The 72,089-nt window shown below is 40.9% G+C and overlaps 2 protein-coding genes and 1 pseudogene across 2 annotated transcripts; all 3 read right to left on the reverse strand.

Annotated features, from left to right (window-relative positions):
* Positions 1 to 3,442: 3,442 nt before the first annotated feature.
* LOC149120529 (forkhead box protein D4-like 1) lies at positions 3,443 to 4,684 on the reverse strand (annotated as a pseudogene).
* Positions 4,685 to 33,335: 28,651 nt separating this feature from the next.
* ORYCUNV1R1590 (vomeronasal 1 receptor oryCunV1R1590) lies at positions 33,336 to 34,265 on the reverse strand. Its single transcript, NM_001167277.1, has one exon. It carries the CDS (start codon positions 34,263 to 34,265, stop codon positions 33,336 to 33,338), a length of 930 nt encoding a protein of 309 aa, NP_001160749.1.
* A 4,793-nt stretch (positions 34,266 to 39,058) lies between these two features.
* On the reverse strand, positions 39,059 to 43,419 carry LOC103346830 (transport and Golgi organization protein 1 homolog). The gene is made up of 7 exons (XM_089320818.1): positions 43,322 to 43,419; positions 42,644 to 42,704; positions 42,500 to 42,535; positions 42,355 to 42,422; positions 42,134 to 42,216; positions 40,654 to 40,724; positions 39,059 to 39,238 (listed from the first exon to the last, which is right to left on the reverse strand). The coding sequence occupies exons 1-7, from the start codon at positions 43,417 to 43,419 to the stop codon at positions 39,059 to 39,061; spliced, it is 597 nt and encodes a 198-aa protein (XP_089176944.1).
* Positions 43,420 to 72,089: the final 28,670 nt, after the last annotated feature.

Raw genomic sequence — 72,089 nt, forward strand, 5'->3', positions numbered from 1 at the left:
AATGAGCATAGAACTTCAGTCCTAAAGATGAAAGTCTTAAAGCCAATTCTATAGCAATGCACATACATGTAGTTAACAGTACTGTTCTGCACATCTCAAGTTTTTGAAGAAGATAAAGTTCATATTATTTGGCTTAAGGTACAAGGATATAAAAACATATACAATGCAAAAGGAAACCAAAGCAAGCAAGAGTAAATATATTCACATAAAAATAGACATTGAGACAAAAAACAAATATATATAAAGTACATCAGTATGCAATCAATAATGGTCAATTTATCAAGAAGATATGATAATATATGAATATACACATAATTCCAAAATATCCAATACTTATAGCAAACATTAACAGAAATAGAGGAAAGACATGTTAGCATATAATATTACAAGGAGAGTTTAACATTCCACTTTCATCTGGTAAAGTAACAACAAAGAAATACAAAAAAAAAGAGTGAGGTGAGGCCTTAGTCCACACAGCCATTGGGGATGATTATAAAATGTATTTTGTTTCTTATTGTTGAATAACAAGAAAATCTGTCTAAGCAAATTTTACAAAAATAAAAATCCTAGTGTATCATTTCATTTTCAAGGATTTGTTTATTTATTTATTAAATTTGATTTAAATAATACAAACTTCATGCATTTCATATATACAAATTTAGGAACATAGTGATTCCACCCACCCTACTCTACCTCTTCCCTGCACTACCATTCTTTTTCCTCCTTCCTTTCCTATTCCCATTCTTGTTTGTTACAAAGGTCTATTTTCAGTTCACTTCATACTCATAAGATTAACTGTACCCTAAGTAAAAAAGTTCAAAATATAGTATGAAGAAATTAAAAAGCACTGCTCCCTAACAGTCAAGACAAGGGCTGTTCAAAATCATCACATCTCGAAGTGTCAACTTCACTCCTATAGATTACCTTTTAGGTACTCTATTAGTTACCAGAAATCAAAAAGAACATATGGTATTCGAGTTTTTGGGACTCGCTTATTTCACTAACTATAATGACTTCCAATCGCATCCATTTTGTTGCAAAAGACAGCATTTATTATTATTATCACTGTGTAATATTCAATAGGGTATATATACCATACTTTCTGCATCCAGTCTTCAGTTGATGGCCGACTGGGTTGATTCCATATCTTAGCTATTGTGAATTGAGCTGAAGTAAACATGGGGATATAGGTATGCTAATTTTGTTACTTTTGAAAATTTCCAGGAGTGGGATTGGTGGGTCATAGTATGTCTATATTGAGATTTCTGAGTTATCTCCATATTGTCTTCCACAGAGGCTGCACAAGTTTACATTCCCACAAACAATGGATTAGGGCATCTTTTCCCCCATATTCTCACCAGCATTTGTTGTTTGTTGATTTCTACCACACTGGAATAAAACTGTTGTTGAATAATTACACACATATGTAGAGACTAAACTACATATGACTGAATAAAAATAGTTTTTGGGTTTTTTTTTTTGACAGGTAGAGTGGACAGTGAGAGAGAGAGAGACAGAGAGAAAGGTCTTCCTTTGCCGTTGGTTCACCCTCCAATGGCTGCCACCGCCGGCGCGCTGCTGCCAGCGCACCACGCTGACCCGATGGCAGGAGCCAGGTGCTTCTCCTGGTCTCCCATGGGGTGCAGGGCCCAAGCACTTGGGCCATCCTCCACTGCACTCCCTGGCCACAGCAGAGAGCTGGCCTGGAAGAGGGGCAACCAGGACAGAATCTGGCGCCCTGACCGGGACTAGAACCCTGTGTGCCAGCGCCGCAAGGCAGAGGATTAGCCTAGTGAGCCGCGGCGCCAGCCTTGAATAAAAATAGATCATTGAAGAAATCAAAGAGAAGTCTGTATCCCCATGTTTATAGCAGCTCAACTCACAATAGGTTATATATGGAATCAATCCAAATGTCTGTCAACTGATAGCTGCATAAAGAAATTATATCTGCATGGTTATGGCGTAAAATGTATTTTTTTTTCTTTTTGACAGGCAGTTAGACAGTGAGAGAGAGAGAGACAGAGAGAAAGGTCTTCCTTTCATTGGTTCACCCCCCAAGTGGCCGCTATGGCTGTCACTGCGCTGATCTGAAGCCAGCAGCCAGATGCTTCCTCCTGGTCTCCCATGTGGGTGCAGGACGCAAGGACTTGGGTCATCCTCCACTGCCCTCCTGGGCCACAGCAGAGAGCTGGACTGGAAGAGGGGCAACCGGGACAGAATCCAGCGTCCCAATGGGGTCTAGAACCCCAGGGTGCTGGTGCATGGCACCAGTCTATAAAATGTATTTCTTACTGTGGTTTCACTGTTCAAAGAAATTCCAGAATCACTGCTGTAAGGGGCAAGGAAGTCCACTTTCACCCTCCCGCCTTCTCTCCACCTTGAACTCCCATAACTTGGTGCTAGTACTTTTCAGGAAATCTGGGCGAGAGAGAGCATGTCAGGAGCTGAGGTGGAAAGTAATGAGCACAACGCAACAGCCCCTGACACTGCCCTGGAGCTGGGGATAGAGTCAGAACACTAAAAATACTTCCAGCCCTCCTCATTCTGAATGAGAGCAGAACCACCTTAGACAGTGCGTGATGAACCAGACATACTGAGTATCCAGTTCTCCTACCTCCTCTTTATTCCGTGTAGCTTTCAAAGAGTAATCAGAAAGCAGCACCAGGAGGGACAGACTAAGCCAGTGGGGTGAAGCACCTTCCCCTGGCCAATAGTGAGGGGTGGGATGAGGGGCGGGGGGCCCTTACTGGTGAGGAGTTTGCACAGGGGACCTTCACCATTGGATGGTGTCATGGGGTCAGGAGGATGAGGCGCCTCTGGAGGAAGGGGAATCAGTGCTATAAAGCGGGGAGTCCTGCACGCTGCGTCTACAGAGAAGGCTCAACACAGGGCAAAGAGGATCTTGTCTGGATGGTGGCGAAAAGGAGAAACAAGCAGAAGACGAACGTTCCTGCCTCTTGGAACACCTGTCCCAGGTTGCCAGTCCAGTCTAAGCCAGAGGAGCGGCTGCCGCCTCGGGGTCAGCAGCACCTGATTCTCCATGAACTTGGCGTGCGCTGAGGGCCTTTGTTCCAGGACACAGCACAGCCTCCAGGGCTCTGATGGAGAGGAAGGTGAGATCGATGTCCTGAGAGAGGAGAAAGATGAAGAAGACGGCGAGCAGGATGACGAGGAGGCAGAGGGAAGCCAGAATTTCCTACAGCAGCCTGGGCCGCCTCTGCTGCAGAGGGCGCAGCGAGGCAAGGTCGCTTATCCCCCAAAAGCGCACAGAAAGCAGCGGCAACTGCAGCGACCTCTCACAGGTTGGCCCCAAGTTCGAAGCACCAACGAGGTCTGTGGCAGCCCCAGGGGAATCCCCCCTGTGCACCAGGCACAACTGGCACTGCAGCAGGTGACAGTAACTCCACGGGGTCATCAGCAGGCTGGGCACCCTCCCTGTACCCTAACCCCTCAACCCTTTCAGGATACTATAGTTGCTGAAGGAGGTGCATCCACCCCTGCTATAGCGACCCGGGGCCTTTGCTTTCCTTCCAAGGCCTGGAACCCTTCAAGGTTTGCACCACCCTCAAGGCATTGGGGGCTGCCACGTCTGTGCCTCCAGTCTTCCTCAGATGGTCCACTTAGGCCTGGGCAGACAGCAGCAGGTAGCGAAGGTGATGCGGGTGCAGCAGGGTGCATGGGCGGCTCCCAGGGACCAAGCGGGGATAGCTCCCAGGACAGGCGGCGGTGCAGCCCGGGTCCCAGGGAGGAGGCCCAGGTGTGGGCCATTCAGAGTGGTGGGCACTGCAGGCAAGGGGAAGGGGTGCTGGTGTGCCCCAGCGGGCAGCTGGTGACGCTTGAAATGCGACAATGTGCAGGAAGCTGCATTGTCGAACATGTCCTGAGAGGCTGGGTCCAGGTTCCAGTAGTTGCCCTTGTCTGAGTGGCCTGGCTCACGGGGATCTTGATGAAGCAATCCTTGAAGGAGAGGTTGTGGGGGATGCTGTTCTGCCAGGCTGGGAACTTGCAGCTGTAGTAGCGGAAGCGGCCGCTGATGAAGGCCCAGATGCCATCCAGAGTGAGGCGCTTGTGCAGGCTAAGTAAGACTGCCATGGTGATAAGCACGATGTATGAGTAGGGCGGCTTGGCGCTGTCCCCTTGTTGCACGTGCAGGCAGCCAACGCGGCCGCGTGGACCTTTCAGCAGCAGCAGCAGCGGGAGGAAGAGAACAGCGCCGCCGGCTCAGTTCCCAGCGACAACGCGCTGCTGGGCCAGCACTTGTCCGCAGCCATGGCGCTGCTGGACTGTCAGTGCGCGGAAGGAAGAGGGCTCGAAACTAATCTCGCTGGCCGCTCCTTCCATCGGAGAAGGGGCCTCGCCGGCCTTCTGAGTAGGATCAAGCCGCTGCCCCCTTGCAGACCCCGCAGGGCGCACCTGGAGACTGCGGGGAGCTGACTCACAGATCAGCTCTCCTTGCCCCCAGGCGGGGCGCACACCACTCAGCATAGCCAGGACCTGATGTGCGTGTCTGAATCCCGCAGCGGAGGCAAACGCGTTTTTTGTTCTTTGCGAAAATCACAGGAGCATCAGCTGCAGACCCTTTAAAGACAACGTGAGGGCAACGTTTGAAGGATGTAGGTCTCGCCTTTCCTTTTCTCACCTTCAGTTGCAGCTTCCATAGCCTTTTGATTTGCACATTTCCCATGGAATTATGAACGCCAGTGCAGTATTTCGTTCCGGTGTTGAAACCAAGAAGTCTCCAGTGCAAAACACCTTGCCCGTCTTCATTTCCCACGGCTGCAAGTACTTCTTTGGAGCCAAGTGCAAAATGCTTACGCCCTCTGTGCCACTTAACACAAGTTCAATTTTAATTTCGGGATGTTTATTTCTTGTCGGTGTGTCTGATTGCCTGCCATCTTTCACGGAGACGTGTTGACAATATGCCTAGCTACATAGAAGAAATAAAATGCTACACTAAAAAAAAAGAAATTATGCAATATATGCACGATGGAATGCTACTCAGCCATAGAAATTAATGAAATCCTCTTTTGTAACAAGATGGATGCAACTGGAGGCCATTATGTTCACTAAAATAACGACAGTCCTAAAAAGACAAATATATGTTTTTCCTGATTTGTTTTAAATAATATACAGAGTACAAAAAAGTAAGGTATATGTATGAAATTGACATTTTGAAATTTGATTAGTCCTTGTTTATAGCCCTTATATATACTCTCTAGGAACAGTGTTTTTCAACTTACTAGTTGTTGAAATCTCTATTGGGATGGGGATTAAGCTTGTGATTTTAAGGAAAATTGAAAGCATGTCATTGTAAAAACACACATATATATATATATATATATGAAGAGTGGGCAGGAATTAAGGAGGAAGGGAGATTATGGTAGGAATTATCATTATGCCTTAAACCTGTGTATATAAAGTATATGAAATATATTTCCATCTTAAAATAAAGAAAGAACATAAAAATGAAAATGCAATATGTCAAATCTTTTGGGGTAAAACAAAAGCAAAAATAAGCAGGAAATTTATAGCAATAAGAACCAAGATGTAAGGGGAAAAAATTTCAAAAAAACAAAAAACTAACAAATCATCTCAAGAACCCAGAAAAGTAAGAACTATCTGAAACCTAAATTTGTAAAATAAATATTTATTACCCAAAAAATTAATGAAAGAAATAGAATCCAGAGATCACCCCTGACCCTCAAGCCTACTCCCACCCACCTAAGCACCTAGCTCCTCACCTGAGGGCCAAGGTCATGCTGGTTCTCCCAGGGAGACTGCAGTGTCACTACAACCTCTGCATGTGTCCCTGGCCACATGGAGCAGTACCACCAAAGCAAAGAAATAAAGATTTCAACACATTTGCTTATGGAAGCAGGCACTGTCCTGAGCACACTGGTGCCACTCAGCACACATTTCTGGATGTAGCAGACAGTTGACTAAGACACAGAAACATATTTCAAAGATTAAAACCCTCAGAGAAGACCAACAATTATTTCCACAAATGCCTAAAAATAAATGAATAATAGAAACAAGAACAAGAAGGAAAACAGCACACCCATATTGGAATGTGAAGGCAAAGAGATTGAGGAAATTTCTGAAAAGGAATTCAAAAGAATGATCATAACATCACTCAAAGACACAGAGAAGTCATTACAGGAGTTAAAAAAATCCCTACATGACATGTGTGAGAAATTCTGCTTGTAGGTGGATATATTGAGGAGAAATCAAAATTAAATATTGGAAAGGAATTGTTCAATATGTCAAATAATAAATGCACTAGAAAACTTTATTGTCAGACTAAATGAGGCAGAAAAAAATTACCATATACAGAAGAGAGATCCTTGAAATATCTGGGAAATATAAGAAGGAAAAGAAGAAGAAAATTAGAAAAAATGAAAATAGTGATTGAGATTGATGATATAGTATCAAGTAACCAAGCATATATGTCTAAGGATTTCCTGAAGGTGTGCATATAGACAGTGGATTAGAAGACCCATTCAGTGAAATACCAGCAGAAAACTTGCCTGATTTGGAGAAACATAGGGACATCCAAACACAGGAAATACATAAAACTTCCAAGCATGATCAGAAATGAACTCAACCACAACTTTTGAAATTAAAACATAAACAAAAGATCCTAAAACATATATGAGAGAAACACCAGATTACCATCAAAGGATCTCCAATATGATTGACAGCTCATCAGAAACCCTACAGTGTAGCACAGAATAAAAAGATATAGTTCAGGGGCTGGCGCTGTGGTGTAGCAGGTAAAGCTGCCATCTGCCGTACCAGCATCCCATAAGGGTGCCAGTTCGAGTCCCAGCTGTTCCACTTCTGATCCAGCTCTCTGCTGTGGCCTGGGAAAGCAGTAGAAGATGGCCCAAGTCCTTTAGCCTCTGCACCCACATGGGAGAGTCAGAAGAAGCTCCTGGCTCCTGGCTTTAGATTGGGGCAGCTCCAGCTGTTGCAGCCAATTGAGGAGTGAATCAGAGAATGGAAGACATCTCTTTTTCTCTCTCTCACTCTCTCTCTCTCTCCTTCTCCCTCTCCTTCTCTCTCTGTGTAACTCCGACTTTTAAATTAATAAATAAATATAAAAAAAGAAAGATATAGTTCAAATTCTAAAAGAAATTAAAAAAAACCTGACAACCCGAAATACTGTATCCATTGAAGCTCTCATTGAAAATGAAGGTTAAATAAAAACCTTCCAAAATAAATAGAAATTTAAAGACATTGTAACCACTCATCCAGTTCTACAAATAATACTTGTGTATGTGCTACATACATCAACAGAAATAATGTGAAGGCAGAAAATCTCCTAGTAAATGTACAAAGGAAATCCAAAACAAATAATCAAGATATTTATGAAAAATGGCAGTACCAAAGTGATAATTACCTATGGAATGCATGGAATCTGTTCTCTTTATATTAATAACAAGAAAGAAATAGGAAAGAGAAAAATAAGAATCTTGATTACAAAAAAATGATTGGCTTAAAACATTAAAAAAGAAGATCCATCTATTTGTTGCATACAAAAAAAAACACACCTCGTCAACAAATACACAGACAGAATGAAAGTAAAAAAAATGGAAAAAAATCCAATAGTAATGGAAAGCAAAAATGAGCAGAAGCAATGATCCTAATGCCAGACAAAATATAATTTAAGATAAACTCTGTTAAAATACACAAAGAAAGGCATTATGTAATGACTACAGGATCAATTCAATGGGAAGATGTGACTATAATTAATGGACATGCACACAAGGCCAGGGTACCTGGATATTTCAAACAAGTATTATTGTTTCTAAAAGGAGACATGATTCCAACCAACCAAAATAAAGTCACAAATCATAAAATCAGAGTTAAAAATGGGGTGTTACAACTGACACCACAGACATAAAAAGAATCATCAGGAATTATTACAAACAATTTTACATCAGCAAATTGGAAAATATATAGGAAGTAGTTTTCTGGACACATACAATCTACCAAAATTGAATTATGAAGACATAGAAAATATGACAGGCCAATTATCAAGAAGGCAATTGAGCCAATAATAAAAATCCTCCTAACAAAGAAAAGCATGGGACAAGAAAGCTTTTCTACTGAATTCTACAAGACTTGTAAAGAACTAATCCCAATTCATGTCATACTATTCGAAACAATTGAAAAGAAAATCTCACCAAATACTTTACGAGGTCCCAATATCTTAATTCCAGACTAGATAAAAATAAAATAAAGAGAACTCTGAAAGACACTGGCATAGGCCAAGATTTCTTGGATAAGACCCCAAAAGCACAGGCAATAAAGAGAAAAAATGGACAAATGGGATTACATAAACAAAGAAGCTTATGTAGGGCAAAGGTAACATTCAACAAAGTGAAGAGGCAAACCACAGAATGGGAAAACATATTTGCAAATTCTTCAGCTAATAAAAGATTAATATCCAGTATCTATAAAGAGCTGAAGCAAGTCAACAAAACAAACAATTCTGCAAAGAAATGGGCTAATGATATGAACATGCATTTTTTAAAGGATAAAATACAAATGGCCAATAGACACATGAAAAGATGCTCAGGATCACTAGCCATTATTGAAATGCAAATAAAATCTAAATGAGGTGATTTTGTTTTGTTTTGTTTTGTTTTTCTACACCTGCAAAGTTGAGGTGATCGCTGCTGCTCTCAGCACCTCTCCATGCTGCCCAAGGACAAAAAGGAAAAGAAGGTTGCCGAAAGGCAGTTAAGAAATGTTATGACCCCATGAACAAGAATGGAGGCCAAGGCCAAAAAGAAGTGGTCTAAAGGTAAAGTTCAGGACAAGCTCAATAACCTAATTTTATTTGACAAAGCTACTTATAACAAGCTCTGTTAGGAAGTTCCCAACTACAAGCTCGTAAACCCTGCTGTGGCCTCTGAAAGACTGAAGATCCAGGGGTCTCTGGCCAGGGCAGCGCTATAGGAGCTTCTGAGTAAAGGCTTTATCAATTGGTTTCAAAGCACTGAGCTCAAGTAATTTACACCAGTAATACCAAGGGTGGAGATGTACCTGCAGGTCCAATGAACTGGAAAAATTGGAAAAATAGAACTTTATTAAATTAAAAATAATGAGATTTCACTTCACTCCAGTTAGAATGGCTCTCATACAGAAATCAAAAAATTACAAATAGTAGAGAGGATGCGCATGTTGGAGGAAAATCAGTATGGAGATTTCTTAAAAACCTGCTAATAGATCTATCCCATTACTGGTAATTTATCAAAAGAAAATGAAATCAGTATATGAAAGTAATTTTTACCACCATGTTTATAGCAGCTCAATTCACAATAGGTAAGATATTAAATCAACTCAGATGTCCTTCAATCTATGAGTGGATAAAGAATTTATGTTATATACACACAACCGAACAGAATACTACACAACCATAAAAAGAACGAAATCCTGCTTTTTCCTAACAAAAATGGTGCAGTTGGAACTCATTATGTTTAGTGAAATTAACCAGCTTTAAAGACAAATATATGTTTTCCTTGATTTGTGGTAAATAATATACGGAGTATAAAAAATAATTTATATGAACAACATTGTTCATGAGATATGATTATTGTTTGTAGTCCTTGCTAGACTCATGAGGAACAACGTTTTCTCTAAATACTTGTTGAATTTTGTACTTAGTAGAGGGTTGAGCTTGTGATTTAGAGAAAAGTGAAAATATGTCATTGTAACAATTATAAGGAAAGAAGGATGAAGGGTAGGAGAGACGGCGGACAGAGTGGCAGGTAACATTATGCTGTTAAAACAGTGTATAAATATAGGAAACGTGACTGTGCAAGACCTGGGAGGGGGTGGTCTAAGGCCTCCCCTGCTTCCACAGCCACAGGTGGTGGGCGAGGGGAGCAAGGCCGTGTGGCTGCAGACCCTGCGCCCTCTCTGTGGCTTTAGCACTCTGGTCCCCTCTGCCTTCTTTCCAGAGAGCTTAAGCGCGCCTGTAGAGGAAGGGATTCGCAAGCAGATGCTGACACTGAAGTAATTTTATTCCGGGGCGTTCTGGGATGACAGGCCGCTCCCTCCCCCCAGCACAGACCTCCCCCTATTTCTCCTCCTCTTCCAGATCTCCTTCCTGCCGCCTCAGCCTGCGCCAAGCCAGACTATGGGTCCCAGGCAGGGCACCGCAGCACGGGTGGCTGGGCTTAGCGCTCTCCGCAGCGGGCATGGAGCAGCGCAGTTGGCTGGCGGTGTTCTCTTGACATGGCTCCAGTCTGAGCTGCCAGCAGCGCTCCCTTCGCCACCGCCACCGCCGCTGCTCTGCCCCGGGGCTGTGCCTAGAGGCTGGAGAGTCGGGCCTGCCGCCCTTGGGAGACAGAACAGAGCACCCTGGAGTACAGGAACTGAGTTTTTTGTTTGTTTGGGGGGACAGTGGGGATGGTGGGCGGGCTTACTTTTAAAAGTAATTGCTAGTAGCATGGTTATTGGTTTTCTTGTCTTCTCACTGGTCCTTCCCATCTACCCTGTCCTGCCTCCCACCCTGGCGGGAGTTGTGTTCACAATGAAATGAGTGGGGACCCGAGTGAGTGATGCTGTGTCTCCCATGGTAAGAGTGAGTCACTGCCGCCTAAGGGGAGGGTGGGGGTGCAGCCTGGGACATGGAAGCCAGGGGTCCCCCGGGGCCACCTGGGACTTGGGCGACAAATCCACCACCTTTGCTCAGGCGACGCTCAAGCAAAGGTGAACCGCAGTCCCCACCACCTGGAACAGGGATGCACTCGCAGCGAAGGCTCCCCCGGGGGAACAAGGCTCACTGCAGGGCTGGGGTGTCAGGATCCAGGCCTTAATCAGCTCTGACCACCGCCAGAATAATTGTTCACATCACAGCACTCATCCCCTTTCCCTCTGGCATCTTGATTCTCCTTGGTAGCAGCACTAGCAGCCCCTGAGGGTGAAAACCAGGGTGATGGGGAAGCTGCTAGTGACTCCGCTGTTTTTTCTCATGGCTCTTGGGGGGCAAGGGCTGTCAGCGTCTGGTATACACTACAGTTGATTGCAGGGAAATTCTGGGCATCACGGCTTCCTTCTCTGATTTTGCACTTCCTCTTTATCCACCACCACGTGTATAGTAGCAAGCACTGGCAACACATGGCAATAGTGAAATCTGAAATAACTGAGAATTAATAAGGCACTAGAGCAATGAATCTGGCTGTGTAAAATCTAATTGGATATTTCACTTTCATTTCCAACCCCTGCTTTGATGTTTGTTTTTTACTTTTGTTTGTATTTAGAAAGCAAAGATCACTTTTCTCCCTCTCCACTCCTTTTCTTCAATCCCTTTTCATAAAAAGTGGGTGGACTGGGCAGTAGGGTGGTGGTGGTGGTGGTTGTAAAGGTGGATTTTAAGGACTGGGCTTGTGTGAGCTGTTTTATCACATACCTAAATCCTGATAACAGACTTTTCATTTCCCCCAAAGCCTTTATTTTTGCAGTTGTGCCCAATGTGGAAATTGAATCAGTAAAGAAAATCACTTTTTGATGACAAACCTAGCAGCAGATGGATCTGCTAGTGAATTCCACTAGGCTTATAAGGGAGACTCTCTCAAGTGATTACAAAAAGCAGATGATACCTCCAAACTCTCTAAAGCTAGCATTAGACTAATACCAAAAATTAGAACAAAAAGAAAACTATAAACCAATGAATATAGGTTCAGAAATTCTCAACAAAGTACTAGCAAATAAAATAAAACATTACATCAAAAGATAATTTGCCATGATCATGGTAGATTTCTCCCAGGGAATCAAGGATAATTCAATATATGAAATCAATAAATGCAATACATCACAACAAAATAATAAAAGATAAAAATCATATGGTCAATTGAATATATGCATAAAAAGCATTTGACAATGTTCAACCTTCATTCATGATTAAAATCTGAAAAACATTGTGTATAGTAGTAATACTGACCAACATAATACATACTATACTAGTATTTGACAGTACCACAGTGGGTATCCTGATAAATTAGGAAACATTAAAAGTATTTCTTTGACTGTTTAGTACAAAGCAAGAATGTATACTCTCAGTGCTCTTTAAATATAGGAAAAATTTTAGAGAAATTTTGCAACAAAAATAATAAAAGACCTATACACAGGATTGGAGAAAGCCAACATATCCCTATTTGAGATGACATGATTGTCTCTATAGAAATACTTAAATACTCCACCATGAGTCCATTAGAACATATTAATAAAGGTACAAGATACAAATTCAAGATGCATAAATCAGTAGCATTTTATATGCAAATAGCAAGCATTCTGATGAAATCAGAAAATAGTATTATTCAAAGTATCTACCAGTTAAACCCCAAAGTGTATAGTAATAAACCTAAACAAGGATGTGATATATCTCTACGAGAAATGTTAATAAAAATATGAAGATCCCCAATGTTCATATTTGGAAGAATTTGTATTATTGAAATGTCAACACTATCCAGAGTAATATACAGAGGCAAACCAGTCTCCATCAACACACCAATGAACCTTTTTCATAACTAGAAAAAATCCCAACATTCATATGTAAACACAAAAGACCCTGCATATACAAAGCAAATGAAAAATGTATGCAGTTATATGTTGTAAAGAATATATTGTTCCATAAAAACAAACACATGAAACAACGAGATGTGCTAGAGGTCTCAGAAATGAATCCACAAATCAATGGCCATGTGGTTCTTGACAGAGGTGCCAAAACAAACACTGAGAAAGGAACAGCTTCCTCAAGCATGTGATGGGAAAACTGGATCTTTATATGCAGAAGACTGAACTTTGAATCCTATTCTTCATCTTGTACAAAAATCCAGTCAAAATGAATTGAAAACCCGAAGGCATGACCTGATGCTATAAAACAACTGGAAGGAAATAGGAAAAAGAGTTCAAGAATGTAAAAAAAAACTTTCCTACAGAAAAGAGAAAAATGGACAGATTAAATTGGCAATCTACAAAATGGAAAAAAATTTACACTACTAATCTGACCAAAGATTAACAGTCAACATTTATATGAAAAAAATCTCAGAAAAATGAATCTTGTTTACCTTAGTGCTTAAGACATCCGTGATCCACATCAGAATGCCTGGGTTTAGTTTCTGGCTATGCCCCGTGATTCCAATAAACAGTTTGAGAGACATTGGTGATAGCTCAAGTCATTAAGTTGTCGCCTTCCACACGGCAGAGCTGGTTCATGTTTATGGTTCAGGCCATGGGCCCATGATGGCTGTTGTGGACACCTGAGGAGTAAAAAAGTGGATAAAGCTTCTCTTTCATTCTCAGACTCTAAGATAATACTAAAATTTTAAATGACTGATTAATCAAAAATAAACAATCCAATTAAAATGAGGAAGGGACAAGAAAATATATTTATTTAAAGAAAAAATTAAAATGGCTAAAATCTGCATGAAAATTTGCTTAATATCACTCTCCTCTAAGGAAGTGAAATCCAAACCACAATGAGTTGCCATCTCACAAATGCTGAGGATATGGAGACAGAGGAACTTTTACACTGTTCTTGGGAATGTAAATACGCTTAGCGATCACAGGATTTGCAATGCTCAAGTTCACCCTCTGCTGAGGCTTTGTTTCCAGTGCGGCCCCACCATGGAATCTCCCCTCAGAGCAGATTGGAAGCTAACAGAGTCTTGGTGGCATCTCCTCTCACTTCCCAAGAACTGCTGTTCATATATTCTCCAAAAGTCCAGAAGCAGAAATGGGAAAAAGATGTAGATATGTTGGTGGTTTCATTATGTCTTTTCATTATAATTTGGCTTCTGAAATGCTACCTGTTTTTTATTCCTGAAGATTAAACAGCCACTCCACTATTACACAGCAAAGAAATATCACTCTGCACCTTTACTGCACCCTTTTTTATTCCATCCTTCCCAACTAATTCATTTGGCTGTTTTATATGCAATCTAAACATCAATGTAGTGAAAGTTAGGAAACAGAAAGGTGGATCTTTCCTAACTTTACAATCTTCAAGGTAATTAAAGTATTCTTAGTATGCAATTCCCAGTACATTATGAAACATATCTCACATGGTATGTGTGGTTCTCAGCAAGTACTACTCAATACACATGCAGTCTACTATTAATAAACATTGCATGGATGAATATAAGTGTGTTGTTTCCTAAATAAAGACTTACCAGACATCCCTGTCTTTTCCAGTCTTTTTAAAATATTTATTTATTTATTTGAATGGCAGAGTTACAGAGAAAGAGGGAGAGACAGAGAGATAGAACTTCGATCTTCTGGTTCACTCCCCAAATGGCCACAATGTCCAGAGCTGGGCCAGTCAGAAGCCAGGAACTCAAGCTTCTTCTGGGTCTCCCACATAAGCGCAGAGGCCAAGGACTTATGTATCCTCTGATGCTTTCCCAGACACTTTCTCAAGGACTTGAATCAGCGCCCATTTGGGGTACTGGCACTACAGGCAGAGACATTCCCCACTATGTCAGAGAATCGGCCCCCTTTCCAGTATTTAAAGCACCAGCAAAGCATATGACTTTCAATGTAATGATTGGAGATTTTCACTGGGAACCCATGGTACTTGTGTTGACAGAGTTGTGTGCACAGTCTGTGCTCAGCCTGATTCCCTAGCTCACTGCTCCTAATAGTGGTCTAGGAACACCAGCGTTAACAGGGGAAATGTTAAATAACAATTCATGGACTACACTCCAAGTCTGAAGGATCACAATTTCCTAGAGTGGGAATATGAATAACAACTGAACACTGAAGTCTGAGTGATATGACAGGCTCAGCTAAGTGTTTTTCAGCCCAGGCTTCCAATGAGAGTCATGGGGCCAGATTTACAAATTATCATCACATGTATCTGTCCCATGTATTTTACTTAATCAGCTGGGAGGAAGCAAATACTTTTTGTTTTAATTTTTAAAAGTTTGCGGTTTTATGTTTTCATTGTGTACAACATGATGTTTAACGGAGGATACTCCATTAATGACGGAGCCACTGGGAATTTACCAGACTATGCAGGAGACATAGGCAATCTGCTGTGGATTTGAGTTATTTTGAATAGGAGAATAATCAATTCATTTTTGTTGTTGATAAGGGCTGTCATTATCACACATGGGGAAATGTGGAACCCAGCTGTCCCTGCCTGAAATTTCCCTCCACAGTGTCTCCTGTTTGTTCCAGTCTCAAAGCCAGAGACTCCTGTGTTTCACAGGTGACATGGCAATTGCAGGCCAGGTGGGAGATGAGCTCATTGCATTTTTTTTCTTATAACCACACAGAGGGAGCCTCATCTCACCTCTATGGGCTCCATACAGAGACTCAGTTGGGTGAATGGGTGAGTGCTCCACAGGAAAGTGGGTTGGTAGATGTAGGAATATCTCAATGACATGGGGATAAAGGACTGTTCTCATAAGTTTACCCATGTTTCTTACAAAATCAAGAGTGAAATTTGTACATGGTTTCAGACACGAATTAGTTTCTTGTCCTATGAAGCTATGATGTAGCCAAGAGATCCAAGAGGACATTAATAGTTGCATAATTTTATATTAAATGAAAATTGCTTTTATCCTATTCATCTTTTTTCCTTTTTTGAGAATTATTCATTTATTTCAAAGGCATGGTTACAGAGAGAGATGAGACAAGTGAGAGAGCAAGGAAGGAAGAGAAGGAGGGAGGGAGAGAGGGAGAGAGAGAGAAGGATCCTCCACCCAGTGGTTCAAATCCAAAGTGACTGCAACAGCCAGGGATAAGCCAGACAAAACCCAGGAGTCAGGAGCTTCTTACAGGTCACCCACGTGTGCAGAGGGGCCTGTGCACTTGGGCCCTATTACAGTGATTTCCCAGGTACATTAGCAGGGAGTAGGATCAGAAGCACAGCAGTGGGGACTCCAACTGGCACCCATATGTGTTCCTGGTGTTTCAGGGATATTAACCTGCTGTGCCACAAAGTCAGCCCCATTTTGCTTCATTTTGATGGTACTTTCATCTTGTTTAATTCATTTCAATTATTTTTGTAGCATTTGATATGTTTTTATTTTGTTGACATTTTCATTTTTATCATATTTATTTCATTTCAGTTGTTTTAGCACCTTTTAATAGCTTTCATCACTTTCACTTACTATATGCAGAATGTGAAATTTTATGTTTTGAAAAATGTCAAGTCTGAGCTAATTCATAGGCTTCACTTCTGCTTTTAGTTTTTTTTTTTTTAAACTTAGGATTATGTTTAGATTTTTAAAGTGTTTTGGAGCTGTTTAATTTTTTTTTTAATTATAGTATTAGATTTTAAAACTTAAAAATAATTAAATATAGCAGGTCAATAAGAAGTTTATTTTTCCTCCATTATAATAATTGTCAGCGCAGGGATTTTTGTTTTCTGTATATCATAGCACTCTCTGGAAATACAACCTAATGTTTATCATACACTTGTAAAGCTAATCATTATCTTAGTGCATTCACCATGAGTTAATAGCTGTCCTGAGTTACATTCATATTAACACTTTAAGTTTTCTATATAAACTCAAATTTATAACAATTTACTAATTTATTTTGTTTGTTTTTTTACTTTTTTTTGACAGGCAGAGTGGACAGTGAGAGAGAGAGACAGAGAAAAAGGTCTTCCTTTGCCATTGGTTCACCCTCCAATGGCTGCCACGGCTGGCGCACTGCGCTGATCCGATGGCAGGAGCCAGGTACTTCTCCTGGTCTCCCATGGGGTGCAGGGCCCAAGCACTTGGGCCATCCTCCACTGCACTCCCTGGCCACAGCAGAGAGCTGGTCTGGAAGAGGGGCAACCGGGACAGAATCCGGTGCCCCAACTGGGACTAGAACCCAGTGTGCCGGCACCGCAAGGTGGAGGATTAGCCTAGTGAGCCACAGCGCCGGCCGACAATTTACTAATTTATAAGATTGTAGTAATTTGTATGAGATTTGTTTTATGATCAAAGGAAAAAATATAAAATATAAAAAATATAAAAGAAATTTCAGGCTGGCACCGCAGCTCAATAGGCTAATCCTCCGCCTTTGGTGCCAGCAACCCAAGTTTTAGTCCTGGTAGGGGTGCTGGATTTTGTCCTGGTCGCTGCTCTTCCAGTCCAGCTCTCTGCTATGGCCTGGGAGTGCAGTGGGGGATGGCCCAAGTCCCTGGGCCCTGCACCCACATGGGAGACCAGGAGGAAGCCCTTGGCTCCTGGCTTCGGATCAGCACAGCACGCTGGCTGCAGTGGCCATTGGAGGGTGAACCAACAGTAAAGGAAGACCTTTCTCTCTGTCTGTCTGTCTCTCTATCTCTCTCACTGTCCACTCTGCCTGTCAAAAAAAATCTCTAATTTTAGTACTTTTTCTGTTTACATTTGAAGTTTCATTTTTTATTTGATTTGGAATAGTGCACACTTAATTTTAATTATTGAACCATCCCAAATTTCATAGCAGTGCATGGATTCAGCAGATGAGTTATGTGTCCTTAAATGAAAAACAGCATAGTGTATATTCAGTTAGAAAACAGGAATATGTTGTAGAGATTTGTTGCAGAGCCTAGTGACATTGTTAATGTGCTGTGTATTTCAATATTGCTAACAGAATAGGTTTTAAATGTTCTCATCACAAAGAAGAAACAAGTAAATGACATCCAAATGTTAAGTATCACAGTGGAATCATTTTATGATGTTATTTGTTTTAAGCATCATGTAGATAAACATGCTTATTATTTATCAATTAAAATGTAAAAATGAAATGAAATGACAGAAAGTAAAGACAGAATTAATAAATCTTATTCTGAAACCATAATGAACAAAAAGAAACAAAATAATGGTGACAATATTTTATTCCTTGTTGATGAGCACCAAAATACCTCAAGAAACTTGATCTGTAGCCACCCCTGATTTCTCTATGTAGACACTGGAGATGATTCAGTCCACCTTAGTAGCCTTAAAGCATTTTCTACAGTTTGGGAGAGGAAACACTGAGAGGAACTATTGACCTCCACTGGCCAGAGGCAGGGAACTACAGGCACGGGAAGAGCAGGGTCTCCATTTCCTTCTAAATCCATTCCTTACACTGCTGATGTGACTCTCACTCTCTCCTGATTATGGTACACAGGGGAACTGTGGTAAAGCACCTTGAATCTATTAAGCAGAGGGAGTTACAGTTTGCGCATGTCCTGTAAAATTCTAAGAGTACCTTTGTGCTATGGATGATTAGTCATGGATTTTACACAAATGTTTACATATGTGGTAAAATTGGTGAAGTATTGCTGATATGTGGTCTTAAACAATTTCTGTGAAGTAATGTTTTGTAATACAGATTATATAATTTTATCTAAGCCAAGAAAAGTACAAAAATCTGTAATTAAATTCTTCCTCAATTTTAAATATCCCCTGAACATTAGATACTGATGTAAAGATGAGGATCATATGAGTTATTTTTCTCTAAAATGTCAAATCATTGTATCTAATAAATCCTTCTTTTCAATGCACACCTCTTTGCTTCTAATCTCAGCCGATAGACTTTATGGTAAGTCTTTTGTTCCTATTATAGGTAATGGCTTATTTCCCCGGCCATAATCCACAGCCATGTGTATATTTCAGGGCTTACAATATTGAGAAAAAGTAAAAATCAGTACAAAGACAATGAACTTGCTCTGTGCTTTCTGTCTTCTGAGAGTTTTCACAAGTTTCGCCTTTAACCCCAGCACTAACTGGTTATCACGTCTGATAGTAAAGGCTGCAATGTGCATTCCCATTTGTATATTTGTAATAAACTAATTGGAATGAGCATTCTGTCACAGTCTGACCAGTCTGTATTTGACCTCTATGAATTTGAGCACCATATGTGCCCACTATTGTCTGCTTTTGCTGGATCCTTATAGGCTGTGATGGGTGTGGCCAGAGAGCTCTGGTTCTACAGGGTTAAGGGTGTGCCAAGGGTGATTCACCCTGATTGTTCTCTTGCTCTCTCTCTCTCTCTTTTTTTTTTTTTTGACTCAGTTGGGAAGAAATTCCACACAGCTGAGCGGAATTCAGAGTAGTTGATGTATGAAATCTGGCCCCTGTGGATATTCCTTTGCTTAGCAGAGTCAGGTTTTTCTGCTTGGCTAATGAGAGACACCCGCTTTACATATGCAAAATAGCGCGCACCGCTTTACTTACATAAAATGGCGCCTGCCCTTTGTCTTGCTCGGCTTTGTAAGGTGAGTGGAGAGAGAGGCTAAATGTCCATGCAGGTTCCCCTTATTTATTCGATTTTTTCTCTCCTCCAGCCAGCCTGGTGAACTTTCCCCAATGGGGTTTCAGGCCTCGTTCTCTGCAGGCTTTTTCTGCCTTTCCCCGCCAATGTCTTGGGTTACCGAAAGGTTTTTAGCTCACCCCCACTTCCAGCGCTGGCGTGCAGACTCTGCAGCTCCAACGGGTCTGGTGGGTCCAGTGGCCCTGGTGGCTCCCGCGGCTCAGCTTCCACGTGGTGGGCGACCTTGCTCTCCCCTTAGGTCCTCCGAGTCACAGCCACTAGATCTGGAAGAGTTTCCTCTGCAGTTTTTCCCTGATCCTTTTCCTGAGGCTACCGTAACTCCACTTTTATTAAACTATCTTTTCTTGGACTGTTGGTGTGCACCCTCACTATTCCACCATCTTGGCTCTGCCTCTCTGTGGTATCCGAAATTTATATGAATTCTGCAATGCAATGAAATTCTTAATACAATTTTAGATATTTATAAATGATTTTAATGGATTTACATTTTAAATTTTAATTGTTTACATTTTAAAATTTAAATCCAAATAAGTGTTTTATTCATGTTCATTCTAGTTGTCATATGACTCTCCTGTATTTTATATTTGATTGTCTCTCTGCAATGTAATCTGTCAGCCCAGTCTTCCAGTTCATTAATCCTCACATTTCCTGAGTTTACTTCAATGTATAAACTGTATAATTATATTTTTCACATGCTTGCATTGATTTTATTTTTTCCAAATATCGCTAATCAATTGTCTTATTATTTCTCATTCCCATTATATTTTGGTTCTTCCATTTTTCACTTTAAACTTATTTAAATATTTAAAATATAATTCAAATATCTAATTTCTGTAAACCTTTATTCTTCTAGCTAATTTATTTGTAAACTCATCAATCATTTTGAATTTGGTTCCCATTGATACTGGGAAACTCTCTAGTTGCACATTTCCTTGTTTATTGTAGTTATTCAGAGGGAAGCCTGTGCAGAACTCACACAGGTTTGAGGCTCAAATGGTCAGCTGGCATGCTGAGTGCAGCACTTGTGTCTCAGATTGATTTCTCCTTTTCATCCAGATGCTGAAATGTGTTGAATCCAGGGAAATTCATATGGAGACACAGGAGACCTAAAATAGCTAAAGCAATCTTGTACAACAAAAATAAAGCCGGAGGCATCACAATACCAGATTTCAGGACATACTACAGGGCAGTTGTTATCTAAACAGCATGGTACTGGTACAGAAACAGATGGATAGACCAATGGAACAGAATTGAAACACCAGAAATCAATCCAAACATCTACAGCCAACTCATATTTGATCAAGGATCTAAAACCAATCCCTGGAGCAAGGACAGTCTATTCAATAAATGGTGCTGGGAAAATTGGATTTCCACATGCAGAATCATGAAGCAAGACCCCTACCTCTCACCTTACACAAAAATTCACTCAACATGGATTAAAGACCTAAATCTATAACCCGACACCATCAAATTATTAGAGAGCATTGGGTAAACCCTGCAAGATATAGGTAACGGCAATGACTTCTTGGAAAACACCCCAGAAGCACAGGCAATCAAAGCCAAAATTAACATTTGGGATTGCATCAAATTGAGAAGTTTCTGTACTACAAAAGAAACAGTCAGGAAAGTAAAGAGGCAACCAACAGAATGGGAAAAAATATTTGCAAACTATGCAACTGATAAAGGGTTGATAACCAGAATCTACAAAGAAATCAAGAAACTCCACAACATCAAAACAAAACAAAAAAAAAAACAACTTAAGAGATGGGCCAAGGACCTCAATAGACATTTTTCAAAAGAGGAAATCCAAATGGCTGACAGACACATGAAAACATGTTCAAGATCACTAGCAATCAGGGAAATGCAAATCAAAACCACAATGAGGTTTCACCTCACCCCGGTTAGAATGGCTCACATTCAGAAATCTACCAACAATAGTTGCGGAGAGGATGTGGGGAAAAAGGGACACTAACCCACTGTTGGTGGGAATGCAAATTGGTTAAGCCACTATGGAAGTCAGTCTGGAGATTCCTCAGAAACCTGAATATAACCCTACCATTCAACCCAACCATCCCACTCCTTGGAATTTACCCAAAGGAAATGAAATTGGCAAACAAAAAAGCTGTCTGCACCTTAATGTTTATTGCAGCTCAATTCATAATAGCTAAGACCTGGAACCAATCCAAATGCCCATCAACAGCAGACCGGATAAAGAAATTATGGGACATGTACTCTATAGAATACAATACAGCAGTTAAAAACAATGAAACCCGGTCATTAGCAACAAGATGGAGGAATTTGGAAAACATCATGCTGAGTGAAATAAGCCAGTCCCAAAGGGACAAATATCATATGTTCTCCCTGATCAGAGACAACTAACTGAGCACCAAAGGGGGAACCTGTTGAAGTGAAATGGACACTATGAGAAACAGTGACTTGATCAGCTCTTGTCCTGACGGTTGATGTACAATGTAATACTTTATCCATTTTAGTATTTTTTTTTGTTCTGTACCATTGGTTGAACTCTGTAATTAACACACAATTATACTTAGGTGTTTAAATTTTAACTGAAAAGTGATCCCTGTTAGGAATTTGGAAAACATTATGCTGAGTGAAATAAGCCAATCCCAAAGGGACAAATACCATATGTTCTCCCTGATAGGTGACAACTAACTGAGCATCAAAAAGGAAACCTGTTAAAGTGAAATGAACACTATGAGAAACGGTGACTTGATCAGCCCTTGCCCTGACTTTGGATGAACAACTTAATATGTTATCCCTCTTAGTATTTTTTTTTGTTTGTTCTACTTAATACTTTTGGTTGAATACTGTAATCAATACACAACTATTCTTACCTGCTGAAACTTAACTGAAAAGTGATTGCTGTTAAATAAAAGAGTGGGAATAAGAGAGGGAAGAGATGTGCAATTCGGGACATGCTCAAGCTGACTTACCTCAAACGGTAGAGTTAGAAACATACCCGGGGATTCCAATTCAATCCCATCAAGGTGGCATGTACCAATGCCATCTCACTAGTCCCAGTGATCAATTTCTGTTCACAATTGATCATAATGATAGGACTAAGAGCCCAAGGGATCACATAAACAAGACTAGTGTCTGCAAATACTAGCTGAGAGAATAAAAAAGGGAGAGAATGATCCAACATGGGAAGTGAGATACACAGCAGACCCATAGAATGGCAGATGTCCTAAACAGCACTCTGGCCTCAGAATCAGCCCTAAAGGCATTCCGATCTGGCTGAAAAGCCCATGAGAGTATTTCAGGGATGGAAAGCCAAGACACTCTGGCAAAAAAAAAAAAAAAAACAAAAAAAACAAAAACAAAAAAACAAACAACAACAACTAAATGAAAGATCTCCGCGAGTGAGATCCCAGTGGAAAGAATGGGTCATCAAAGAAGGAGGTACCTTTCTCTGAAGGGAGGAGAGAACTTCCACTTTGACCATGGCCTTGTCTAAATATGATCAGAGTCAGTGAACTCAGGGGGCTTCCATAGCCTTGGCAGCTCATGACAAGAGCCTAGGGTGATTACTGATGCCATAAACAAGAGTGTCAATTTTTTAAGTCAACAACAGGAGTCACTGTACACTTACTCCTCATGTAGGATCTCTGTCCTTAGTGTGCTGTATATTGAGATTTAATGCTATAACTAGTACTCAAACAGTATTTTTCACTTTATGTTTTGTGTGGTAGCAAACTGTTGAAATCTTTACTTAATGTATGCTAAACTGATCTTCTGTATATAAAGAGAATCAAAAATGAATCTTGATGTGAATGGAAGGGGAGAGGGAGCGGGAAAGGGGAGGGTTGTGGGTGGGAGGGACGTTACAGGGGGGAAGCCATTGCAATCCATAAGCTGTACTTTGGAAATTTATATTCATTAAATAAAAGTTAAAAAAATATAAATTTCCAAAGTACAAATTTTGAATTATAGCAGCTTTTCCCCCCATAACCTCCCTCTCACCTGCAACCATCCCTTCTCCCACTCCCTCTCCCATCCCATTCTTCATCAAGATTCATTTTGAATTATCTTTATATCCAGAAGATCAACTTAATATATAATAAGTAAAGATTTCAACAGACTATACCCACAAAGACACACAAAGTATAGAATACTGTTTGAGTAGTAGTTTTACCATAATTCACATAATACAACACATGAAGGACAGAGGTCCTACATGGGGAGCAGGTGCACAGTGACTCCTGTTGTTGATTTAACAATTGACACTCTTATTTATGATGTCAGTAATCACTCAAGGCTCTTGTCATGAGGTGCTAAGGAAGCCTCTTGATTTCACCAACTCCGATCTTGTTTAGATAAGGCCATTTCAAAGTGGAAGTTCTCTCCTCCCTTCAGAGAAAGGTACTGCCTTCTTTGATGGCCCATTCTTCCCACTAAGATCTCACTCACAGAGATCTTTAGGTCATTTTTCCCCACAATGTCTTGGCTTTCCACGCCTGTGAAACTCTCATGGCCTTTTTTGCCAGATCCGAATGTCTTAAGGGCTGATTCTGAGGCCAGAGTGCTGGTTAGGGCATTTGCCATTCTGTAAGTCTGCTGTGTATCCTACTTCCCATGTAGGATCATTCTCTCCTTTTTAATTCTATCAGTTATTTGCAGACACTGGTCTTATTTATGTAATCCCTTTGACAATCCTATCTTTGATCAATTATGAATTTAAACTGATCCGTTTAACAAATATGATGGCATTGGTACATGGCACCTTGATGGGATTGAATTGGAATCCCCTGACACGTTTCTAGCTCTACCATTAGGGGTAAAACCGAGTGAGCATGTGCCGAACTGTCTATCTCCTCCCTCTCTCATTCCCACTCTTATATTTAACAGGGATCACTTTTCAGTTAAATTTAAACAACTAATAATAATTGTGTGTTAATTAAAGAGTTCAGCCAATGGTATTAAGTAGAACAAAAAAAAAACACGAAAAGAACTAAAATAGTAAATTGCTCTTCGACAGTCAGGGCAAGGGCTGATCAAGTCATTGTTTCTCATAGTGTCCATTTCACTTCAACAGGTTTCCTTTTAGGTGCTCAGTTGTCACCGATCAGGGAGCACATATGATATTTGTCCCTTTGGGACTGGCTTATTTCACTCAGCATGATGTTTCCCAGATTCCTCCATTTTGTTGCTAATGACCGGATTTCATTGCTTTTTTTACTGCTGTATCGTATTCTATGGAGTACATATCCCATAATTGCTTTATCCAGTCTACTGTTGATGGGCATTTAGGTTGGTTCCATGTCTTAGCTATTGTGAATTGAGCTAAAATAAACATTGAGGTGCAGACAGCTATTTTATTTGCCAATATTATTTTTTCTGCTTAAATTTCCAAGGCGTGGGATGGTTGGGTTGTATGGTAGGGCTCTATTCAGGTTTCTTTGCAATCTGTAACACTTTAATTAGTAGTTCTACTATCATTTCAAAATTAATAGGATATAGGATTTGTAGATTTATGCTTTCATTATAATATTGGATACAAAACCTTGAAATTGTCAAAATTATTTTATTGCATTTGGAAATTATATTTGCTCTCTGTTTACTGATTAAAATGCTGTTCATGTGTGCATTTTACTAACTTGTCCATATTTCTTATAAAATATTTAACATTCATTAAAATCATATTTATTATACCCAAATTTATTGATTTTTCATAGTTTTAATATTGCATATTATGATTTAAATATAATTTATCTTTTTTCCATGAATCTTCATCTTAGATATTTTGAAATGTTGTTAACACTTCTATGCTCATTTATTTAGTTGAAAGGCAGAGTGTCACAAAGAATGAGAGAGTAGAAGACAAAAACCCAGAGAGAGAGAGAAAGAAAGAGGGAGGGAGAGATCTCCAACCACTGTTTCATTTCCACTGCTTTTCCCAGGATGAAGCTATCCATACCATGTCACGTAGCCATAACCTACTGTCTTCCAGGAAGCACAGTAACAGAAGCTGGAATCAAAAGCAGAGCAGGGACTCAAATCCAGATATTGTGAAATATGATATGAGTTTCAAGTGGCATCTTAAATGCTGCACCAAATATACCAAATATATTTATTGTATATTTGAGGAGAGAGGAGAGAGGAGAGAGGAGAGAGAGGAGAGAGAGAGAGAGAGAGAGAGAGATTGAGAGATTCTCATCTGGTATTGAAGGGATATAACAGGAAAGTTGTGGAAAAGGCATAGACATGACATAAATGTTATTTCAGTGGTTAAGTATGCAGAGAGAGCAGAAACCTTTAAGAATTACAAGTACACAAGAACTATGTGGCTAATCTGACCAGCCAATAAAAATGGAAGTAAATGACATTAACAATATGAACATATCAAGACTACACTGCTGGGCCGGCACTGTGATGTAGTGTGTGAAGCTGCCACTTGCATTGCTAGCATCCCATAGGGCACTGGTTTGAGTCGCTGCTGGCTGCTCTACTTCCAATCCAGCTCCCTGCTAATGTACCTGGGAAACTGGCAGAGAATAGTCCAAGTCCTTGGGCCACTGCTCCCACCTGGGGGACCTGGAAGAAGCTCCAGACTTCCAGCTTAAGATTGGCTCAGCTGCAGCTGTTCAGGACATTTGGGGAGTGAACCAATGGATGGAAGACCTCTCTCTCTCTCTTATTCTGCCTCTCTGTAATGCTGCCTTTCAAATAAATAAATACATCTTCTAAAAAAAGAATAGATAAGATGACAAAAATATTGGTGTGAAAAAGGTAAACATAAATTTTTATTTTTTTATTTTTATTTTTTTGACAGGCAGAGTGGACAGTGAGAGAGACAGACAGAGAGAAAGGTCTTCCCTTTGCCGTTGGTTCACCCTCCAATGGCTACTGCGGCTGGCGCGCTGCAGTCGGCGCACTGCGCTTTTCCGATGGCAGGAGCCAGGTGCTTCTCCTGGTCTCCCATGAGGTGCAGGGCCCAAGCACTTGGGCCATCCTCCACTGCACTCCCTGGCCACAGCAGAGAGCTAGCCTGGAAGAAGGGCAACTGGGACAGAATCCAGCGGCCCGACTGGGACTAGAACCCGGTGTGCCGGTGCCGCAAGGTGGAGGATTAGCCTATTGAGCCACAGCGCCGGCCATAAATTTTTTTTTAAAAAAGGAAAACATTGCTTTAACTCACAAACTTTTAATGAAGTGAGTGAAATGGAGGAAACATATAATGAGATCATCAAGGGAAGAGTATCCCTTCTCAAATAAAATTTACAGAACAATGCAGCATAAAGTTTTTGACAGCACCACCTTCTATACAAAAAAAGAACTTTTACAGTGCTCTCTTTCCTGGGCTAATGCTACATTGTCATACAGTCTTCCTCCAGAAATTATGCCACCTAGAACTGGGACTAAATATCAAAATTCATGACTGAAACATTAAAGAACATGTTTTCATTATGGAATTGGCTTGTGTGTCATGCATTACATATTTTATAAAATTGTATACATTCATTATCTAAATATAATTAGGCAAATGAAAAATTAATAGTATGGATAATCAAATTACAAAATATGACTAGTACTCAACAAATGACTTTAATAATTTTCATTATTTTGCCATAATTTTCAACTACCAAATCCAATGATCTTAACGTCTATACTAAGTGAAATAAGTCAGTTCCAAAAAAAAAAAAAAAAAAAACAAATGCCATATGTTTCTCCTGATCTGTGGTAGCTAAAAGAATATCTATAATGCAATGTACAGGAGTGAAATTGACCTTCTGAGATTTAATGATTCTTTATATCCTATGTCTCTACTGCTGAGGAACTGTGTTTTTTCCCCTCATTCTATTTGTTGAACTCTTTACTTAGTGCACTGCTAATCCTATGAGTGTACAGTGAACTGAAAATAGATACTTGTAAATGTTAAGAGTGGGAATAGGAGAGAAAGAGGAGGAAGAAAGGTGACAGCATAGATTGGAAGGAGAGTAGAGTTGGAAGAATCACTATGTTACTAAATCTACAGATTTATGTACAGATTTACAGATATATGAAATGCATGAAATTTGTAAACCTTAAATAAAATGTAAAAAATGAAATAAAAAAGCAGATATGACAAAAATATGATTTAATTTAAGGTGTTTTATTATGTTCTTCTAATGATAGAATAAGTCTAATAACACATAAAACACAATTCCCTTGGGGCCGCTGTAGTGCAGTAGGTAAATGCCCTGGCATGAAGTGCTAGCATCCCATATGGGCACTGGTTCGAGACCCGGCTGCTCCATTTCCAATCTAGCTCTCTGCTATGGCTTGGGAAAGCACTAGGGGATGGCCCAAGTCCTTAGGCCTCTGCACCCACCTGGGAGACCCAGAAGAAGCTCCTGGCTCCTGGCTTCGGATAGGCGCAGCTCCAATTGAGGAGTGAACCAGTGGATAGAAGACCACTCTCTCTTTCGCTCTCTGCCTCTCCTTTCTCTGTGTAACTCTGACTTTCAAATAAATAAATAAATCTTTAAAAAAAGATTAGTTTTGATAGATAACAACTAAGACCTGTCATGTTGTTGATTGGATAATGATTCAACCTGCTCTGTTAGGGACTTTCGTGGCATCATGTGATTTTATAATGTTTATTTCTAATGCAGGATGTCCTACAAAATTTCTTGTAAGGCTGGTCTCAGTTTTTCCTTGTTTGAAAACACTTCATTTCTCCTTCACTTTTAAAAGATAGCTTTGTTGGATATAATATTCTTGGTTTGATTATTTTTTTCTTTTAAGACCTTGAATATGTCACCCTACTCTTTTCTAGTATGTCAGGTTTTCACAGAGAAGTCTGATATTAATCTAGTTTTCATATATATATATATATATATGTAGTTTTCATATATATAAATATATATGCACTTTTCTATTTCTGTCATTAGGATTCTTTCTTTAACTTTGACAATTTAATGAACATATGCCTTTTTGGTTGAGTCTACCTGGGTTTCTTTAAATATTTTGTATCTGGATATCAAAGTCTCTTTCAAGTCCTAGGGAATTTTCAAGTATTATTTCATTTAAGCAGGTTAAAAACATCATTTTACTTCTCTTCTCCTTCAGGAATGCCTATACTCTGTTATTTGGTCATTTAATGAATCAGCTGGGACTAGAACCGGCACCCGTATGTGATGCCGGCATTTCAGGCCAGGGCTTTAACCTGTTGCACCAAAGTGTGGCCCATATTAGTCTATTTAGATTTTTCTGTGTTCATGAATCAGATTTGCTGGACTGTATGTGTCCAAGAATCTATCCACCTCCTCTAGGTTTTCCAATCTAATGTCATACAGCTCTTTGTAGAAATTCAAGGGTCCTTTTAGTGCTGTGGTATCCATTGTTGCATTTCTTTTTTCATCTCTGAATCTATTGATTTTTGGTCTTCTCCCTCTTCTTTTGGTTAGCTGAGCTGAAGGAGTATCAATTTTGTTTATTTTTGGAAAAAAAATCAGCTCTTCCTTTGGTCCAGACCAAACCATTGTGGCCATTTTTCTGTAGCTCTGTCTTTCAAATAAAATAGATCCATTTTTAAAAAAGAGAAATTCATTGTAGTGCATTTTTTAAATCATGTGTAGGTTTTTTGTAACATGCATTTACCAATAACTTTTTGAATACTCCTTATATATGTGATTCCATAGCCTTTCCATGAAAATTTGAAAATTAATTAATTTCTTTCCATGTTATAGGTCAATTAATATGTTTCTTTATGAATTAATTCTGATAACTTTATATATTTTCTTATAATTTCTAATGTTTGCTCTTCTAAATTTTCTTGCAGGTTGATACAATAAACATACAGTAAAAGAAGGAAGAATTATGTCTTCTATGAATAACTTGTTTCTTTCTATCCTGCCATAGGATGGAGAACATAATTATAACTACTCCATGTGCTTCTGAAACTTCCTGGATGAGACTAACAAATTATTGTTATAATGTAAACTGATAAATTGTGCCTTTTGACTTTGTACCTTTTCAAGAAGGCAGATTGATGTAACATCCTCTTTGTGTCAAAAGTTAGATAATGAAACAAACAAGAAAAAATGTAAAAAAAAATTTGTAAATGAAGAACAGTTTGAAGATGTGACAAGTTAACAAATCATAGTGAATAGTACTAATTTGTCTCATAGGACATATCCTTTACACACAGATTCACATAGATATATAGACATAGAGCTAGATTGTTATATACTACTGTTTTATATTTAACAAGAAGCACTACAGCAAATTATGCTGCAGTAGGGATACATGCACCCCATATTGGAATGCCTCATATCAGGTTTAGCCTCTGTTTCTGATCCAGATTCCTGCTAACACCCAACCTATTAAGCAGCAGAGGTGCACACAGGTGTGACTTTTTGTAACAATTGTATGGGCAGTGCAATAGCACTAAAATATCTGATTAAAAGTTCTATAACTGAATATGTATTAGGAGACTTGTGCTAGGGTATATAAGACAAAGCTCTGCTTAGTTCTGGGACCAGAATTTGGAGACCAAACTCTCCTCTAAGCCAACTGGCAGAAGAATAAAGCTGTTTTTCCTTAACAGCTTTAGTGTGTCCTGCCTCTCTGTATGAGTTCCTGCTACAAACCGATAGTGAATGTTACTTCCACAAACTAGGAATACATTCCTAAAATTTCAAGGCTTAGGAGGCAATAATGTCATATACAATAAATATACAAATCCTATTTTCTATTAACTATGAAATAACAGAACTGCAAACCAAAGAGACACTGACAAGTCTTTTGGACAAAAACAGATTTTATTTAAGATTATCATATTTAACAGTTGTGTCAAATGAAATATCCAAACAAATTATTTTTAAGGAATAAGAAAAAATGCTATGTGGGAATTAGGATTATTGGACTCTACACCTCAATTCATTAACAAATTCTGGTCAGTAACTTTATAAAATAAGGAAATGCTTGTAAGTATTAAATATGACTGTTATAGTGATCACTAATATAGAGAATTAGAAATCTATAATTAGTGCAAATTCAATTCACAAAACATTTAAAATACACTTCAATCTACAAATAATTCATGTATGTATTGTAGTCATGAAATATTCCTTAACAAGTAAGCTGATATTTCCTTTTTTAAATATTTATATATTTGAAAGAGGTATAGAAAGAGAAAGAGATTGTGGGAGAGAGTGAGATTTTCCCTGTGCAGGGGCTCAAGCACTTGGACCATCCTCCACTGCTTTCCTAGTCCATAAGCAGAGAGCTGGTTCAGAAGTGGAGCAGCTGTGACACAAACCAGCAGTAATATGGGATGCCAGCTCTGCAGGCAGAGGTTTAACTAACTATCCCACAGCATTTGCCCCTACTGGATTAGTTTCAAATGGCTGCAGCAGCCAGGGATGGGCCAGGCTGAAGCTGGGACCCAGGAGCATCACACAAGTCTCTCACATGAGTTACAGGGTCCCAAGTACCTTGGCCTTCTACTGCTTTCCCAGGAGCATTAGCAGGTAGCTGGATGAAAAGTGCAGAAGCCGGGGGTGGGGGGCAGTGCTGTGATGTAGTGGGTTAAGCCATTGTCTACAGTGTTGGCATCGAGTATGGGATCCAGTTCCAGTCCTGCCTTGTTCCTCCACTTTGAAGCCAGCTCCCTGCTAGCATGACTGGGAAAGCAACGTAGGATAGCCCAAGCCCTTGTGCTGAGGAGACCTCCAAGAGAACCCTGGCTGCTGGATTCGGCCTGGCCCAGCCCCAGCCATTGTGGCCATTTAGGTAGTGAATAAGTGGATGGGAAATCTCTCTTCTCGCTTTCTAACTCTGACTTTCAAATGAATCCTAAAAAAAAAAGTGGAGTAGCCCATTTGTGACACTGCTGTCACAGGTAGCAGCTTTACCTGCTGTGCCACAGCATCAGCCCAAAACCTGTTGTTTCTTACAGGATCCTATTGTCTGCCACAAGCAATCTATTTAAAATATTATACTCACATGTGTGTGCATTTGGTGTGCAAGTGCATATGCTAAAACATCTACCTCATTGTTTCCAAAACTCTTCCAATACAACTAAATGCTCTTAGGAAGTTACAAAAATCTTTAAAATGTTCAAGAGAACCAAAAGAAAAAATACAACATTCCCTAGAATCAAACAAAAATCAACAGCAGAACTGAGAAAAATCAAACTTTGAGGCAAGTGCTGCCCTCTGGATACTGGCTGCTCATTTGATACTAAAACCTGCGTGTGTCATGTAAACTGCCCTCTCATCAACAGGAATAAACAAGGACTTATGATATCAAAGAAGAGAATCAAATTGGAAAAAATGAAGGCCAGTGCCACAGCTCACTTGGCTAATCCTCCGCCTGTGGCACTGGCACCCAAGGTTCTAGTCCTGGTTGGGGTGCCGGATTCTGTCCCGGTTGCCCCTCTTCCAGGCCAGCTCTCTGCTGTAGCCCGGGAGTGCGGTGGAGGATGGCCCAAGTGCTTGGGCCCTGTACCCACATGGGAGACCAGGAGGAAGCACCTGGCTCCTGGCTTTGGATCGGCACAGCGCCAGCCATAGCGGCCATTTTGGGGGTGAACCAATGGGAGGAATATCTTTCTCTCTGTCTGTCTCTCTCACTAACTCTGCCTGTCAAAAAAAAAAGTGAAGCACTCAAATAAATAAGCATTGGATGAATGATCAAAGAGATTGGTTATTGAAATGTCTTTTCAAATATCTGAATAAATATCAACTGCAAAATGAAAGAATTGAAATAATAAAATAATGTAAAATAATAGCTAGGAAAGATAAATTTGATCAGCTGTATTTGGAAAAGACAAAATGTAACAAAGTAAGCAATACACAATGCACACTTAAAACAGTGAATGAAACTCAGTTACCTAGAGGATTACTGAACTGAAAGAGTGAGCTGCCAAATTACAGTACTGAACAACAATATTTTACTATGCTCCTAATGTGTATTTATGAAATGCATGCAAACAAAAATAAATAAAAAAGAAAAGAAAATACAACTATATGACAGCTAGAATGATAATTAATAAAATCTCTGCATCACTAGATTTTGACTATTTATAAAACTATGAAACGCAGCAATCTGATAAAATAATGTGTAAGTATATGTCATGATACACAGGTATAAGATATTGAAATCGGCACTGCATTGTATTATTGAAAGATAAATATAGGGAAATATTCAAAAAGAAGTGAGTCAAACTGAATAGGACCAAGCAGAAGAATATTTGATATGACAGAGAGGAGCATATACAACTTAAGCCACTGAGGGCAGTTTCCATAGCTTTACTATAAACTATGTGAGAAAAACTAAAGATTAACATTTCTGACAAATTGATAGCCAAGCAAGACTTGAATATTTGCCCATTTTAACTAATGACTAAAATAAGAAAAGTTCAAATGTAAAAAAACATGAGCCATTTGAATATACATGGTTATTTCTAAAATGTTCACTTTAGGAAGAATGAAGACATTTCTTGCGTGAAAGTCTGAACTCCAAAAGTAAGAGTAAGGAAATTGTCAATATATGGAAATATTAAATCATGGTGGATCTTGAATTGAAGAAAATGTAAATTCTGGACAATATAGGTTTCAAAGTATTTAGATATAAGAAAAGGAAAATCACACACAATTGAATTAATTATACAGCAACCCAGTCTTTTAAAATAATTTATATCCTATGAAACAAATCTATTTCAAGAAGGCCATTTTAAAAAGTATATATTTTTTGTATTTGAAAAGAAGACAGAGGGACAGGGAGAGGGGAGGGAGAGGGAGAGGGAGAAGAAGAGAGAGAGAGAGAGAGAGAGAGAGAGAGAGAGAGATCATGCACATGCTGGCTCAATACTCAAATGTCCTTGCCCAGGAGTAGCCCAGGTCAATTCCAGAAGCCTAGAACTCTGCTAGCCCAATCACATAGGTGATAGGAGCACAAGTACTTGATCCAGCACTTGCCATCCTCCAGAGTGTGCACTGGCTGAAAGCTGGATCAGAAACACAGGAAGGAATCAAACTCAGACATAGAAATATGGCAGGTGGGCACCCCAGGAGGGCTCTAAATGCTGCACCACACACATTCTGCAAGGCCATTTTTTCATTTATTAATTAAAATTCTAAGATTTTCCATGGAATATTTTGCAAAATATTTATGATCCTTTTTTCAGAACTAATAAGCACCAGTGGACTGACAGTGGCATATACGTTGACCACAAAACCCTGCACAAACAGGATGACTGAGTCATATGCCCACATTATCACTGAGGAGGATGAGATGATGAAGTCCACCCAGTACATGACCACAAAGAAACTCACCAGCAGCAGGATGGTCTGGGTGGCCCTCTTCTCTGGGGAGGATCTTGGAGAGAGGCTGGTGCTGTGAAGGTGCTGGGACCTCCTCTGATGCTTGGTCAAGATTTTCACCATGTACACACTTGAGAGCAGCATGACTCCCACAAGGAAGACGTCCCTGCATGTTGTCAGTGTGATTATCAAGGCCATGATGTCATGGCTGATGGGGAAAAATGAACAGTATTTAGTGATAGCCATCAGGTTGGTCTGGGTCACATTGGAAGATGCCACAGTGTGGACGAGTGTGCTAGTACTGAAAGACAAACACATTAACCATATGAAGGGGAAGCAATAGGAAATAAAATATTTTGATTTGTATTTAAACTGTGCCAACCAGGAAGTGAAGGGACTGATGGTGATGGCCTGGATGACACTCAGGAGGCAGGTGTTGCAGATGGAGAGGCCCCTCATTACTCTGTTTGTGTAGAGCAAAACTTTACACTTGAAGTCATTACAAACATTCACTGACTCAAACAGGTCCGCTGAGAACAAAAACAGCACAGTAAGGAGCAACATTATGTGGGTGAAGGCCAGGTGACAAATGGTCAGGTCAGTGGGCTTATGCCTGTGATCCAACAGGAGTGTGAAGATGTGAGAGAGGAGGAGGAAGGTGTTGGCTGAGATTCCAATGCCAGCTTGAAAAAGAAGATATTTATCAACAGCAACAGGAACATCAAGAATGCTCATCTTAATATCATGCATATCTGAAAAGTAAACAAACAAAATGATAGGTCTCATGTCATCAGAAAGAATTATTCTGCCTACCAGAAGTTTGCTTTCTATCTTCCTATCTTCACAATGGTCCTGGAGCTCTCTTGGATTTGGTTTCCATCCCAGAAATCCTTCTTTGAATTTTCTTCGAATCCAGAAGGTATTGTCAAAGTCTAGCTTTCAATCATCAAGAGGAAAACATCATAAATTATGCACTGTGAATTATACATGAAATTGCATTAAAACTATCACACGGTGACATTATTATTGCTAATCTAACTAATACAGGGAATTTAATTAATATACAGATACTCTATCTTACTTCTAAAATTTCTTGGATCCACAATACTTAAATTAATTCCTTTCTGGTTTAATTTAAGCAGCTGCAATGTTACAATTTCACAGTTACTTTAGCATGTGATTGCATTGGTTATGGGTATAATTATGTTAACTAAATAATTTATTCTAGGAGATGTGATTTGATTTTATGGTGCTACAAGATAATAATTTACAAACAGCAGAAAAGTGTTCCCTCAGCATTCCATAGATTGAAAAACCTAAGGTGGAGGGACTACCAAATGGTGATGGCCTTGTTGTTTGTTCCATGGAAAAAAATGTAGGTACAGAGTGAGGGGCAACACATTTAAACTTAACTCAGGTTAAATTTCAACATGAGTGTCAGATGGGGCATTTAAATCATACTGAGGATTTAGAAAAAATTAGCATATGATAAGTAGGAAAACAGCAATTTAGCACAGTCCCTTTCATTTTTGAAGATGATGAATGTGCAATTATGTTTTAGAGCCACTTTAAGCACTGTAGACCCATCAGTATAAATATGTAAATTAAAATAGAAATGGCTCATATTTAGACATTTGTAGCTGTGTTCAAACAGATCTATAATGAAAAGTCCATGGATTTGGTTATCTGTTACTCTACATCACAAAGCTTTTTCTCCTAAATAGACATATGCAACTTCTAAATTTATTTATTTATTTATTTGGAAGGGAGAGGGAAAGAATCTTCTCTTTACTGGTTCACTCTACAAATGGCCCCAACAGACAGTAGTTGGTTGAACTGAATACAGAAGCCAGGAGCTCCTTCCAGTCTTCCACAGGGATATGGGGTGGGAGGTCATGAATTTTTGTCATCATATGCTGCCTTCCCAGATAAAATAGCAGAGAGCTGGATTAGAAGCGAAGCATCCAGGAATAAAATTGTCATTCTGATCTGGGATGTCAGCATTGTAACTGGGCAGTTTATCTCCCTGAACCACAATGTTGGCCTCAGACATGCATATCTGAATTGTCAGTTAATCAAGATTTTGCTACCTCCAACAAATTACAATCAGCAAACATGGTTCTGCTCCCAGGTTGAATCCAGGAGAAGCGGCTCCAAACACAGGCAGTTTAATGAGTGTCCTAACCAGTGACTTAACTGCTGGGCCTGATGTCCACCACATGATTCTTGTTTTAAGATGGAGAAGAGGCCGGTGCTGCGGCTCAATAGGCTAATCCTCCGCCTTGAGGCGCCGGCACACCGGGTTCTAGTCCCGGTCAGGGCACCGGATTCTGTCCCAGTTGCCCCTCTTCCAGGTCAGCTCTCTGCTATGGCCCGGGAGTGCAGTGGAGGATGGCCCAAGTGCTTGGGCCCTGCACCCACATGGGAGACCAGGAGAAGCACCTGGCTCCTGGCTTTGGATCAGCGCGGTACACCGGCCACAGCGTGCCTGCCGCGGCAGCCATTGGAGCTTGAACCAACGGCAAAAGGAAGACCTTTCTCTCTGTCTCTCTCTCTCTATCCACTCTGCCTGTTAGAAAAAAAAATGGAGAAGATCCCCAAACCTGCATGAGACCAAGGTGCAGGAACTAGAGAGCCCATGTATTATTGAAATGGCTAAAGAAATGTTTCTATTACTGTAGATGGAATCAGGGGTACATTATATAATTATTGCTCAAGGTTACCCATATGAAAGACTGGATCTTTAGCAAAACATTGAAATCAATACTGGCATTAGCCATCCTTGTGTCTAATTGCAAATAGGTGGTTGATATATCCAGCAAAAATAATTTTCATATCTTCATGGAATCTTGCTAAGAAGTATTAAAAACCTGTGAAGGATTTGTGTTAGAGGTAATATTCACTAATGTACTAATGTGAGAAAAAGTCACATCCAGCATAGACCATAACGATTGCAATATGCACATAAACTGTATTTTAACCTCCAATCTGCACCAGGCACTACATAATTTAATCAATGTGTGATTCATTTAAATTATCTCCATCAAAAGGACTGTGGCTCACTTCCTAGTGGCCATGCTGCAAAGGCTGAGCACATGGATCTGCCCTTCACCATGACTGACATCAATGAGAAGACCCCAGCCTTACTCATGTGGATTTCTGCTGCAATCCACAGGAACAACTTTCATGAAATTGAAAGAAATGAGCCATAATGGAGTGAAAAGAAGAATTCATTTAAAATTATTTTGGTAAGGTACACATAACATAAAGTTATTATCTTATTTTTTTAAAGATTTATTTTATTTGAAAAGCAGAGTTACAGAGCGAGAGTGAGAGAGGTCTTCCATCCTCTGGTTCCCTCTCAAATGGCCGTAACAGCTGGAGCTGGGCTGACCCAAAGCCCAGCCTGTGAATGCTGCTTCTCGCCTTTTGCTCCTCAGTCTCTCCTCCTTCCTCTGCACAAATCACTCTCTCCATCAGTCTCTCTCCCTTTGTCTCTGGGATTTCTTTTCTGCACCCCACACATCTCTGTTCCCATGATTTTTCCCTCATTCTCCTTCCCCTCCCTCTCCCTCCACTTCTTCCCTCCCCACCCTCCCCCTCCCTCTCACTCAGATTCTTTCACACCCTCAGGCCTCCAGGCTCTCTACTCCACTTTAATCTTGTCCGTGGTTCCCCTGAAAACTCACCTCTGCCCATTTCTCAATAAAGAAACTGCAAGACTTTGGGACTCACAGGGCTTGTCAATCAATGTTTCAAATTCAGATTCTCTTAGAGGCCTCCTGGACTTGGTGCCACTGGGGAGCAGCTGGCAAGATGAAATCAGGCTCCTGACAAGGCCTGGACCACTGGTTGCACCCTCATGGTCATTACCACCAGGAATGGCTGCCCTGCTCCAGCCTGCAGCACCACAGTTTCTGCCCAGGTTTGGGCAGAATCACATGGTGTCCACCCCAGGGGGATCAAGTGGTCTTCCCAGAAGCAGACACTTAGGCAAAGTCAGCACCACACAAGGTTTATTAGGGGAATCACTCAGACAGATAAGAGAGGAAGAGTCTTCGTGGGACAGGGAAAACATTTGGAAAATGGGCATCAGGTGGCTTTTTGACTCACAGGCACAGCCTGTTCCGGATAGCTGAGCTTCCTATTCCAATTCCACAATGGCTCTCCTGGAAGACAAAAGAAATTGGGATTGTTTCCCCCATCTACTGACTTCTCCCTTTCTACATTTGTCCGTGTTGTGTCTGCTCCTGATGTGTTCCATGTGCGGCTGTACCTGAGAGTCCTTACACCACGCAAACCAACAGTCCTCACATCTCAGCCACAGACCTCGGCCTCCACCTGTGCACATTCACACACTTCTCTTTCACCTTGTAGGTAGGATTTGCATTTTATTACTAGAGAGGGGAACTTTGCCTTTTCTTAGGAAACAGATTTTGCAAGTCTCTGGGTGTGAGCTATTGCACCCCCAGCTTTACCTAATGCACTTAATGAGCATCTCTTGGTGATCTTGATAGAAGACGGCTGCATATATGTACCAGATATTTGTAGAATACTTTTCCCATGGATTTAATGTCTTCCTGCTAACAACATCCTCAGAAACCAATAGGATCTCCATGTCACAGCTCCACACAGCACTGTCCTCAGGGGCTAGGACAGCATGGACACAGGGAGAGAGACCCATATTGCCTGGTGTGACACTGAGAGGCAGGGGTGTCTGGAGGAGCTGAGACTCCTGAGGCTTCTTGTTGTGAGGCAGAGACAGCTGCCTGCTAATCGAGAGCCGACTTCATTGTCAGTATCCTTGGGGCATCATAAACTCAGGCAGAACCTGGACACACCCATGAGACTCCTTCCCTTTTCCTTCAGATTGTGGACAGAGGGCTGTAGGGCAACAAGAGCACTCTGAGCACGATGGTGCCCTGGCCCCCACTGGGTCATGAGGACTCTCCTCCAGCAGCTCCGTGTGACCCCAGGCAGCCTCTACGTACTCTGCTCACACCACCTGTCCTGCTAGGTCAGCTTTCCAGCCCCCATCTTAGGGAGCTCAATGTGACCCTATACGGCCCCTCCTCATCTCCTCCTCTTTGCCACCCCCTCATTTACACCCAGGAAATTCACTCCCTCTTACACCCTGGGGTCCTTCAATGGCACTTCCATTATGGCGATGACCAGTCCAGCGCTGAGCGTTGTGAGACCCTACAGGACCCTGCACTTCTCAAAGCCAAGGCCAAGTCTCATCCCTCACAGAGCTGAGCATAACCCCCCTCCCCAACACTGGGTTCCATGCTCTGCCAAACTGCTATTTCTGGCTTCTATAGATGACTTCTTTCCTCATCTGAACAGACACCTGCACAAGTTAGGGCTGTGATGCAGCCCACTGTGTGCCCTCAGAATCAATCATGAGCAATGTTACAGAGCCCTTAGGTAGCCTCATCCTTGAAATGCAAAGCCCGGCAGAATCACTGGGACATTTTGTGTAGGAATAAAAGTGACAGAAAAGATAGAGGTATACTTTGTAAGTCAGTTCATTCAGGGTAGATCATCATACCAAATTCTGGAGACAGAGGTACTGGCCGAGGTCTTGGAAACCACCAGGGTGGAGGAGGTGGCGGATAGCCCATGAAGGATTCTCTGTAGCCCCCCATGGGGTAGGGCATGTAGGGTGGTCTTGGGAAAGGAGGAGGTCCTCCTGCAGCCACGCTGACCTGCAGAGCAGAAGTTAACATTTTGAAGTAGATTAATATCATGGGCAACACCAATACCAACACAACTGAATCACAGTACAGCAGGTGATAATGGCGGGCGCCTTCCTCTCCACCAGGTATTAAATAAGCAGCCTCAGCACCACAAAACTCTCCTCTTCCACTGGATCCCAACAGCTTGAGGAGTGAAGGGAAGTCACAGGATGAACTGCTGTCACCACACATCACTGTCCATGTCTGCAGAGGTATGTCCCAGAGAAACAGTGCCATGGTAAACTGATAAAGACACACACTCCATACAGATGATCTCCATGTCAAGGACTACCCAACATATCCACAGACATTTCCTGCACATTGGAGGAGGGGAAAGTCCACTGTGCACACATGAGAGGGCCTCTCCAATCTTCTCTGCTTCCCTCCCTAGCTGAGGGTCTCCTCACTGGGGGTGCTGCCCCTGGACACAGGATCTCCTGCAGAATGCAGATTCCTGGTGTCTTGCAGGGAAACTGGGAATGTGATTTTCCAGAAACCATGTTACCCACTGGAGTTAGGTAGGCACATGTTTCGATCTTAATTCATAGGCAAGACTGAATTGGAAGTACTCTGGGAGCTGCACACTACTTTTATCTCCTACACAAACAAGGTGGGAAATAAGAAATTTAAAACAAGGTACATTTTCATTTCAAACTACAGATGTCCAGTGGCATCTGAATGGAGAATCACCAACATCAGCATCTACACAGGTCACACAAAAATCTGCATATGGGAACGTCAATTAGGCTCTCCTGGGAATTGGCCTTGCAGGTAAATGCTGATGAACACTCTTCACTATCTCACAGCAGGTGAGCATTTGCCATTCTGCAAACATGATCCCTGAAGCTTCAGAATATTCCACAGAGGGCCCCACTGGAGGGTTTTCTGCACAGCCCATTTACCAAGAGAAATGAGACAGTGATTTGCTTTGTCCAAAAGCATTCAATATTGAACAAAACACAAAAAATCATGGATTCTGTCGGTGAAGATGTTCTGAATGGTTAAACAACCTAAATCAAAACAGGAAAGGAGGTATTTTATTCCGACAATGAAATGTGGCCTGGCCACCTCCCAGGTTGTAGAAGCTTGGGGGGAGTCACTGTGCCATGAGGCTGAAGGTCTCAGCCATCTTCTCTGCCAGTGATTTCCAGAAACTGACAAGCAAACCTTCAGGCTTCAGCCTGTAAAGCACCAGCACAGATGCTGAGCTGGAAAAGGAGAGGCCCACAGGCTTGTGGGGGAAGGCTTGGCTGCTTTGAAAAGTTACAGACACAGAAAAGGTATCACAGCACACACAAGTCAGAAAATAATGGAAGAGAGAGTGTTGTATATGCAATGATCAGGTTTCAGGAAATCATTACAAGGAAAACGACCACAGCAATTACCTGTTCCTTCCTGGTGTCCTCAGCAGGGGATGAACCTTGGTTCTTCATGTGACCTGCACAACTTCTGGAATCTGCCCAACAAGAGACAGCACTGTATTCTTTCTTAACAAAATGTTTACATATTTATTTATCCAAAAGGCAGAGACAGACAAATCCCATCTGCAGGTTCACTCCCCAAATGCTAGCAATAGCCAGGCTGAGGCAAGCAGCAAAGACCTCCATCCAGATCTCCTACATGTTTGTCAGGGACTCAAGTGCTTGAGCCACCATCTGCCACCTCACAGGCACATTAGCAGGAAGGTAGATCAGAAGCAGAGGCAGGACTCAGTCTCACGCAGTCCTCTGATATAGGACACAAGCATCCCAAGAGGCAGCTTACCTGCTGTAGCAAAGTGCCAACCACCCGGGGAGGGGAGTTATTCTGCCTCAGTGTTGAGAAAACCCACACACCTTTTCACCCTCTAAACTCAATCCCATGTTATGTCTCTGGTCAGAGGCCCAGGGTTTACCAGGTGCCTCAGAAGAGCCCTGAGTACAAGGGGGAGGCCCATGTCCTCACTGAGGATGATACCACCTTAGCCTGTGCCAGGGGTTCTCACCACAAACCAACTCATTGTACCTAAGTCAGTGCTAAAATTAGCTGGAAATCAACATGATATGTTGATATACATACCTAATATGTATAGAGGAAATTATAGTTTAAGAATATCCTTGGACATATAGAATATCAATAAATCCTGACCATGAGCAGCCCCAGGCCCTGAAATCATGGGGAGATTCTGAAAATCTTAGTCCCTCTGTAACTGGCCATCTATGTGATCTGTTGTGATATAACTATTTATAAATGGAAAAGGACTTAACTATATTAATGATGAGAGTGATGACAAAAGGAAAATGTTTTCATTGGGTTTATTATAAAATTTGAGTGTTATAATATTATAGAAGTGAAATTACATAGAAAATTAATTTACTGATGGAGCTCTATAGTTGACAGTAAAGAAAAATAAACAAAAAAGAACACAGGCTGACTGATGTAAAGCAGAGCTTGCAGAACATTACTAGAGGGATGATAGTCCAGGACATTTCCTCTCTTATCAGGATGTTTAACCTTTACTGTCAAGTACTGTTGGTGCTGCTAAGGCCTCTACCACTGACTCAAGGTGGAAAGGAGGATCTAGCCAGGTTCCCTTCTATGCCCTTATTGTCAGTTAAAAAGAACTGAGTTCAGGTGCAGTGGAGGAGAGTCCCCAGTCAGTATTGGGGCCTGAGTTCTACCCTGCCTGGGGTCTGGTTGAAGGGCCACTTGTCCAGGGCACATGAGGGAAACAGCACCCAGCCTCCCTGCAGGACAATCAGTTCTCTTTGCTAAGTGCATGGAACTCTTCAGGAAATGGAACAATCACTGCCCAGAGTGAGAAGCTGAGGGTGTGGAATCTGCAGGGGACATGAAGCTATCACCGTCCTTCCACACTGCTCCTACCTCTCTGTGGAGGGTTCTCCCAGCCAGGTCCCCCTGACACCGGCTTCTGCCTCCTGGATTCCTCTGCCTGCATGATTTCCAATCTTGAAGATAAAGAAAGAAAAAACATATTTAAGTAACAGAACACACACATACACACCCCAGAACAAGTCCTTTACTAGACACTCAACAACTTAGTCTTAAATCAGAGACATGCTTAAAATGCCTGCTCTTTCATGCACCTGTGTTTCAAGTGGGCAGTCTCCCTCTTCTGCGCCATCAACTCCCGTTCCAGAGCTTGAGCCCTGACCTGTGGGGAGGGAAATACATGCACATTCAGTTGTGGAAAAGAGGGCAGAATGGAAAGAACACATGAAAAATTTTTACCTCAATGTCACGAGCCTTTTGTTTATGAACAGCAATCTGAAAAGGCCAACACAGAAAGTGAGGGCTTAGGGACTCTCAGGGGCCCTTTAACCATCTGCATTAAGACGTGAAGGACGGTGCAGCTATTGGGCAGCATGCAGTTACCTCCTGTCTGAAGGTCTCCTTTTCTCGCTGCTGCTGAGCCTGCATTTCTTGCAGTCTTCTCCTGTGATTCAGAATCACTTTCATCAGATGAAGCACAATGTTGACTATGAATTTAAACAGCTTCCCTATGTTACCCTATCCTCAGATGTCAAAAATACTCACGATAATTGTAAAAGTACAGAAAGAGTAAGCCCTACTGCTGCATCATTTCCTTATCCTTTATGTTATACCTGCAGGATTCCCAGCTGATGTCATCTCCTTATTTCCCTAGTTTTTCCTCCCTTGTGTGTCTTTTATCATAAAAGTCCATTCTATTTCTTATATCCTTGCCGTGTTTCTGAGGGCAGCAAGAACCGGGTCTATAAAATGGGGACAACCATTGTAATGGATTTGATCCATCCTACAATGAGCTGTCTTCCTAAGGATTAGGAAGGTGGATTCTCACCACCCCAAAAAACAATTGAGTTTCCATGCAGTCAGGCCAGCATTTGGAATCAGGAACTGTGTAGAAACAGTATCACTTGGTCATTTGTAAACTTAAAATACTTGGTATAATCTTGTATGAATCATCTCTATGTCTCTTGAACATTGCTTACAGTTCTCTTTTAACTGGGCCTAAGCATTAAACAGTTAATCCAACCATTGTTTCTGGACTGGTTGTTTAGTCTCTAGACTCACACATAGTTCTCAATTTCTTCTTCAGCCCGTTTCAAATTCTCCTCCTTCTCTGACAGCTTCGTCTCCTTTTCCATCCACTCTTGTTGTTTCTCTGCCATCTTCCTAGGATGGGAAAGAAATGCATATTTCCCAGAAGCCCATGTGGGATTATGCCTCCCCACTTGCTAACAGTCTGAGTGCATGATGGGAAAGTCCCCTTGCAGGCATCCGTATAAACACACAGACCCACAAACAGTGCAGAATCAGAAGTGAAGCCTCCCACTGACAGAAGACGATCCATTGGCCAGCTGGCAAGTTCTCTCTAATTACTGTGTGCTCCTATGCATTAGTAATAAGTCAATGAGTATACATAGCACCTGACACTAAGCAGTTGTGATTTGAAATGGTGAACACTCCTTTGTGGAAAAGCAGGTCAAATCATTTCATCACTAGTAATCCCATTAGGATGAGACAGGGGGTTCTCACTCGTCTGCCTCCGCCCATGGAGGAACATGATTCACAGTCTGGCTGGGACCATGCTACAGACAACCTGATCTACAGAGATCCTTCCAGCTCATGGAGTCCTTAACACTGCAGTCACTGTGAACACTGCTATGATGCAGGGGTAGAGCTCCTGCCTCCTACAGCTGGGAGCCTGATGCAGGGAAGAAGAAAATCCAGTGCTGACAACATGAGTGAAGTACACTGTCCTGAACTGCCACCTTATTGGGGCTTTCCTCAGCTGCTGAGAACCTGCAGCTTTGTCTGCGAAGCCCTCGGCCCCAGTGCTATTTACTTCTACATAGTGGCAATCACTGAGAATGCAGGCAGCAAAAGCCCATGGTCTAGAAAGAGTGTCCCTTTGATATCTGCTTTAATCCACATTACCCATAAAACCCCAACAGCTGTAGGACACAGGCACAAAACAATGGAGAGGGTTAATGCCTTGGAAGTCCTTGGTAAATTCTTTCTGTGTTTTTAGGTGCCAAGGATACAAAGTAGAGTAGGCACTGTTCCTACCTTAAAAACCCGCAACATACTAGTAAGGACAACAGCAACACTTGTCTCAGACTTGGGAAATATTATTCCAAGTCTGAGCCATGGGGGACCATAAGGAAGAGTTCTGGTTTTGAACATGGGTGAGTGTGGATGAAGTCCTGGATCTCCCCCGAGAACAGTAGGAAACACTGGACAAACATGAGGTATACAATGAAATAGACTGAATCACTAACACATCAGCAACAACATGTGGGAGCAACATGGAGAAGAAGGAATCTTGGAAACAAGATCGACCTGGCATCTCAGCTGGCATTTGAGGCCCATTTCCCTGTAGATCATGAAAGAATTCTCTAGGAGACTAGAGAGAGGTAAATATGGGCAGCCTTTGCTCACATAGATGGGTTCAAAGGAATACAGTGGAGTTCAGGGTCTGACTGGAAAATCTCACAGCTTTGCTTGGAACACTATGAATGGAGGAGAGGACATACACTGGCCTTTGCAATGAATGCCCTCAGCTGCTGAATGAATTAACAGCTCCCATACTGCCAGTATCCTTGCCTGAGGCCATCTCCTTATTTTCCAAAGCTAGATCACATCACACCACATTTTAATTTTTTCCCAATATTTTTACTCAATGACAGGCATTCAATTAGAAATGACTAGACACAAGAAGGAAAACAAAATACGATATGACCAAAAATCCCAACAATATAAAGGTATACAAGAGAGGTTGAACAGCTGCTCCCTGCTGATGGCCCGAAAATGCAGTGGAGGATTTGTCCAAATCTTTGGGCCCCTGCATCTGCACCCAGAAGAAGCTCCTGTCTCCTGGCTTTGTATCGGCTCAGCTCCCTCCATTGTGGCCCTTTAGAGAGTTAACCAGCAGACTGAAGACCTTTACCTCTGTCTCTCCTTCTCGCTGTAACCCTTCCTCTCAAGTAAATGAATAATTAAAAAAAAGAGAGAGATAGAATGCAGACATGGACATTAATGATGCTGGTATCAGTTCTTCCAGTACCCACAAATAAATTACGAGGGAATGTATAACAAACAGTTGAAAGAAACAGAAAAATGCATATTATGGGAATCAAGGCAAAAAGGATGAGAATTCTTTACTGACTGAAATTAGCACTGACATTACTGCGTCGGTTCAGGACATCTTACTTTGCGGCAGCTGCCACCTTCAGTTTGTAGATTTCATGAAAACTCTCCATATTCCTATCCATCAGTTTGATTTCAGCTTCCTTTGCTGCTTTCATGGACTTCAAGGTATTACAGCTTTTTTCCAGGTTCTTTTTACTTTCTGTAAAGGATAAAAGTTTTCTTTGTGTGTGTGCACATGGACCCAAGGAGTTGGCTGGAGTTGGGAGAAACAGCAAGGACCCAGGAGGCAGGAACCACTCTTCACCTTCCCAATGCAGATGTATTTACACTAGACAGGACCTCCCTCTAATGAAGGAACGTACCTTCCAGCATCCATATTTTGGCCCTCAAGGCTCTCAGCTGTAAATCCTTGACTCCATCATTTTCATCTTCCGACTTTAAGAGATTTTTAAGAAAAGACATTCAAGAAATGGTTGCAGAACAATGCAAATGTCATTACTACTACAGAAATGCACACCTATATTGTTCAATAGATAATTTTGCATCACCACAGACTTTATAGTTAATTTTAGTTTAGAACAACTAATTTAAAACAGGTAAAAAGGAAATGAGAAAGTTCAGTTTTCTGGATCACAGTCTCTTCAAGAATGTGATTAATTTTGTTACCTGCTCCTACTAGATTGTCAACTAAGTATTTTACTTTTATAACTTCAATTTCCCTTCACTGAAGCCAGTTTCATTAAAGGTGATTGGATCTTAACTGAAAACACTGTAATTAGTTACTTCACAAGAACAAAATTCCACATAGTTATCATATAAATTTAATCTTCAAAAATGAAATATTTCTCATTAGAGCTAAAATGTACAATTGAAATATTGAAACAATTATAGAAAGTTTACCTCTGAAATTCCCGAGTTGTTCATTGAAATAACTTCTTTCAAGTTTTCAGTAGATTTCCCTTTTTCAAATGCCTGCACATAAGATAGAAACAAAACAAGTGCTAAGGTTTACAAAAAGAGGCAGGAGTTTCACATGGTGATTAAGACTCTGCTTGGGAAACATGTATTCCATATTGGACTGCTTGACTTAATGCCCTGGCTCTGCTCCCAAATTTATCTTCCTGCTAATGCACACCCTGCACAGCAGCCATTGATGGATCAAGTACCTGGGTCCCTACCAACCACATGAGAACACAAACTGAGTTCTAGTTTCCTACCACTGACCTGGCTGACCCATGGCTATCATAGGCATTTGAGGGGTGAATCCACAAACGAGAGCACTGTGCTAGTCTGCATCACTATTTGTAAAGTCAACTGGAGAAAGAATTAATTGAAGTGATTTTTAATTCCATGACAACACCAGCTGAAACAGCTAAAAAGCTGAAATAGCAACCAAGCACATCCCACGGCTAACTATATTTTATGGGCATGTCATGGATCCAGATTGGGTCTAGAAGAAATGTCAAAAATATAATGAAATGAGGGGGAAAACACACTGAAGTAAGAATACTTTGTGGCATAAACAATCTTTCTGCTTAGGAGATAATGAGAGAAATGACTGAGAAGTCAAAAGCAAATAATGTAAAAATGTGTGCAAGTCAACCTGCTTGAATGAACTTTTCTTAATGGAACAGCTTTTCTTATTAGGATATTAATAAGGGAATAAAAATAACTCTCAGATTTCACTGATAATTTTTTTTACTGAGCATTAAGAGGGGTAGGGGCTGTTTAAGTTCATCTAAACAGCCCCTACCCCCTTAATATTCCTTAACTATTCACACATTTCCTAAATATCTTGCAGGACAGCAATGAATATTGTGATAATTGCCCAGACAGGAAATCAAACACACTTCTTGGATCCTTCATTTAAGATGTTACTTCAGTATTTTTTACAATAACATTGAACATTTTTTCAGAAGAAAGTTCATCCCCCATACTCTTAGACTTTTACTCTGTGAAAAGCAATAGAAAATGTACCAGCTGGATCACTAAATGGACAAAAAGGCTCAGAAGCCAAATTATGGTAAAATATAGGAGCCAAATTACTACCACATCATGATTCTTAGCATTCTGATCTCTTCCAGACTGCAGGTTATATGTACCTTGTACGTGGTAGTTTTAGTGTTGTCACTTTTTTTTTTGCATTATCCTTCAATACAGCATATTGCATCAGGAATATTTATTTCTTTTACTTGTTTTTATAATGGATTCCATAAAGGCAAAGGTTTATTACCTTAAGTTTAACTGATTCATCAGAGACCACCTTTTTTTGTCTTTTAGTCTCCTGAAGACGTTTTCTCGACTCAGTGATCTATTTGTATATGTAATAAAGAATCAGAATACAAAAATGTTAATTAGAGGGCCAAGTAACACCTACCCTCATGTATGATTCAGTACACAAGTGAACAGAGCAGCACTTTGCATGCAGGAGGCTGACTTCACATGTGAAGAGCTTACAGATCTTATGAAGCAGGGCAGTGGATGAAAGAGGGTACAGTGGAATACCTGAACTAGACGTGGAAGTGACTCAAACTGAAACCATGAAAAATATGAAAATTGAAAGGACATTGATACCTTCTGTTCCAAAACAGAAATTTGTTGTACAAGTTCTGCATTTTCTTTCGTGACATTATTGATCTTCTCAGAAATTTGCTGCAAATTAACTAAAGGGAGATAAAAACTAAGGTTATAAAGAATAAAACAATATAGTTGAATTACCTCAATGTATTAGCAGAAATTACTTGTTATCTGGCATTATGGCCAGAAAATAACTTCCTAACTTCACTACTAAGCCTGAAGAAAGCAAACTTTACTTACAGTAATTTTAAAACCAATATAACTAGTAGGAAATAAGAACCAAATGTCAATTATAATCCTATTTGAAATTATTGGAAACATGGGAAATACATGTTTTCATTGAAGTACTCTCATCAATGGAAGATGGCACTTCATTCTTAGAAAATTCCATTACTTGGCAGGCGCCGTGGCTCACTAGGCTAATCCTCCAACTGCGTTGCCGGCACCCCAGGTTCTAGTCCCGGTTGGAGCACCAGGTACTGGTCCCAGTTGCTCCTCTTCCAGTGCAGCTTTCTGTTGTGGCCCGGGAAGGCAGTGGAGGATGGCCAAAGTGCTTGGGCCCCTGCACCCACATGGGAGACTGGGAGGAAGCACCTGGCTCCTGGTTTCGGATCGGTGCAGTACGCAGGCCATAGTGGCCATTTAGGGGGTGAACCAACAGAAGGAAGACCTTTATCTCTGTATCTCTCTCTCACTGTCTAACTCTGCCTATCAATAAAAGAAGAAAAAAAAGAAAATTCCATTACTTCAAATAGTTTTGTCTTCACCAGAGAAGAAACAGAAATCAAACACCCTAGCTACTTACATTTCTATTCCCTAATTATGAAGGTAGATAATTATGTTCCTTCCTCAAATACCATCATTTGAAATTCCCATGAAAGCAGCGTTCAAAGTGTCAATCGATTGGCTACTCCAGGGCCTCCAAAGACTTCCTGCTGCCCTGAGGATTGTCTTTCACAAGAAGCAGAATGGAGGGCTCTGGAATGGTGTTGAAGTATAGAATAATTTAATACAACCTGTTACCACTTAGTCTCTACGGGATCTGGATGAGCTCCCAACCCTCTCAGATAGGACTTTCCACTACCAAGATCAGAATGCTACTGCCTACCATAAAAGTGAACACCGTGCCCTGATGCACCCATCCTGTAAGGTGGATGGCTCACATAAACACCTAAAGGACTCCTCTGACAGTCTTTTAGTTCTCTCATCTGACCTCAGATGCATCCTTATTTTTGTTTTGTTATTTGCCCATGATATGAGCTCTGCTGCCCTGAATTAACCCTTTCAAACAAGACCAGTGATAAATTCAGTATAAAAAATAAACACACAGAGCCATTGCTGTGGTATAGCGGGTTGATTCTCCACCTGCTATGTCAGGAACCCATGTGGGTGCTGATTCGTGTCTTGGGTGCTCTAACTCTTATCCAACTCCCTGCTAATAGCCTGGGGAAATGTTGGATGATGGCCCAAGTGCTTGAGCCCCTGTCACACATGTGGGAGACCAGGATAAAGCTTCTGGCTTCAACCTGGCCCAGCCCAGCCATTGCAGCCATTTGGAGAGTGAACCAGCAGATGGAATTCACTCTCTCTTGCTCTCTCAACTCTGCCTTTCAAATAAACTAAATAGATCTGTAAAAATAAAACGTGTTGGGCCTACTATGTGTCTGGCAGCTTTGGCTCTCAATAGATAGCAACACTTATTTATTGCCCATAAAGCCTATATGAAATCCTTCTTCCACCGTATGCATCATTTCTGCTCTTTCTGCTCCGGCATTAAAGACTTTCCACGTAAATATCCTGACACATTCTCCCCTCCCCCAGAAAACCAGATCTTTTCTAAGTCTTAAGCTTTTTGATAGGTTCACATTATATAATTTTTAAAAAAAATATTAGCATCACTTGCTTTTTTTTTTTTTTTTTTTTGACAGGCAGAGCGGACAGTGAGAGAGACAGAGAGAAAACTCTTCCTTTGCTGTTGGTTCACCCTCCAATGGCTACTGTGGCCGGTGCACCGTGCTGATCCGATGGCAGGAGCCAGGTGCTTCCTCCTAGTCTCCCATGGGGTGCAGGGCCCAAGCACTTGGGCCATCCTCCACTGCACTCCCTGTCCACAGCAGAGAGCTGGCCTGGAAGAGGGGCAACTGGGACAGAATCTGGTGCCCCAACTGGGACTAGAACCCAGTGTGCCAGTGCCACAAGGCGAGGATTAGCCTAGTGAGCCACGGCACTAGCCAGCATCACTTGCTTCTTAAACATTTCTAGGCGAAGCTAAACTCATTTCAGTCTCCTATGCCCACTAATGCTTCTTCTTCCTGCATTCTTACAACAGATCACGAGTCCCTCTCCATTGTCATTTAGAAACCACTCCAGGAATACTAAAACCTTCAAGAAGTAATAAGCCAGGAAGTTATAAAAATTACTGTACTTAGAGCTAGTTTAATAAAAGATCTCATCTAATACCAGCACTGAGAAAAGTATTATAAAGAAAACAGAGGCTAAAATCTTACCTTGATAAACTGGCTGTTTTATCTAGGACAAGGAAGAAACAAAGTTAACCTTATTATAATAATATATATTAGGAAATACATGTTGTTCCTGATGAAAGTAAAAACACTAATCTAGTGAAATAACAGTCATTTAGCTTAAAGGACTTCTAAAAGATTAAAAACAAAATGAAAGAAGCCAGCGCCGCGGCTCAACAGGCTAATCCTCCACCTAGCGGTGCCAGCACACTGGGTTCTAGTCCCGGTCGGGGCGCTGGAGTCTGTCCCAGTTGCCCCTTTTCCAGGCCAGCTCTCTGCTATGGCCTGGGAGTACAGTGGAGGATGGCCCAAGTGCTTGGGCCCTGCACCCATGGGAGACCAGGAGAAGCACCTGGCTCCTGCCTTCAGATCAGCGCGGTGCGCCGACCGCAGCGCGCCAGCCGCGGTGGCCATTGGAGGGTGAACAAATGGCAAAAGGAAGACCTTTCTCTCTCTCTGTCTCTCTCTCTTTTATTGTCCACTCTGCCTGTCAAAAAAAAAAAAAAAAACAAAAAACAATGGAAGATATTTCCTACTTCATTGTGATCTTTCATTAAACCATTTCTGATAGGGTAGAAAGGTAAACAGTTATTTTTGACCAAAACATCTATTTCCATATTATTAAAGGAAAACTAATCTATTTAATTTTTATCCCAGAAATGGCAAAATTCATAATTAGAATGCAAATACATTATTTGATTTGTTTGGGGGGAAACCCAATATCTATAATGAAATCTTAAACAAGAAAAGCCTCTATGAGAACAGAATAAATTCTAAAACATTTGTACTGCAGTAAACTTTTTTGATTCACTAGAAACACCTTACAAATTTTAAAATACAGTTGGATGGGGGCTGGCACTGTGGCGCATTGGGTTAAAGCCCTGGCCTGAAGTGCTGGCATCCCATATTGGTGCCAGTTCGAGTCCTGGGTGCTCCTCTTCTGATCCAGCTCTCTGTTATGGCCTGGGAACACAGTAGAAGATGACCCAAGCCCTTGCCATCAGTCTCTGCCACTTTCAGTACCTGTAAACTGTAATGCCAGCTAAACTTCTACCAAGATACCATAAAATCTCTCACAAAGGACCTGTGTAAATCAGTTCCTTTCACTCAATGTAATGTTGTGATTTTAGTAAAGAATTAGAAGGCATATTAAAAGACAAAATAATCAGTTTGATTTGAGAAGGCAAGCATTAGAATCACACTCAGATAAATTACCCTTCCAAAACGGACACAGACTTTCTAAGAAAAACATCAAAGAACTCTCTCTTTCTTTCTTTCTTTTTTTTTTTTGACAGGCAGAGTGGACAGTGAGAGAGAGACAGAGAGAAAGGTCTTCCTTTGCCATTGGTTGGTTCACCCTCCAATGGCCGCCGCGGCTGGCGCGCCACGGCCGGCGCACCACGCTGATCCAATGGCAGGAGACAGGTACTTATCCTGGTCTCCCATGGGGTGCAGGGCCCAAGCACTTGGGCCATCCTCCACTGCCTTCCCGGGCCACAGGAGAGCTGGCCTGGAAGAGGGGCAACTGGGACAGAATCCGGCACCCTGACTGGGACTAGAACCCGGAGTGCCGGCACCTCAAGGTGGAGGATTAGCCCAGTGAGCCGCGGCGCCAGCCAGAACTCTCTTTCTCATAAGCCACACTACAAAGATTTTAAAAGAGGCTCTTCAGACAGAAGGAAGCGAATATATGTCAGCTACTTGGATCTACATAGTGCAAGAGCAATAGGCAAAGGAGTAAGTGAGGGCAAAGTTGTTATCTTACTGATTGGTTTCTCAGACAACACTTTGCTTAATATAACTGAACAAAGTAGTAATAGCAATACATATGGCGATTATAGCTTATGGATATAGCAGTGTCGTAAGAAATGGGACGGAGTTTGTGGAGTCACCTTTTACAACATAAATTTCATTTCCTGTGAATTGGATTACTTTTTAAAATGTGTATTTCCAATTCAGGGAGAACCACTTTCAAAAAAGACAACAAAAAAGATAAGTTCAAGTATAATTGGTGTGCTAAACACAATGAAATAAAACTTGCAAGATTCTAAGTTAGGCCCTGAAAAGGCATATAAAGAGTGTAAGGCAAAAGGGGACAATGAATAAAAAACAGCCATAAAGGTGATAGATGTTAAACCAATTATATCATTAATAGTTTTAAATGCTAATAAAGTAAATACACCAATTAAAAGACAGTGACTGTAGAGTGGAATAAAAAATAATTCCCAGCTAATGAATGTATACCAGGAGCCCATTTTCAAATCCAAGCTATAAATGCATTAAAAGTGGGTTAGAGAAAAATGTACAGTTAGAACTAATCAAAAGAAAGCTGGAGTAGCTATTTCAGTTTCACACAAAACAAGCACAATGCAAGGAGCATTCAAGGATCACATGGTATTACAATAATGATAAAGGATCCATTTTTCAAGAAGACATGACAACCCTTAATGTATAAATACCTAACAACAGAGCTTCAATATTCATGAGGCAAAACTGCACTGCAACTAGAAATAGATGAATTCACCCCCACTCCTCCCTCAGTCACTGGCAGATCCAGCAGGAAGAAAGTCAGTAAAGATTCAGAATAACTGAACAGCACTGATAATCTGCTGAATCAGTCCACACTACAAAATAATTCAACCAGCAAAACAGAATACACTCATGTGGGCTCACACAGCACATTTACTCCATTCACTCAAGACATAAGTTCACTTTACCAAATGGAAAGGAGTAGGAATCATAGAATGTTTGCTCTCAGGACAGTGAAAGTAAGCTAGAAATGAATCAGGGAATTTGAAAACTACAAAGCATTTGGAGATTACATCACAATTTCAAAAGAACACATAGGTCAATCTTTCCAGACTTTTAAAACATGTTTCAATCCAAATTATAATGAAAACAACCTTATTAAAATTTGTGGGTTATGGGGAAAACAATGAATGGAGGAGGACTGATTTTACCAGGTGCAAATGCAATTACTATACAAATTCCTCCTTATTTATCATATAAAACACTCCTAGTATACTCACAACAAGAACAGTTGTCCAGAAGAAAATGGCAAATGCCGAAATAGCTACGACTGTAGCAATAATGATAAGCTTCCGAAAAATCCCCCCAAAATCAGTACTGAGCTGAAAATGGTCAGGAAAGTTCTGAGATAGCTGCAATAAAACATTGGAAATAGTGAGAAGACACAGACATTTACTGTATTTCAGTTGCTAAGAATCCTAGGTCAGCCTGCAAGAAGTAATCATGTCCCTCAACTGACTAAAGGGGATTTCCTTGCTTCTAGATAGACTGGGGTCCTGGTGTCTGGCACAATGGCTAAGACCCCACTGGTGATGCATGTATCCCACATCAGAGTGCCTGGGTTTGAGTCCTGGCTTTACTTCCATTCTATTTTCCTGATAATGTGCCCCCCTGGGAGTTAGCAGATGACAGCTCAAGGATGTATATGGGTGTCTACTGTACAGGTGGACGAACTGGACTGAATTCCAGGCTCCTGGCCTTGGGCTTGGCTCATCCTTGGCTATTGTAAAAATTGGGAGAGTGACCCAGCAGGTGAGGTGGAGAACATCTGTCCTTGTCTCTTTGCACCTTTAAAATACAAATAAAAATTAATGAATTAAAGTTTAAAAATAAGCATAACTTGCCAGCCTCAAGTTTCTTGGGTGGTTGGTAGTGTTGTTAGATATCTGTGTGGGTGCCTTTGAGCACAGAGTATCCTGGTTCATTGTGGGCCCTGTACTCTCCTTTGTCTAATACTGGGTGAGAGTTCCTCTCCACCACATCTTCTCTTGTATTGATGATTTCTTTTAAATACCAGTCCCCATCAAAATGTGAGTGAAAAGCTTATAAGGAGAAAATCAAATTTTAATGCTTAAATAAAATCAAAAGTGGAAAGAACAATGGTAGCACCAAAACACAAGATTTTTTAACAGTCTTCATATAAATTCTATTGATCCACTATGTGAATTAAGACAAATGTTTCAGCTGAGTAAGTTAACACTGTTTTATTTACAACTTTTCTACATAGGTTGCATTGGATTTAACTGTGTATTTGTTGAAATTTGGCACCTTAACCCTAAACAATTCCTATAGAATAGTGAATTAAACAGAGATGTTCATTCAGTAGAAATAACTCAGATGAGTTGGGAATGAAAACAAATGAATTACTGATCCATACTGCAACATGAATTCTCTCAGACATATTGTCCTGAGCAGAATCAGGTGATACAAAATAGTCCATATGGCACGCATGCATCTATTTATATGAAATTCTAGAAGAAATGTAATATGTTTTAATCTAAATTGATATAAACATTAACATTATAATAATTTATATGTAGCCAGCGCCGTGGCTCACTAGGCTAATCCTCCACCTTGCAGCGCCGGCACACCGGGTTCTAGTCCCGGTCAGGGTGCCGGATTCTGTCCTGGTTGCCCCTCTTCCAGGGCAGCTCTCTGCTATGGCCAGGGATTGCAGTGGAGGATGGCCCAAGGCTTGGGCCCTGCACCCGCATGGGAGACCAGGATAAGTACCTGGCTCCTGCCATCGGATCAGTGTGGTGCACCGGCCGCAGTGCGCCAGCCGTGGCGGCCATTGGAGGGTGAACCAATGGCAAAGGAAGACCTTTCTCTGTCTCTCTCTCACTGTCCACTCTGCCTGTCAAAAAAAATTTATATGTATATAAATATATATGTGTATATATATATATATGTATATATGCCATTGGAGGTTGAACCAACGGCAAAAAGGAAGACCTTTCTCCCTGTCTCTCACTGTCCACTCTGTCAGAAAAGAAAAAAAAAAGAATGGAGTCCTGTCTTTTGCAACAAAATGGATCCAACTGGAAACCATTGTGCTTAGTGACATAAGCCAATCTCAATAAAGACAAATATTATATGTTTTTTCTTTCTTTTTTTTTATTTTTTTTTAATTTTTGACAGGCAGAGTGGACAGTGAGAGAGAGAGACAGAGAGAGAAAGGTCTTCCTTTGCCGTTGGTTCACCCTCCAATGGCCGCCGCTGCAGCCGGCGCACCGTGCTGATCCGATGGCAGGAGCCAGGATCCAGGTGCTTTTCCTGGTCTCCCATGGGGTGCAGGGCCCAAGCACCTGGGCCATCCTCCACTGCACTCCCTGGCCATAGCAGAGAGCTGGCCTGGAAGAGGGGCAACCGGGACAGAATCCGGCGCCCCAACCGGGACTAGAACCCGGTGTGCCGGCGCCGCAAGGTGGAGGATTAGCCTATTGAGCCACGGCGCCGGCTATATGTTTTCTAAGATATATGGCAGTTAATATAGAATACCAAAACATCTATAGGAATGAAATGCCCATTTTGGACTATTATTGTCATATGTAGCTCCTGTTTATACTCCTGTTGAACTGCAGTCTTCCTAATTTTTACTTGTGAATATTAGTGGTGAATTAAGTTTTTGAATACAGTTTGGATTAAAATGATGGCTTTGCAAAAACTGATGAGAGGGGAGAGTTGGAAGGGGATTGGGGGAGGAGCAGGGCAGTGAGGAAGTGCGGTTGTCTTCTTGGAACTGTACCTAGGAAAAACAGAAAATCTCTTCTCTTAATAAAATAATTAAGAAGTTTAGAACTAGGGTAAACAAATTTGTCAACTTTAAATGATAAATGAAAAATGAGAATCGTTTGAGAGTTTTCCATTTCTATGCATCCTTCAATTTCTAATTTCTTCCTATTCCCCTTCTCTTTTGAATGATTTGGATTTTTTATGAGCTCATAAAAGCAGGATGGAGATACTTATTTTCACATCTCGTGTCTGTCTCTGGGCTCCCTTCAAATATAGTCCCTAGGAACAGCCTCCAAGAGCTGAGGAAAAGAACAATTCAAAAGTTAACAAAAGTCAACAAAGCAGATAATCCACAGCAGAAGTGACAGTTCACGTGCAACAATCTAGTACTAATACCACCCACTCAGAACCACTGTTTCAAGGCTGCCTGGTGTCAACACACATGAGTCTTATCTCAGTGACACTGCTACATGTGTGATGGTACCAAAGGAGCAGCAGCTGAGGATCTCCCACAGATCCTGCAGGAACCAGGCTAACAATCATGACTCCTAAGAAATCAGTGTTTCCTGTGTTATTTTCACCACTACAACATGTAATCCAGTGGCTTCTAGCATATCCACACATCCTCTTTTGATACTATGAGGTTACCGTTTCCAGGATTCCACCCTGCCAGGCTTTCCTGCTGTTGATCAAGCAGAAGTTGATGCCACAGGTGTGGCAGAGGTTTGTCAGCCTGGCCACGACACCTGTGATGTCTAACTTTCATCTAACTTCATCTTTGGAAAGGACTGGATGGCTGTGCAAGAGCCAGTGAAATGGTGTTATCTAAACCACAGTGGGACACAGCCAATAGAAGGAAAGAGACCAAAGTGAATCTGGTATTTACTCACATTCTGCGCTGTGTGACTGGGCAACCCCAGCACAGGGAGCCAGAAGATCCACCTCCATACCTTCATGTCCGGGTCCTCTCAGTGCACTGAGTTACCAGGAGTGAGAAACTAGAGTGGGGGGTAGAGGAGAAGGGTGTGACTTAGGGCGGGGCAAGGACTGAGCTCACAATTGGCTTGCCAACAGGGCAGGGCAGTGATTGGCTATCCATTAGGTGGGGGATGGGGTGTGGCAGTAATAGGTCACAATTAGGTTGGGGATGAGGAGCAGTGTGGCAGGAAGAGGAGAGCAGGGTGAAGAGTGTCAGGGTCAAAGTAGGGTTTGGGAGCAGGGTTCAGAGGTCAGTGGGAGATGATCCACAGACCAGTTGGGCACACATAAGGATGGGAGTCTCAGGAGTGAGGGATGGCACAAACCAGGACTCTGGGTCTCTGTTCTCCTCTTTGGTGGTCACCTCTCCCACCTGGGATGTTCATTCTCTCCTGACAATTCCCTGCCATGTAACCCCACCTGATGTGCAGAACAACCCTGCCCGGCTGAGCCAGCACAAGGAGACAAACCAAGAACAGAACCTCTGCAAACTTCTTTCTACTTCTGACTCTGGTTATTCCTGTAGCTCCTCAGTGGCCCCCTTCTGGGTAGATCCTTTCTGTTGGAACTCCTCATGTTTCCCACAGTCACTGATGGGGGCAAAATATACTAAATAACTGATCACAGTACTTCAGGTAGAACCTAACATACAAGCATGGTGAGAGGTTTCACAAGTCTCTCTCATGAATGGATTTAAAGAGTAAATAAAACATTAGTAAAAAGTATAAGGCCTTAGCAGCAAATCATCTTAACTCTAACTTTCTAACTTTATAGAAACTCAAAGGAAGGTGGATATGTCACTTTTCTATGTCATACAATAGCTTGGGCTTTAAATTTGAATTCCAGTGGGTGGTGGAGGAAAACCAATCTGTCATGATTGACCTTTCAGGTATCTCCAAGGGGACTGTGCATTTTAAGAGAGAAAATTCATCAGATTTCCACGTGGGTGATCAATGATATCCACAGCCCTGGAGAACATAACTAAGGATGGGAGGCTGGGGTGGCCCTGGACATAGATGTTGTCTATGGAATGTTTCTTTAACTCGGCAAACCAGTAAAGGCTCTGCTTATGTTCTGCGATAGTCCCTGCCTTCTTTGTTCTTTGCCTGCACACATGCAGATGTGATGCCACATCCATTTATCCCTGTGACTTCCCTTCATTCCTCAGGCTGCCAGGACCCAGTGAAATAGGAGAGTTTTGTGACTCTGATGCTCCTTATTTGATATCAGGTGGAGAAGCGCCTATCCCTTCCTCTACTCTGGTTCAGCATTCATTGGTGTTGCTTGCACCCATCAGACTGATATATTTGCACACGTGAGCTTGTGCTCTGCCCTTCAATATGGATGTAGGACTATCCTCTTCTTTCCTAGGATTCCCCTATGTGCCTGAGCCCCATGGGTATCCCCTCAGTACCATTCATGGGCACCAGTCACCCCCTACACTCTCGTGGGCTCTTAGGCCTCATCCAGCACCTCCACCTCCAATGTCTGGTATGATGATCTTCACTGAGGGAACTGACTTGTAAACTATACCGATCTTTTCTCTCATTGTAAATTATTACAAAAATGTCCCAGATGGTACTGCAGGGATTTACAATACAAGGGTGAGGCTGTCTGGGGGCCCTGTAACTTGGATTGATATTCTGATGACATACAGTGGGCTACATCACCACCCCAACAGCAGGTGACAGCAGGTGTCCATTTAGATGAGGAAAGAGATGGCCTACAAAAGCAAAAATGCAAATGTGACATGGGAGAGGGGTAATGTGCCTGGCTTTGGAAGGGGTAAGATCAGTCCCTGACTTTGAGGAATGAGAACCTGACAACAGGGGAGCAACACAAAGCATGCAGTACAGAGCTGGTGATCACAACAGAGGCACCAGTGACGGGCATAAGAGTACAAAGGCGAGAATGGAGCTCCTGGGTGTAAGTGGGGGGGGGGGTGGATAGGAGGAGGAAGTGTAGAACTTTATTGCCTATGTATTAATAATAAACATTTTATATGATCTGTCCTTATGAAAATTAAAAAAACAGCAAATAGTAATAGTCATTACTATAGAAAAATTATTTCTTTAGCTTGTGGAGTTTTTCTTTAAAGATGTTGAACTTTCCAACTGTATTAAATCATTCTTGCAATCCATTTATCAAATATGACCTGAACACATAGTAGTAGTAGTATCATGATCTAGGCATTCCAAAACACTGCAAAATTCAGAGCTGACACAGTTAGTGACTGACTTGGCCCACTGACATCACTTTGGGGTTTCTGGGTGTATGATGTGGGCTGCCTGCCTTGAGGTGCAGAGGACTAGTAAATGGAAAGAAAAAATTGCCAGCTCTGGTATGCATGGCACCTACCTTGCTGCTGAACACCTCATACAGGAAGGCTGTGCTTTCTCCTGTGATTGGCATTGAAGGTAAGTCAGCTTTTCATTACTTTAACATACAAGAGAGGAGCTACTCAGGAAAGAAAATGCTTATTTTTGCTTACAGCTCGGAAATCCTTAGTTGAATATCGGACAGCCACATAGACTAGCTCTGGTGAGGCTGGCGATGGTGAAGCCTGTGTGGAGGGATGATCCCATGGTGAGCCTGGAAACACAGCGAGAGACACAGCAAGCATGCCAAGGTTAAACAACCAACCTTCTCATGAGAACCACTCTCTGAGGGCAAGCCTGCAAGACCTAAAGTCTCCTCCAGCAGATTCACCTAACAAAAGCCATAATTAGAACAAGTATCTACTTTAAATTGATCAATTGTCAACATAAGACTCTGGAGTTTAAATGAGCTGGGGGAGCAAGTCATATCCAATCCATAATAGAGAGGTCAATTTATTAAAGGTCAATGATAGTCTTACACCATTCAAATGACACAGTAAAAACATGTGCAAAGTCAGGCAGAGAAACACAAGTTAAGGGGGATTCCAGAAGTAGCATGAAAAACATATGGCAATATGGCCTATGAAATAGGAAACATGTCAGTGCAGGTGTTCAGACACCTCAGCAGTCATCTGAACAATATAAAACAAAATTTAATCCTCACTTCAATGTGAATAGTAAAGTTATAAATGATGGCCATGGTTTAATATTGAAAGTGAAATCATGTGTATTTCTCCATGGATAATGAAAACCTCAGTTGATGTTTTAGGGATGAGGTCAGGAAACTTTGCTGACTGGGTGTCAATTCAAGTGGATTAGCAATGCACCTTTTCTCATAAATCATTTCACCTGTAACTCACTCGTTCAAATAAATAAAATAAATCTTAAAAAATCAGAAGTGAGAACTGAAATATTGGTATTAATTTTCATTTATTCTTCATAGATTTCATGCTAATGTTGGAAGACTATTGGGAATTGCAACAAACTTTTAGCTTATATGTGCTATGGGCATTATCAGGGTAGAGCATCTAAACTGGTATGTCTCTGTGGCCTGTCATCAACAGCAATGCAGCATACCCAGGGCTGGAGGCTTTTAGGATTCCAACTCTGCTCAGCTGGAGATAACGGGAAAATCAGGAAGGACCAAGAAAGAAACTGGTGTTAGGCAGTTAAATACTTTAAAACCTTGTTTGGAAGTTGTACTCACATGTTTCTTACTCAAGTTATTGAAATTACATATACACAAATGTGGGTATTTCAAAAAGTTGATAGAAATTTGAGGTAAAAGTTTGTTTTGTTGCAAAAACTGTTTGAGATGGTAATTCACAATAATTCATGTAAAATGTGTAGTACAGCGGTAGACCTGTGGCCTGCCAGTTAAGACACCAGTTGGAACACCCACATTCCATTTCAGAGTATCAGGTTTAGAGTCACAGCTCCTTTCTGCTTTTTTTTTTAACTATTTGTTTTGAAAGCCAGAGTTGAGAGAGACTACGAAGCCAGAAACTAGGAATTTCTGGGCCTCCCATGTCAGCAGCAGGGGCCCCAACATTTGGGCCTGCTTCCTCTGCTTATTCCAGACCATTCTCAGGCAGCTGGATGGTAAGTGGAGTCACCAGGACACAAAATACAGCCCATACAGGATGCTGCATCACAGGCGGCAGCTTTAACACCACGTCACAACACTGCCCCTTCCCCAGCTCCTCTCAATTCCAGCTTCCTACTAACGTGCATCCTGGTATGTCCCAGGTGATGGCACAAGTATTTGGGTCCCTGTAACCCAAATGGGAGACCGTGATTGAGTTCCTAGCTCCTGGCTTCAGTGTGGCCCAATCCTAGCCATTGAGGGCATTTGGAGTAAGAACCAGTGGAGGAGCTGGGGGCGCTCTCTCTCTCAAATAAATAAAGTTCAAAATTAAGAATTAAACAAAGACAATATTTATCCAGTAGGACTGTTACAAAAGATTGATTCTGTTAAAATTATTTTCCTAACTCAATTAAAATCAAATCCCACTAAGGAATCCTCCGATTTGGCAAAGTAATTAACAATTCATCTAAAATAATGTAAACACTACCAAAAGAACACTAAAAAGAGGAATAAGGAGGCAGAAACTTGACACTGTAATGGACATCAAAATGCTGTACATTTTATTGATAAAGAAGCAAAGGCAGTGCTGTTCTGTTTCACGAAGCAGACAGTAACACTCATAAACAGACACCGCAGCGCCTGGCACAGGGAACCCGAGCGCCTCGGCTGGCTTCTAAGAAGCTACAACAGAGCCAAAACTTCAGCTGCTTCTCATCTACTCACAGTTCTCCTCACAGACTGCTGTATTGGCCACTTAAAGTGACATCATCAACCAAACTTGATAAAGCTTAGTGTACACGTTACACACACACACACGCACTCCTGTATGCGTTATAGAAAAGTGGAAATGAGAGAAAAATTTTCCATAATATATCAGTTTCTGGGCTGAAATTCTTTGAGTGGAATCCAGTATCCCTTTTATATCCGTGCACACATTTCCTGTCAACGCACACCTACCCTTCTGAAAGATCTGAGAAGGAAACATTGAAGCGGGAAGATTGTTTCATGTTCCTGAACAGGAAGACTCATATTTTCTAAAAATGTGAGCTCCTCATCTGTTTTTCTATTTTATATAAACCAAATAAAGCAGGAGGGGTTAAAACTTTTTGAATTACACATGCTCTTATTGTTTTGACGACACTGATTTGTAATATATAAAGAATGGCCTTGTGGTTATAAAAAATGGGCAAATTTCCATATTTTACTGACCACTGAACAGACCAATAAATGAAGATAAGTGACTAAAAAATCCAAATATATGTAAGAATTTATGATTTGATAGTGGTTACGTTTCATATTACTAGGCAAAGGTGGAATATTTACAAATGATGCCTGGTAATTTGGAAACTGGCTAGGATTTTATGTCACAAAACTACATTCTTGATGTACTAAATATTACCAATTTTAAATACACAAAATGAGAAAAATGCTAAGGGAAAACACAGTGCCTTCAATGGCTTTGTGTGGTCAAAAGCCTTACTAACGGTTTCCTCAAAAGCAAGCATTCTGAAGGTTCACTGAGTAAAATAAAAACTAAATCCCCCTGGCATTTGGCACAGGGGTTCAGATGCCACCTGAGACACCTGCATTCCATGGATGCCTGCGGTGAAGTCTCAGCTCTGCTTCCAACTCCAGCTTTCTGGGGATGTAAACCTGGGGCTGATGGAAGTGAAGGTGCAAGTAGTTGGGTCCCTGGCACCCAAATGGGAGACTCAGATTTCTGAGTTCCTGCCTGCCCCAGATCTGGCTGTTGCGGGCACTTGAGGAATCAATCAGAAAATGGAAAGTTCTTTCTGCCTCATTCACTTGCTAGCTCTCTTCTTTTTAAACAAAAAGAAAATAAAAAATAAATTTAAAAATTAAAATGACTTGTATAACAGAAATACCAAAATAAATGACAACTATTTTCCAAAACACTTACAAAATATATATTTCAGATGAAAAATCCACTTTACAGAGAATTCTTTGAAATAAACAAAGTACCTTTTTTTGCCAATTAGCAACCAATGGCATAGAAAAAAGGATTTATTGTCCTTGGTAAGAGAAAGATTTTTAATAATTTATTTATTTGCTAATTGTCCCTTTGGGACTGGCTTATTTCACTCAGTATGGTGTTTTCTAGATTCTTCCATTTTGTTGTAAATGACCAGATTTCATTTTTTACCACTGTGTAGTATTCCCCAGTTTACATATCCCATAATTTTTTTATCCAGTCTTCCATTGACAGGCATTTAGCTACTGTGAATTGAGCTACAATAAACATGGAGGTGCCGATAGCTCTTTTATTTGCTGATTTAATTTCCCTTGGGTAAATTCCGAAGAGTGAGATGGCTAGGTCGTATGGTAGGGCTATATTCAAATATCATATATTCTCCCTGATCTGTGACAACTAACTGAGCACCTAAAAGGAAACCTGTAGAAGTGAAACTGACACTATGAGAAGCAATGACTTGATCAGCCCTTGTTCTGACTGTTTAGGAACAGCTCACTATTTTATCCTTTTTAGTATTTTCTTTTTTTATTTAATACCATTGGTTGAACTTTTTACTTAACACAAAATTATTCTTAGTTGTTTAAATCCAATTGAAAATTGATCCCTGTTAAAAAAATATGAGTATGAATAAGAGAGGGAGGAGATAAACAATTTGGCACATGTTCCCACGGACTTACACCTAAGAGTAAAGCTAAGAATTTGTCATGGGACTCCAAATTCCATTATGTTGGCAGGTGCTAATGCCATCTTACACATTAAAGTGGTCATATTAAGTGTGTAACTGATCATATAGATAGGACTAAGTGTCAAAGGGATCTTATAAATAAGATCAAGTTTCTGCTAATAATAATAGATAGAATTAAAAAGAGAGAATGATCCAACATGGGAAGCGGGATACAGAGCAGACTCATAGAACGACAAATGTCCTAAACAGCACTCTGGCCTGAGAATCAGTCCTTAGGCATTCAGATTTGGCTAACAAGGGGTCATCAAAGCAGGGTGTACTTTTTTCTGAAGGGAAGAGAGTGCTTCCACATTGGTTGTGGCCCTTTCTAAATACTGATGGAGTTTGTGGACTCAAAAGGCTTTCATAGCCTTGGCAGCTCATGACAAGAGCCTCAGGGGATCACTGAAATCATGGATAAGAGTGTAAATTGTTAAATCAACAACTGGATTCACTGTGCACTTTGCTCCCCATGTAGGACCTCTGTCCTTAATGAGTTGTACTATGAGAACTAACAGTAAAACTGGTCTTCAAACAATAGTTTATACTTTGCATGTCTTTGTGGGTGAAAACAGCTGAAATCTTTACTTAGTATAGAGTTGATCTTCTGTGTGTAAAGATGAATTAAAATGAATCTTAATGAAGAATGGGATGGGAGAGGGAGTAGGAGGTGGGACAGTTTAGGGGTGGGAGGGTGGGTATGGGGGGAAGAACAGCTGTAATCCAAAAGTTGTACTTATGAAATTTAAATTTATTGGGGCCGGCACCGTGGCTCCCTTGGTTAATCCTCCACCTGTGGCACCAGCATCCCACATGGTTGCCAGGTTCTAGTCCCGGTTGCTCCTTTTCCAGTCCAGCTCTCTGCTGTGGCCTGGAAGGTCAGTGGAGGATGGCCCAAGTGCTTGGCCGCTGCACCTGCATGGGACACCAGGAAGAAGCACCTGGCTCCTGGCTTCATTTCAGCGCAGTGCTGGCCGTAGTGGCCATTTGGGGGCTGAACCAATGGAAGAAGACCTTTCTCTCTGTCTCTCTCTTTCACTGTCTATATAACTCTTCCTGTCAAATAAAAACAAAACTTAAAAAGAAATTTATATTTATTAAATAAAAGCTTTCTAAAAATAATTTATTTGAAAAACAGAGTTACAGAGATGGGAAGAGTTGGTGGGGAGAAAAAGGGAAGGAGGGAGAGAGGGATGGAAGGAGATACAGATAGGGAGGGAGGGATGAAGGGAGGGAGGGAGAGAGGGAAGAAGTCTTATCTACTGTTCACTTATCAGTCACAACAGCCAAGTCTGGCCAGGCTGAAGCCAGGATCCAGGAACCCCATCCTGGTCTCCTACATGAGTTTCAGGGGCCCAAATACTTAAGCCACCTTCCACTGCCTTCCCAAGCACATTAGCAAGAAATTGGATCGAAGTTCAGCAGGCGGGACCCAAACCAGAACTCTGATATAGGATGCTGGAATTCCAAGTGGCAGCTTAACTCATTGCACCACAATGTCAGGCCTCAAGACAAAAACTTTAAGTTAAAATGGGAATTAAAATACTGTTTTCTGTCAGTGAGAATAAAGAGCAGAATGTACAGTGTTGCTTACATGTTATGTTGCCTATGACTTTTAAAATGAACAATTTCATGTTATGTATTGTACAACATTTAAAAATGCATGCATTCTACTCTTCAGTTATATTATACAACAGTATATTTCAAAAGTAGCCAAAGATAAATCAATTTATTTACCCAGCACTACTTAAAATAGCAACTTGCTAAGAAGAATTCCCAATGGATGTTACCAACTATAATGCATCTACAGGATGCAGTCATGTATGACCACTGAAAGTGGCATAGACAGATATATGTGGGCATGCACAGATATATCTGGTATGCCACGTAAGGAAAAAATCAGTTCATGCATATGTTAGCTAAGAAAATGTACAAAATATGATAAAAGGTGATATTTCAGGCTGGTGATTTATATGTGAAATTTTCTTTTTTATTTGTTATCTCTACAGTGAACACATAAAAATTCTAATAAAAGGTTAATAACAGAAGAATCCTTGGAAAGAGTAAAAATATGAATCTTGCAAGATAAAATGAGTTACTTGCAATTAAATGTTTATGGATTATTTTTACTAACTTTTAACCTCTTCCAAAGTAAAGAAAAATTTTTATCTGTGTTTCTATTATTATTTATGCTTTTAATTATATATTTTTCATACTATAAACTTTATTGCTTATGTATTCATAATAACCATTTTATATTATGTGTCCTTCTGGTCATTACTATAGAAAAATTATTTCTTTACCTTGTAGAGTTTTTCTTTAAAAAGATGTTGAACTTTCCAACTGTATTTAATCATTCCTGCAATCCATTTATCAAATTTGACCTCAACACGTATTACATAGTACACATATTCTCTCAGAACTCTAGCATATTTCAAAACTTTGTTTTTCTGTCCAGTATCAGCAAGTTGAGAATTAAAATTGAAGTAATGAGGGGCCTGTGCTGGGGCACAGGTTAATGCACCCATATAGGTTCTAGTCCCGGCTGCTCCTCTTCCAGTCCAGCTCTCTACTATGGGCTGGGAAAGCAGTAGAAGATGGTCTGAGTGCTTGGGCCCCTGCTCCCACATAGGACACCTTGAAGAAGCTCCTGGCTCCTGGCTTTGGATTGGCACAGCTCCGGCCATTGCAGCCAACTGGGGAGTAAGCCAGAGGATGGAAGACCTCTTTCTCTCTTTCTCTTCCTCTCCTTCTCTCTCTCTCTGCAACTCTGACTTTCAAATAAATAAAAAAAATCTTTTTAAAAGAGCAAATTTAATTATATAAAGGATAATCAAATATACAGATAACTGATCTCTCACACTTTTATGTATTTTTCTCTAAAGACTTGCCATCAAACTTCATCTTGGTGATCCACTGTCTAAATCAGAAGAAAAAGACTACGATTTTGATGCCAAGGTAAATGCTCTATTATGAAACAAATGTTCTTGGTCAGAATTTAGTTTTATATATTATTTACTTTTAAAATTGAGCAGTGCTCTATGTATCATCATCTCACATGTTTAATGGAAAGTTGGTTAGAGAAAATAATTTTGTAGAAATATGATTAGTTGTCATTTTAAAATGCTTTTGGTTTGGTAAATATCAAAAATTAGTATACACTTTAAAAAGGTAAGAGTGAAAAGAATGGGCTGAGAAATATATAGGGGAACATTAATAGGAAACACTTTACTGCACTAGAGGGAATATAAAATTTGGTCAAGGGTGCATTTGTAAAACACTGTGACTTTCAAATCATATCAACCTTTTAGAATGGGTATGTCTAAAGAAATCATGAATGAACCAAATTAGTTGTTATCATAATCATGGGATCTCCCTGGTGTGCTTCAGTTCTGAAACTGTTAGGATATGTCAGGGAATTTTTTTTCTTTTCTTAGATCTTTTATTTTGCCATCATGTAATTTTTAGGAGACAATTTTCCCCATTTCTATTCTTGGTTCTGAAATTTGACTATTATGATATTAGAAATTATGGAAATTTCAATTTTGGGTCACAATGGATCCCAATCCTTTTTCTAAGTCATTCCATTAACTGCATAGTTAAAACTCTGCATATAAGAGAATACATGTTTTTCCCAATAAGTTCTAGAAGAAGAAACTCTTAACAGCATACGAAAAAACTTAATTTCAGAATTTTTTAAAAGGATTTATTTTATTGGCCGGTGCCATGGCTCAATAGGCTAATCCTACGCCTGCAGTGCTGGCACACCGGGTTCTGGTCCCAGTCGGGGCACTGGATTCTATCCCGGTTTCTCCTCTTCCAGTCCATTTCTCTGCTGTGGCCTGGGAAGGCAGTGGAGGATGGCCCAAGTGCTTAGGCCCTGCACCCACATGGGAGACCAGGAGAAGCACCTGGCTCTTGGTTTCAGATCAGCGCGGTGTGCCGGATGCAGCACACTGGCCTCAGTGGCCATTGGTGGGGTGAACCAATGGAAAAAGAAGACCTTTCTCTCTGTCTCTCTCTGTCACTGTCCACTCTGCCTGTCAAAAAAAAAGATTATTTTTCTTTATTTGGAAAGACAGAGTTAAAGAGGTAGAGACAGAGAGAGAGGCTTCCAACCATGGTTTATTCCCCAGATGGCTGCAACAGCCGGAGCTGCGCAGATCTGAAGCCAGGAGCTTCCTCCAGGTCTCCAACATGGGTGCAGGGGCCCAAACACTTGGACCACCTTCTGCTTTCCCAGGCCATAGCAGAGAGCTGGATCAGAAGAGGAGCAGCAGGGACTAGAACCAGTGCCCATATGGGATGCCGGCACTTCAGGCCTGGGCATTAACCCTCTGCACCACAATGCTGGCCCCAGAAATATTTTGGACTGTTGTTTAAAAAAAAATCTACCTTAAGTCCTTATATTACATTCTAAAGATTGAAATTTTAGGAATTTTTGTATTTGGTACTATAAGTATTCATGTAAGCTCCTTCATCACTGTGAGCTATTGAAAATTAGGCAATATTTATATATTTCCTAGAGCACTTAGAAATAAGGTATTAAAAGGGAGATCCAAGATTGTTAAATAGGGAGAAACGTGTTGATTTTGGCCTGAGAGAGATAAAGAAAAGCAGAGTAACTGCATTCCCAGGAGAAGCTGAAGAGAAGTTTGCAGTGGAAATTCTCCAGAAAGAAGAGAGACACCATGGAGCAGTGTGGACAGTACAAACACCCAGGAGTGAGTGGGGACATCACCAGCAACTGCCACAGCCAGGGACTGTAGGAGATACCATCTTCTTGAAGCAAAATGAGAGGAGTCTGCAGCAGCCTGTTTGACTGGTGATATCACCAAAAGGAGATCTTGCACACCAAACTTGTTTTGATTTTGGCCTGGAACACTAGCAGGGTCAGGGTGTCCACCTAACCTCATGAAGGGAGAACACATGGTTTTCTTCTGATCCCCCCATAAAGGCATCTGGCAACTAGCAGGGAAGAAACACCATCTTAATAAGACAAGCAGAGTCTGTTGTGGCTTGCTCGCATGCACAACTAGGGAATGTTATTGGAGGGATAAACCTGAAGTCCCCACTGACTTTGATTCTAGCTTGTTGGCTGGCAGGGAGCAGGAAGCCCACTTAGGCTTGAGAGGTGCTTTCTGCCCCCTACTCTATCATGTGCACCCAGACTCAACCTACCAAGGTGGAGCACTGACAAGCAGCTGGCTCTGGGAAAACCTCTAGGCTGTAGACAGGACAGCCTGCTCCCTGTGCCTGTGCCATGCCCTGCATGCTATGACTGACAATTCTGTAACTCCATGATAGGGCATGGGGAATAGCTGGTTCTCTAGGAATCACTGTATCCAACTTCTGAGGCTCAGATTTCACTGAGGGCCTGGGGTGGGTCATTGCAGAGGGTTCTGGGCTGCACTGAAGCCACACAGATCCTTTCTGTGGTTCCTGTGAACATATGGGTGGGGAGTGTAGCCACTGTGGGCTCACCCTGGGCATGGAAATGGGTGTGGAATTTCATAGTCAGAGAAGATCCTTCTGAGTTTGATATTGAAACTGCTGCCTGAAGGGTAAGAATGCACCATCCCTGTGATAGTCCAGGAAGAGGAAAGAATGGACCGAGTCCTGGAACAGTGGATCTCATTCAAATATCATTTTGTTTTTGGCACTGGGGAATGGCCAGGACATATGAAATAGAATAACTATATTTATTGTCATTTTTATATTATATGTGAAAAGAAAAGGTGTAAATAAGTGCCTAACATATTTGGGAAGCTAAGGAAGTAAATACTGCTCTTAAATATTGCTATAACTTTTTGAAAATATTTACTGGGAAAAACTCACTTTAGTATCAATATATGCTTCTCTTACTTGTAAGCTGAACTGCTTTTAAAATTTGAAATTCGTTTCTTTGCTTAGAAGCTGTAAGTATTTATATAACTTATTGTTGACACTAATTATTACAGCATATTTCTAAATGTCTTCTTCAGAAATATGTTGGCAAATATGGGCCTGCTGATCAAAGAAGGAAAGATATAAATGAACAACTAGAAGGTAAGAGCTAATTTTGTAAAAAACTCATTTGACAGAATGTTTGTCTAAAATATGAGCACAGATAAGTTCTAATAATGAAAGGAGCTAACCTATTATATGCATAGTAAAGAAAAAGGTAAGTAAAATGCTAATAAGTTTTGCATTTTACCAGCCATCAACAACAGCTTAAATTGTGAGTGCCACTGAAGAAACTGAATTTTAGTTCCATTTAAAGGGAATTTTTGATCTGAGGAAAATCAAGATACACAGAAGTGAAAAAGAGGAAATAAGAGTAAGAAAGGTAGAGGATACCGGAAGTAAAAAAAAGTAGTTGAAATATCTATATCGAGTGGAGGATGATAAAATAATTGTTTTGAACCTTTTAAAAGGTGAATTTTTTGCAGTGACATAATTTTAATCCACTCTATAATCACAGGCTTTACTCACCACTAACTACAACATTCAACAAATAGAAAGTAGGAAGACCACAGTTCCACAGGTATATAAGCAATCAAATCACAAGATTCCATTTCATCCCTGTAAATTTTTTGTATTCTATATTAATTGCCACATATCAGAGAAAACATGGTATCTGTCTTTTGAGGACTGGCTTATTTAAGTACAATGGTTTCCAGTTGCATCCATTCTCTTGTGAAACACAGGACTTCATTCTTTTTACAGCCTTGTAGTATTCCATAGTGTACATACACCACATTTTATTTCCCCAGTCATCAGTGGATGGACATTTGGTTGATTCCATATCTTAGCTATTATGAATTGAGCTGCAATAAGCATGGTGGTACATGTTGGGTGGTTGAATAGTCCAATGAATACTGCTCCCCCTTGCTTATGTTTGAACATTCCAGTCAGTGTGGATAGAAGGGTATTGTCCATAGCACACTGTTATCTGACTGCCCACAGATGTCTGGTATGATAAAAGCATCTCCCCAGTGGGCACTAGGCCTAACATCAGCTCCTGGCTTATCATGAGTGACTCCATTCTACTTTCATTTTGTGGCTAGTGGTAATGTTTCACTCAATATTTTACTGTAGGTTTTCCACAGTTCACCTCATTTTGCTACTCAGGTAAGTGGTGATCTGTGACTCTATTTTTAGGACTTCCTGTGGATTCTCTACAATTACTTTACTCAACAAGAAGGAAGCAACTGTAATGAGAAGAGATTGCCTCACCTTACTGACAAGCATTCTAGTCCATTAGCTAGTACCATCATGTAAGGAAAATGAAGCCATGTTGTATCCACATGTTCCCATCTGCAGAAACCTCACAGGACAGTACAAATTCCTCACACTTTTACGTTCATTAAAGCAGCAAATTCCTCCTTGCCTTTAAGGGTATGGTTGTGGCGTGACCCTTGGCTAACAGGCTGTGAAAATCCAGTTTGCTGTAGCAGAGCTTGCTAACAGGCATTTAAAAAAATTAAATAACCATGTGAAATAATTCTGGCTTAAAATAGAACATAAATTACATAGTAGAAGTTAAGGGACAAAAAGGCTTTTATCTTTAATTTCTCTAGAGAATTACATAAAGGTTTTTGTTTAACAGTTTTGCCCTGATTACTGAAGTAGCAAGTAAAACTAGAGTGAATATTTTGTTTTGAAAAGGTGCTCAAGCTCCGGTATTTTTGGTTTTCATAGCTGTGAAGCATTTATCATTTGCATGACTAATAGCACAGGAAAAACCTGTTTTACAATTAAGTGTAGAGGGTTTTCTTTTTTTCTTTTTTTATATTTATTTGACAGACGGAGTTAGACAGTGAGAGAGAGAGACAGAGACAGAGAAAGGTCTTCCTTCCATTGGTTCACCCCCGAAATGGCCACTACGGCTGGAGCTACACCAATCCAAAGCCAGGAGCCAAGTGCTTACTCCTCATCTCCCATGCAGATGCAGGGGCCCAAGGACTTGAGCCATCCTCCACTGCCTTCCCAGGCCACAGCAGAGAGCTGGACTGGAAGAGGAGCAACCAGGACTAGAACCTGGCACACATATGGGATGCCAGTGCCGCAGTCAGAGGATTAACCAAGTGAGCCATGGCGCCGGCCCAAGTAGAAGGGTTTTCAACTAACTTTGGAGTTTTTAAATGCTGATGAGATTATCTTGAGCTGGGCTGCTGTAGATAAATTTGGCCTTCAGAACTGCTATATCACTGAATCTGAAATCTATGTACCACCCCAAATATTCTTGACATCACAGTCTTGTGCAAGTAACCTTTTGTCTTACATGTGTAACTGAGAGAAGAGTATATGTTGTGTGTGCATGTATGTTTATGGTTCCTAAGAATTTGGCACAAGTTGGAAATTATTGCCTATTCTGAGAACCTATACTGCAGAATATAG

The sequence above is a fragment of the Oryctolagus cuniculus genome, chromosome 19, assembly GCF_051225735.1.
Source record: "Oryctolagus cuniculus isolate XC-2025 breed Fujian yellow rabbit chromosome 19, ASM5122573v1, whole genome shotgun sequence".
Lineage (NCBI taxonomy): Eukaryota > Metazoa > Chordata > Mammalia > Lagomorpha > Leporidae > Oryctolagus > Oryctolagus cuniculus.

What these genes read in the sequence shown, in the direction of transcription:
- ORYCUNV1R1590 (NM_001167277.1), bottom strand. Translation starts at nt 34,265, where the DNA reads ATGAGCATTCTTGATGTTCCTGTTGCTGTTGATAAATATCTTCTTTTT.
- LOC103346830 (XM_089320818.1), bottom strand. Translation starts at nt 43,419, where the DNA reads ATGGCAGAGAAACAACAAGAGTGGATGGAAAAGGAGACGAAGCTGTCA. An exon ending in AGGAGACCTTCAGACAGGAG is followed by an intron (nt 42,536 to 42,643) that starts GTAACTGCATGC and finishes TGGCCTTTTCAG; the next exon opens with ATTGCTGTTCATAAACAAAA. An exon ending in AGGACACCAGGAAGGAACAG is followed by an intron (nt 39,239 to 40,653) that starts GTAATTGCTGTG and finishes TCTGCTCTGCAG; the next exon opens with GTCAGCGTGGCTGCAGGAGG.